The sequence below is a fragment of the Schistocerca nitens genome, chromosome 2, assembly GCF_023898315.1.
Source record: "Schistocerca nitens isolate TAMUIC-IGC-003100 chromosome 2, iqSchNite1.1, whole genome shotgun sequence".
NCBI lineage: Eukaryota > Metazoa > Arthropoda > Insecta > Orthoptera > Acrididae > Schistocerca > Schistocerca nitens.
The window spans coordinates 1,106,969,286-1,107,041,374 of NC_064615.1; positions in this window are offsets into that span (position 1 = coordinate 1,106,969,286).

The window sequence follows — 72,089 nt, forward strand, 5'->3', positions numbered from 1 at the left end:
TCCTGTACTGAACTACAAGGACCTGTAAATAAGAAGTATTTATGAAAGCATCTTGCACTTTGTCTGAGACAAGGGATTGCACGACGGATAGTAAAAGCAGATAGGAAAACAGCCTCAGCAGAATCTACGGAGGTCTGCTGGGACACTTGAACATGTACAAGGAGCCGCTTCAGGCTGTCGGACAGGACAGTGCTTTACGCAAAGCCACGCTGACGTCCGACACTCCAGTGTCCCAATGCAGATAATTTCTACAGGTTGTGCCGTGACAATGTTTTAGCGACCTGTGTGTGGTCTAGGAATGCGTGCTGTTTTGTCAGTCCCGGCAAAACTATTGTTGACAGTTCTGCAGGCAGGCAGAAGTTGTGGATATACGCAGACCATTAAGATAATATATGAGGGAGTAGAATATGAGCAAGAAAGTTTCTGGTACCCTTGAAGTTAGTGAGATAGCGCCACAGTGCTCAGGTCCCGTAAGGCAATATGTTTAACGAACTGTAAGAACAGCTACCACTGGTTAAGCTAAACGGTTTAGAAGTGGGAGTAAGAAACACGGCTGTGTTCACAGAGGTACACCCACACGGGCCGACACGCGAATGTAGATAGAGAGGGGGACAGAGAAGGATACAATTGCATCGCCAAATAAAATTAACTTTGTAAGTGAGTAAGAACATGTAATGAGAACATGGGAGGGAAACCAACATTTTTTAAGACAGCACTCGCAGTATTTGTCGCTCAGCCAATCAAAGTTACGTGACACCAGGAAAACGCAGAGAAACGAGTATTCCTACTCAGAAGTGCACTGTAGAATGTTACTTCTCGAGAAGACTTAGAAAGCATACTTCGCTCTGCAGCATCTCTACAGCTGGGCGCCACTTCGGGTGGACTTCACTTAGCCACCTTTAGGCTCACATCCGACTAAGTTGAATTTAGACGCAAGTTGTTGGTACGGAACCTGTGACTCGTTCTGCAGCTGCTTCAGTCACTACTTGCATGTTAAGACCATGGTGAGCTCCAACCGCAACAGTGATACGAACTGTATCGAAAGTAGAGTCATTTTTAACAACGTACAATAATTTCCGTCTTCAGTTTTCATTTTGAAGACTTGCTTGTTGTAAGAGGCTCAACGTGCTTTTAGATCCGGCCACAGACGCAAACATGTTTTTTCTATCTCCACGCAGTAACCTTCAGCAATCACCGCATTACTTGACCGAATATAACTATCCAGATAACCGTTCTTTCGAATCGCAACCTGGATACCAATTCCAGGGTTGCTAAGGCACTGAATTATTATTCTCAAAGTTTTTCAATCATTTCTTTTGCGTTTTAGTGCAGTAAAATGATTCAGTTGAGATCATTTATTAATTTCCTAGATAACAAATTCCTTCATTATGTTTCTGGTGGCTCAGAAACTTAAAAATGTGAGATATACACATCTATTGTAGTACATCCAATTAAAGAATCACACTTTTAAACTACCAGTTAAACATAACAGGAATAGGTTATAGCATTTCCCTTTTACAGAAACACTCTTCTTCGCATTGCCAGACTCCATATTAAATCTTATCCTATTCACTACGTCGCCGCTCGAACAGCAAAAATCGTTTACTACCTCTAGTCTCTCAATTCCTAACTTGACCCCGTCGGCATCTCATGATTTAATCCCAGTACGTTCCACTACCTTTGTTTTACACTTGTTGATGTTCACATTATATTCTCTTTAGAAGTCCTCATCTATCTGTGACAGAATTACAATGTCGTTCAGTAAGCCTGTATTGTAATTCAATTTCCAGATTTCGCCTTGTTCTTCTTTACTGCTTTCTCAACGTACGGACTGAGCAAAATCGGTGATAGAATACAACTATGTCTCACTCCCTTCCCAAACACTGCTTTCCTTTCACGTACATGTATCCTTACAACTACAATCTGGCTTTTGTACAAGTTATGAATGAATTTTCGCTCCTTGTAATATATCGCATGTCCCTGGAGCCTTTGATATTCCAAAGAGAGTATTCCAAGCAATGCTGTCAAAACTTTCTCTGAATCTGCAAACAGTGTATAGGCATAAGTATAGTTGAGTTTTGCGTATCTTGTCCTCTAAAGTAAGTCAGTATTCATGGTGCGTTCCTACACTTCTTCGGAATCAAAACTAATTTCCTCTTACGTTGCCTCTCAACACTTTCTGCGCCCCTTTGTAAATAATTCGCGTATTTATATTACGACGATGACTTATTAAATTGATAGTTCGGTAATATACACTTCGGTAATATACACTTAAAATACACTTTAGCACCTGCCCTCTTTGTTATTGGTGTTGTAACGTTCTTCTTAAAATCTGGGGTTATTCCGCAAGCCTCATATATCACGTACACTGCGTGGAATAGTTGCGCCTGCTTCACTTACTGCATTTTCATTTTCTACTTCCGTAAATTTCATCAATTAACATTAGGTATTGCTCATAAAGTCTGTGTAAGGCTGCTGAATATTTTCTGTTTCATAAATTCTATCAACTGAACATTTGTTACTGTGCAAAAGTGTGTCTAAGGCAGCTGAATGAATCTTATCATCCTCAGAATTTTGCTTTATCATTCTGTCTACAATGTCATTATGGTGTCCATCTCTGCGAGCATTTATACATACCTGGGTGATTGGTTTTCGGCTGGCTTTTGCTTCTTCGATTGGCGCCAGATCGTTGTAAGTACGGGGTGTTCAGAAACAGACTGAAAGGCTTGTTTTAGATTGAGTTGTCCTGAGAAACTATTGTTAAGAAGAAAATTCAGTACTTCGCGTACGTGAGTGCCAAGGGTCTGTTCCCTTATTGCTCTTAAGCAAAAGTTAAAAGTTGGAGGAGATAAACACGTTTTATAACACTGTTGAGTGCATACAGTAGTGGAGGAGTCCGGAGATGATGGTTGTATTTGTATGAGCATGACAACGCACCCTGTCGTAACACAACACCTCCGAGATAATTCTTTGTGGACGATAACATTCCTCACATGCGCACGGTCCTGGCGTCAACCCGATGGAATCCCTTTGGGAGAGCTTAGAACGTCGACTTTGTTCCAGACTGCAGCGTCTGACAATACACCTTCTCTGGCTTCAGCCTATGACGAACAATGGGCTGCCATTCCAACACAAACATTCAAGCACCTTACTGAAAGTGTCTACAGAGCAGAGGTGAAGCCGTGATAAAGACGAAGTGTGGACACGCCACATACTAGTGTCTGGTAATAGGCGTCATGTTACTTCCTGTCTGATAGTGTACTTGCTTATTTGTGAATACTTCCGGAACGTCTTTGTAGAACAAATACATATTATAGGTTGAAAAACAAGTAAACTTTTTCCTTTTCAATGATTTTTATTTATTTGTTACTGGTTTTCGGCTCATCTGGCCAACTTGAGGAAACAAATTTAATTCGCAAGGGGCACCAGTTCTAACATAACCAAACATTTTAAACAAAGATGTGATACACTCGCAGAGACCTTTGTGCACCACACTTGGTTGGTTACAGTTTACGCAGTGGACAATATTAAACACAATAAGTAATTAAAATGTACTATATTAGGTTATTACAGGTTGTATGATTATGATGTTATAGTCTGTGAGGTAGTGACATTGATTGAGAAACTGACAAAGTAAGCACCTTACATTTATGTTATGCACCAACAATGTTTTTTGGCATTGTAAATTAGACTTTCGGCAACGATCAATGTTACACACAGTAAATAAGTAAAATAAAAAGTACAGAATTACAGGTTACATGGTTATGATGATATGGTTTAGGTGGCCGTGACATTGGTTGAGAAACGTCAAACTAAGCGCTAGTCACATATGTTGTGCAACAAACATGTTTTTCTTTGTAAATTACAGGTTATGCTATTAAAAATAGTACATGGTTAAAATACACATTATTACAGAATTACAAGTTATATTTTTATCGCGTTGAAGTTTGTGACTAAGGTAAGGAATATGAAATTATATTGTACTTTAATTTTGTGTAGCAGTATGTGTCATTGTAACGACCTGGGAAACAGTGTCTCGTTATTTATATCAAGTGAATGTTAGAAGTGCTCAACTATAATTGATTATTTAGAATCATCTGGGAATTTTGAGCTAAATGTTTGTTTACCTGAAGTGCTTCTAACTGGCTTAGTTTTTTTCCTTTGTTGGCTACACGTAGCACTACTGTGTGAACTTGGTATCTGTGTCTTCCCTTCAACACATGCTTGACCCAGGCAGAGTTTCACTTACGTAATCTGTGTTCGTGCTCAATCAGCTTAGTTGCTGTAACCCTGCCCGTTTGACCAGTATACTCAGATGAACCAAACATTTTGCTTAATACCTTGTTTGTCCATCTTTACAATGGAATACATCACTGAGTCTGCTTATCAAAGACCAAACAGTTTGTTAGTATGGAATTATAATGAACTCCAGACTTTTAGCTGCTTACAGGCGTTGATAAATATCAACGGTGACAGTTGAAAAGTGTATGCCTGTAAGCAGCTAAAGGTCTGGATTTCATTATAATTTCATTCTTCGAGAGCTGCAAGATCACCAATGGTGTCTGTACAGATACCAGCTTCATATAGTTTGTTAGTAGGTTTGTTGAGGAATGTGGCATTAGATGTCTACGCACAGGTTAGGGAATTCAAATAAATAACGGGCCGCTGATTTGTCTACGCGGTGATGGCTCCCGATAGCGAACAGATGGATTCCCTAGGATTTAGCTCGGGCGAATTTCGTCGCCGAGACATCAACGTGAGTTCACTATAATACATGACACACGACACACGGACAGTTATACGACATCGACGTCGGGGAAGAAAAGCATGAAGGGATCCAGGTGGTTCGCGGCTGTCAGCGTGTCTTCGATTACCACCACAGGTCCTATGCAAGCGCAGGAGAATGTCTCCCATAGCATAATATTGCTCTCACGAGCCTGTGTCAGTGGGTGACGGAGTTTGTGGACACGCCCATCGACCACTATTCCGATTCACCCGAAGAGTTGACACGATTCTATTGATCGACGATCTAATGCCGGTGGTCCCGTGCCAACTGCCAACTGCCATCTTAATTGACGATGTCATCGGATCAACATGTTAACACGTAGGGGTGGTCTGCTGCAGAGCTCCACGTTCAACAATGTGCAACGAAGTGTGTGCTCTTCCGGCAGAGATTCCACAGATCACCACCTATCCTATTTTACAGACCAGACAAGCCTTTGAACCCCACGTTTTATGAATATTCGTGGATGTCGAGCCATTTAGCGCCTAGTGGTAGTTTCACTGTCCTACCTCTTTCACCAGATGTTAACGACAGTAGCATGTCAACATTCGTCCAGCTTTTCCGTTTCCGAGATACTTGTTCACAGGCTCTACGTAATAATAACCTGCCCTTTGTCAATGTCGCTTATCTCAGTGAATTTCCCCATTTGCATCCCATATGTTCGCTAGAGTGATTCCCCGTCCGTGTTTGCACCGTTTAAATACTTATGCCACAGCGTCACGTGTCCGCAACGCCACAAGGCGGGGTCGTGTGTTGCACTGGGCAGTGACTGTAATGTTTTGGCCTATCAGTGTAAATTTTTTTGCAGTCATTGCAGTGATTTTATAAACACTATTGTTACTTAAAAAACATCCCTTTGTCCTTGCCTGTTGAGTAAGGTATGAGCTTTAATAGCTCTTACATAAGTTCTATAATTCCTGGATTTGAAACTAATGTCTAATTTGTCGGGTAGCTTTCCTTAATATTGGATAGTAGGCCAGTTGGTTTTAGATATGGCTGTTTGAAGGGGCGTTAGCGTAGCGTAACTTTTTTCGTCTTCGTTTCTTGTGTAGTATGTTACGACCTCTCATACATGACAACAACACAACCTGTAATATTTAATTTTGGGTAGTTCAATTATTTATTGCTTTTAATATTATCCATTGCGTAAAGTGTTATTTACAACATTAAAAAACAAGTCTGGTACACAACATTCTGTGCAAGTAGGTTGTATCTTTGCGCATAGCTTTTGGTTGCCTAATAACTAGTGTTCCTTCCGAAAGCAAGTCACTTGTTTCCGAAAACTGTTTAGAAACAAACAAAAATCAGTAGAACAAAAATCCATAAAGGAGATCACTAGTGCCGAAACAGCACATATATCTGTCCTATTCAGCATGTTATTCACGGAAAAAGCGACGGCAACACAGTTTGCCGCGCGGGATTAGCCGAGCGGTCTCGGGCGCTGCAGTCATGGACTGTGCGTCTGGTCCCGGCGGAGGTTCCAGTCCTCCCTCGGGCGTGGGTGTGTGTGGTTGTCCTTAGGATAATTTAGGTTAAGTACTGTGGAAGCTTAGGGACTGAAGACCGTAGCAGTTAAGTCCCATAAGATTTCACACACTCAGAGTGTGTCTGGATTAACAAAGAAAGCCAAAAACTAAATATTAAACCGACATACGAGTATCTGAAGGCAAGAAGTACGTCAGCTGAAGCGAAAAAATAATTACTGTAGCTGTGAAGGAAGAATGAAGAAGTGCTGCAGCGTCGGAGACAATGTGAGTACTCACCTTACAGTGATAAAATACGAATCACTGGTATTCTGCATCCGTACGAATTTGGCACTACTGATAACGAAATACGTCAACAAGTGCGTAACATAATCCATGATATGCACTTAAGAGAAAAACACGAAACAAACAACCTATACTATCGTAGTACAGTCATAACTACAATACCTAAACAAAACTTCTCAGAACGAGTAGTAAATCTTTTTAAAATAGTTCATTCCGGGGAGGAAATGGAAGTGTTGGTAAAAGGTTTCAAACTTGCCGCACCACAAAAATCTTCCAAACACAGTTTGATGTATTAAAAGTTGTTTTACAGTATATTGTAAACAAAGACATTGCAACCAAACGCATAGTAACTTGTGATATACAAAAATGGCTTGAATCAGACTCCCCTACATCTATGGACAAGACACACTGAAGAACTTAAAAAAGAAATTACTCAAAATAACAAAATTCTAAAGAAAACATATGAAAGCTGTACTTCGGTTCTCATGGGCGAAAATGATTACGCTGAGTGAGACAAAGAACTGCTCTCACCCAATTCATATCATACCTTCACCAAAGATGTCAGCAAAACTTTTAACGTAACCAAAACACGCAAAGCCATAATACCCGAACATGAAGCTAAGTATATGACCACAATTACACCTAAACTAAACTACACAAGAAAGGCAAACGGTTACAACCTGTTGTGTAAACGTGTACCGTACCAAGCTCCAAAATTACAAGAGCATTACAATTCATTATAAAAGCCAAGACAAAATTTATACGTAGGTTTGTAACAGTGAATCCAGTGGCCCTCCTTAACAAAGTTAACCTCCCCATTGCTCATAGTGCAAAACCAGTGTCTTCTGACGTCGGTAGCTTATTTACGAACATTAGACATTCATTTGTTCATCATTTGTAAATATTTCGAGTTTTTTACATTTAACTGCTGTTTTATTATTTATTTTATGGCCTTCATTGGACCACTGTAGTCAAAAATACAAGGTTATAAACATGTTGTTACACAGGGATACAATTTGGCTCAACAATAATTTAATATGATATTTAAGTAATATAATTATTAGCGTTTATTCTTATATGAAAGGTGTTTTGCTCTTCTGTCTGCCCAATATTTCTTCATTCTTTCAGATATTTTCAGCCGGCCGGAGTGGCCGTGCGGTTCTAGGCGCTGCAGTCTGGAGCCGAGCGACCGCTGCGGTCGCAGGTTCGAATCCTGCCTCGGGTATGGATGTGTGTGATATCCTTAGGTTAGTTAGGTTTAATTAGTTCTAAGTTCTAGGCGACTGATGACGTCAGAAGTTAAGTCGTATAGTGCTCAGAGCCATTTGAACCCTTTTTTTCAGATATTTCTTTCTTCATTTGAGACCACTCTTCCTGTACTCCTTTTATTGATTTTCATTTGTAGTCTGGTTTGCGGGTCTTGCAGTATTCTGATTTTCTCTGTCTTGTTTTTTAGGTCATCTACTGTAATTTGGCGTTCTTTTATATCTTCCTTAATTTCTGTGATCCATTTAATGTCGCCCTTGCTATTCCACAATTTTTGTATTATTTTTTTACTAATTCTGTTTTCTGGAGTTCTCATCAGATGTCCAAAGAATGAGATGCGTTTCTTCCTGATCGTGCTCATGACTGGTTCTATTTTCTTATATACTGTTTCATTTGATGCTATTCTCCAATGTCCATTTATTTTGCACTGTTTATTTATACATGTCCTAATTATTCTACTTTCTATTTTTAGTATTCTGTCAATTTCTGCTGTATTAGTTGTTTTGAAGATAGTTTCAGCTGCATACGTTATTTCTGGTTGTGTAACTGTTTTCTAGTATTTTAATTTTGCGTCTATAGATAGGGTTTTTTGTTGTATGTAGTTTTGGTAATGTAATTTGCGTACTTCAGTTTTTCTATTCTATTCTGCCATGATGACTTCTCATTTAGATTGTATGTTATTATTTCGCCTAAATATTTAAATTTATCGACAATTTTGATTTCCTGTTCTCCTATTGTAATTTTGTTTGCAAGTGGTGGATCAGTTAGCATAATCTCCGTTTTTTCAAATGATATTCTAAGGCCTACTTTCACTGCTATTTCTTGTAGTGATTTCACTTGTTGCCTGGCTTCTTGAACGGTGTTGGCTAGGAGAGCAAGATCATCAGCGAATCCCAAGCAGTTTAAGCTAATATCATCTTTTGCACTTCCAATTCTTATCATCTTTGGATTGTCCTTGTACCATTCTTTCATTATGCATTCCAGTGCACAGTTGAACAGTAATGGTGATAGACAGTCACCTTGTCTTAAGCCAGTTTTTATGAGGAATGGTTCCGAACTTTCTCCTCTAAACTTCACTTTTGATTTGGTGTTGGTTAGAGTGAGTTGTATTATTTTAATTAGTTTTGGATGGAGTCCTAGATTTCTTAAAATTTTTAATACTGAAGGTCTGTGGAGACATTCATATGCCTTCTTAAAATCTACAAATGTTATTGCCAGAGGTTTGTTCCGTTTCTTGTAGTATGCCATAATCAATTTTAAACTAATTATCTGCTCTGCACAGCTTCTCCATGGTCTGAAACCTCCCTGATATTCCCCTAACTCCTGTTCTAATTGCTCCTTGATTCTTTCATATAGGATCTTGGATAGAATTTTGTATGTGCAACCTAGGAGAGAGATTCCTCTGTAGTTGTCTGGGTTGCTTTTAACTCCCTTTTTGTGTAGTGGGTGGATGATAGCTGTGGTCCAATGTTCGGGGAATCGTTCTGTTACCCAAATTGTTGTTAGAGCCATGTGTAAGGAGGTTTTGACTGTGTCACTTGCATATTTCCACATTTCAACAAAAACCTGATCTTCTCCACATGCCTTATAATTTTTTTGTTCTTTAAGAATTTTTTCTACTTCTTGGAAAGTTGGAGGCTCTAGTTTGTTAGGTTTGGTTTTTACTGGGGTATTTATGTTGATTTGTAAGAGTTCTTTGGGTTCTTCGCAATTCAGAAGTTTGTTAAATGCTTTTGCCATGATTTCTGCATTTTCCTTGTTACTGTGTGTCATTCTTCCATCTTCATCTTTCAGTATTAGTGTAGGGGCCTCATATTGTTGTAGTTGTTTCCCAAAGGTTTTATAGTAGTTCCTGGAGTTGGTTTTATGATAATTACCTTCTATGGAGTTTATAATATCTTTATGGAATCCTCTCTTGATTCTTCTAATATTATGTGTGAATTTTTTTCTTTCATTTTTTAGGTTGATGGCATTATCTTCAGTTTTATGTGTTTGAAACTTTAACCATGCTTGGTGTCTATCTTCATGGAATTTATCACATTCTGACGTCCACCAGGCATGTTTCCTTCGGGGGTTCAAGGGAGCTAGATTCTGTGCTTCTTTTTTAAGTTTAGGCACTAGTTGTTCTAGATCATCTGTTAATTTGATGGTTTGTGTTATTTGTTGGTATTTATTATTTATAATTAGCTGATGTGTGTCAAACCTCCTTTTTATTTTATTAGTTTTTCCGGTCCTCTTCTTTAACGGAGTGAATTTGATTTTAATTTTAACTATATAATGGTCTGAGCCTGTGTCTACTCCTCTCAGTACTTTAACATTGTGGATCTCCTTATGAAAATTTTTGTCTATACCGACATGGTCTAGCTGCCACTCCCCCTTCGTCCAGTCTGGATGTTTCCATGTTTTAAGTTTACTTGGCTTCCTCTTAAAGTATGTTGATTTAGATATTAGGTTGTGTTCTCTGCAGAGTTCTACGAGTCTATGACCGTTTTTGTTCGTAAATTTATGTGGACTCCATTTTACAATTATATCTTTATATTTCCTTTCTTTTCCCAACTGAGCATTGAAATCTCCCAATAAGATTTTTACATTCTTTTTATTTACTCTATTCACAGTTTGTTCTAGAAGGTCCCAAAATTTATCTACCTCTTCCTTTGTTTTTGTTAGACAATTTTTTTCATTTGTTGGGGCATGAGCATTTATTATTGTATAGGTTTTATTCATTGTTTTAAAGCTTAGAGTCGCTATTCTTGGTGATACTGCTTGGAAGTCCGTTACTGAATCTATTATTTTTATGTTTACTAAAAACCCTGTTCCGAACTGGGGACATTGTTTCATTGCCCTCGGTCTTCGTTTTCCATTATAAATTCTGTATCCTTGTGATTCGAATGGGTCCTCCGTGGTGTTTCTCATTTCTTGGATCCCTGTTATTAAATTTTTTTGGTTATTTAGTTCATCTGTGAGCTCCTTGAGTTTTCCGGTCTGAAGTAGTGAGTTTATGTTGTATGTTGTTATATAATTTATTTGCTCATGTTTAATCTTCTTTTTGTGTTTTAGTGTGCATTTTGATGGTTGCAAACGCTCCGATTCGTTGCTGTCTTCTAGCTGACTACCCACCGAATCCGATGTAGCCTTTTCCTGCCTTTTTGAGCAGGACGGTGGAATTTTATTCCTAAAAGACCTTTCCATTTTTGACTTTCGAAGGTTGTCAACCTTAGTTGGAGCAAGCTCCGATTTACAACTACGGTTGTTAACCGCAGAGGGTGTGTTTGGTCCGCGAGAGCTATTTTATTTCACTCAAGTCCGCCGGTAAACCGGTGAGGACTTCCCTATCCGCCACCTGGGACGCGCCACGTAGGAGTATCACATCTCCTCCTACTATGACAGGATAGCAGGTTCGTGGATTTAACTGCTGTACCGAATATTACACATCATAACACTCTGTAAATGAAGAGTTAACAACAACTACCAAATAGCTTTAATTTAACTGCTGTACAATATATTAAAACTATTGGGTAGTTGTTGTTAACTCTTCATTTACAGAGTGTTATGATGTCTAATATTCTGGATATTTTAGAACATTAATATAACATTTGGACATTTAAGCCACTCCAGATCGGACGCTGATTACCTTGCACATTAAAACAGAAGAAGGTCTTTTACTATGAAACGTATGATACTTGTAAATTAATAAAGTTTATTTAACGTCTTAACAATTTTTCGTGTCGTGAGAATTGAATTTTGTGTTCAGTAGCTTCTATTTCAAAACCAATTTAACTTTTAATTGGTTTTCTATAATATTTCTACTGAATTTGATTTCACTTTCTGATTATTGGTTTGTATTAGAGCAATAAAGCAAGAGACAGTAGATCTAATACAGTACTGACAAGGTTTTATACGTGGTTATGTTTTTATATAGGTTATTTTTTACAACATGTGACTGGTGGCGAGCCGGCCGCGGTGGTCTAGCTCAGTCCGGAGCCACGCGACTGCTACGGTCGGAGGTTCGAATCCTGCCTCGGGCATGGATGTGTGTGATGTCCTTAGGTTAGTTAGGTTTAAGTAGTTCTGAGTTCTAGGGGACTGATGACCATAGATGTTAAGTCCCGTAGTGCTCAGAGCTATTTGAACTGGTGGCGAAGTTAAAACCACACTGAAAACCCGTTGAAGCTTTGAGCAGATGTGTTGTACACTGTCTCTAGTATGCATCCCTATGGCGTCAAGTCAAACTTTTCAGTTCTGAGTGCACTGCCAAGTCGGTTGTGTCTGCCATGCGTATTCTTCTTCATGACAATTCTCGGCCGCACACGGCAGGTGTAACGAAGACCCTCCTGCAGCGTTTACGGTGGGAAGTGTTTGTTCATTCATGATGCAACCCGGACTTCGTTTCGTCTCATTTTTATCCTCTCATTCACACGAACCGCTGGATACATGGACAGCGTTTTAGTCCAGATAACGAGCTTCATACCGGCGTATGGACTTGATGGAAATCACCCTCTGACGAGGAAATTGGAAAGTTTCTAGTACGCTAAGACAGATGTCTAATTCGGAGCTGCGACTATGAATGCAAGTAGTTGGAACGTTGGTTTACACTGTGGTTGACATTTCAGGACCGATCAGGTGTCTTAAACAGATAATAAAATGTGAAATATAAAAACAGAAGTAAATATCAACAGAATATTCGTTCCTATGTGCATCAAAATATTGTACCTTGGAAAATGTTTTCAAATTTGGATGAAATTTATTTCTCCGGAGCAATTTTTTTTAACTTCAGAAGAAAAAGCAACAGCACGTAAAAAGCGGATGCCATAATTGAAAAATGGAATAAGAAAATATATTCAACTTCCATTACAGTAAGAAGACTTGAGGTGTTCCAAAGTAGAACCCTCTACCGTCGACAATCTGTACAATGTCCCGTACTGCTCTTGGTGTTACAGTTTTCTCAAATGTTAGTGTTCCGCCCGAGATACTTCCAAAGTACAATATTTCCTGAAACGCCTTACCACCTTCATTTCTTATGAGGACTCTTGAACAAATTCTTGGAACAAATATGTCTTGCCTGAGCTTGATTGCTATAAACAACAACGGGAAACAACGAAAAGATTAAGAGTATGCCGAAAATATGAGATAGTATGTTGTAAATCGTGTTACCTATATGTAGAGTGAAGTGTGTATTACATACTGATACTACTGGTTTGTTCTAGGTGCTTTGTGCATAAAAAACTTAACCTAGGGCGGGTACGATTTTTATGAGATTTGTACATATTTATTGTCAGGCAGGTAATTTTTAGAGCTCTGCGAATAATTCCTTTATTCACGTTTTCAATAGATTTTTACGTTTGCTTTTGAAGCATCCCAAAAGGAATATCGAACTGAAGGTAGATTGCTACAAGAAGCTTTAGAAGACGAAAGTATCCGGCATTTTCATTTGTAAGGAGAACTTCATCGTAGAGGTAAAAAAGTTTAGATTTCGCTAAATATGACTCTGCGACCACACGCTGCAAGGCTGTATCCACGACATGTTATGTCTTTCTTGCAACTGATACTAAACTGATTGATGTTGAGGATTTCGATAACGAAGACCTGTCAGCAAGAGTAATTCGGAAGTAGATACAACTGGTGTAGCGAAGAGAATTAAGTCACTTAATAAGAGGAAGTTTTGTGGGCCACATTGTGTAACAGTTAGGTCCCTTTCGGATTATCTTCACGAAATACCGCCGCATATGTGAAATATCATTCTATATGATGTCTGTCTCGATGATCGATATCTAAAGAAGGTAAGCTAAACAATTCACACAAGAAAGGAAATAAACTAATCTTCTCGATTATAGACTTATGCATCGTGAACATTAATGAAGCGGACTAACTGCAGGAAAGGATTCCTGACTGGAACAGGGAAAACAAGGTCCTATGAACGTCTGTCCGGAACGGACGGTGTACGTGCGACGACAACAAATCGTCTCGGAACACAGTAAATAAACGGATCGCATCCACGTCACAATAGGTGTTCAGAGTGGCCTCCACGGGATTGCAGGTGACAGTGATAGCACCGGTTGTCATGCAGGATACAAATAACCGTACTTTGGCTTACACTACGTTGGCGGGCCGCTTGCCTGGAGGTGGAGGGTACTTGTTTTGGTATAGCCGTACTACCTCTTCACCGATTCCATCTGCCTGGCCGTACAAAATCACCATCTCGGTTTGTTCCCATCTTGAATACCGGACTAATTCCTGCTTATAGTATGCTGCATCAATTACTCAACCTGCAACAGACAAGGAATACACGACACGAGGTCAAACGAACTGTCATACGTCAGTTCTCTATACCGTGGCAACGACCCATTTCCAGCCATATGTTCATAAGACACTTTTTCCTGAGTTGCCAGTCAGGAACCCAATCTTGCAGTTTGTCGGTTTTATTAATGTTCACCCTGTATAATTGACGTTGATATGTAATAGGATTTTGTGACATACGCTGTGGTCCAATATCATTAAACATCCCGAGGAGAACCATGTACTGACACGTAAGCAACACGGATTCAGAAAATAACGTTCGTGTGAAACACAACTGCCTCGTTACTCACATAGAGTAACGAGTGCTAATGACAGCGGAGATCAAGTTCATTGTATATTTGTAGATCTACAGACGGCTTTTGACATCTTGCTCACCTGTACCTTCGAATCGAACTGCACGCCCGTTGAGTATCGTCTCAGTCGGGGGGAGACTCCACATACTTCATGTAGCAAAAAGATGGTGCACCTCCGCACTTTCACTTGGTTGTACATAAACATTGAAAGGTGGCTACACTGAGCCACAGCGCCAGAGATCGCGCTAGAGAGTATTATTCTGCCGCCTCCACTGGCAGTGCTTGTCGAGAAGTCGTAGTAGAGAGTGCTTGCCGAGATGTCGTAGTAGAGAGTGCTTGTTGAGAAGTGGTAGTAGTCAAGTCGTTGTTGAGATGTCGTCTTAGGGAGTGCTTGTTCCATGTTTTATGCAGTTGTTTGATGGGCTAGACAGCAGATGTTGTTCGAATGTAAATATTGTAATGATCAGAGTGCTTTTCGACAATATATATGAAGGTAAAAAAAAGTTCCTTTTTTTTCATTATTTCAATGTCTTAAATAATGCGTCATTACAGGTTCAGTCAACAAAGCATCTGGCTCGTATTCTTGTATTAGAGTATAATTCTGGAAAAAAATTCCTTTTTTTTCATAATTTCAATGTCTTAAATAATGCGTCATTACAGGTTCAGTCAACAAAGCATCTGGCTTGTGTTCTTGTATTAGAGTGTAATTCTGGTTTCCTTACGCAATTATAGTATTTATATATACTTTTTAATTACTTCAGTATAAATGGTATTTAAAATTTCTTGTCTTATTGAAGAAGAACCGTTCCAGATGTGTACGTTGAATCACACTTCCACACACAGAACAGTTACACTTGTGTTTTGTTGTTTCGTAGCTTTCATAGTTGCTGGGGACTTAATTAATTAATTGTGTTAACGGAAATTTTCTTTCATTCTTTGTTGTTATTCTATGCAGTCAGATTGCGTACTAAAACTAGTCAGGGCCAACCGTTTACGAGACCTCGTAATCGGACATACAGCGACTAAAATTAAAAAGTATTTGCATTTTAAATAATTAAGTCCCCATGCAACATCTAAACACACATTTGACTGTACGATGATTGATGATGGCATGTGATGTGGCTGGTCACTGAGAGAACCATACTTCGACACGTTGTGATTTTTTTTTTTTTTTTTAATTTGGTTATGTCGCATTCCTTCCACAACCCCAGCAACACGGCAGTGAACCGCAGCTGCGACTGAGTCTATCAACAGAGATGTTGCACAACGTTTGGGAAGATTATGAATGTAATCTACTAGTTCGTCATATGATTCAAATGTATAGTGGGCTGCGTCCCTGGATACGCGGCCACCAAACTTGCGGACGTGCTTCCCGAAACAGGTACGGCCGCTGCTTTACTTTTTTCTTTCAGTTTTTGGGCTTTCGTTTTCTGTCGATTCAACCACCTCAGTAATGGAAGATGATGATACAGTGTAAGGGAGAGGATTTTCTTTGTCTGTTACGACGATACGAACGTAAGAACCACACAGCCAGTTCGTCTCTGACCCTGCCTGAAACCAAACCCGGGCCCCTTCGGTTAACAGTCTCCGGAGCTGACCACGCAGCTACCGAGGCTAACCCCTGATTTAGTTCTGGAAGCGTCTCACAGACAGAAGGTCCACTGGTTAGTTTTCTTCCAGGTCTCATGATTCCGCACATCGTGGTCTAGTGGCTCGCTTTGCTGCCTCTGAATCACGGGGACCCAGGTTCGAATCCCGGCCGGGTTGGGGATTTTCTCTGCCCACGGACTGTGTTTTGTCCTCATCATTTCATCATACTCATCATCATTTGTGAGAGTGGCTACATTGGACTGTGAAAAAAATTAGACTGTAAAAAACTGGGACTTCGTATGGGCGCTGATGACCGCGCAGTTGAGCGCCCCAAAAGCCAAACATCATCATCAACAAACATCCTGGCCTCTAGCAGTCACTACATTGTCAGAGGCCGCTAGCAGTGCCCAGACGCGGTGCACATGTAAGCAACGCTCCAATCGCAGGCACCGATTCGCTTTCGTGCCATCACGTGTCCAAGTGACGCCGCGCCAGTATTCCTCTGTCGAGGGTACGTACATCGCCCGTCGTCCACTCGGCATTCAGTTACACTGTCGAGTCTTCGGAGCCAACGCCTGCCGCCGCTGCTGCTACCCGTCATTCCATTCCGTCGCTCCCACGCCGTGTGCCCCAGCTGCTGATCATCGAAGTATTGCCCCCGAGGGACCCGCTGCGCTGGACCTTCGCCTCGGCTTGCCACAATTTCTGAGTCTCGTGGGACCAATTTGCAACTCATTCTTGACACCTCCCTGCTCATTGCCACTACGATGTTCATGGACTTTTTCATAGCATCTTCTCGGTATCGTCAAACATTGATATTTCAGTTATATCTCAGTAGAGTGGACAGTCGTCCACAGTAACTGCATTGAGTTCTCTCATATTCAATAAACTGGTCTGTTATTTCATTTACTGTCCGTTGTATCACTTCAAAACAGACAGAAAACAAAGGAAGGCATGTCCAGTCCCTGTAAACTGTAAAAGCAAATTCCAAGCATAGGATCACTTTAGAAGGGAATGTGGTGTACCATTTCGTAACATTCTTTTGCTCTCACACCGTGTAAACAATATAGTAAGCAATCTGAGCAGCCGTCTTACGTTGTTTGCAGACGATGCTGTCATTTACGACTTCGTAAAATCGTCGGAACATCAAACTTAATCAGAAAACGTCTTAGAATATTTACGTGGTGTGAAAGGTGACAGTTCACCCTCGACAAAAAAAAAAAAAAAAAAAAAAAAAAAAAAAAAAAAAACTGTAAGCCCGCCACAGGAGTATTGAAAAATCGTTAAATTTCGGTTAAATCATAGATCGTGTGAGGTTACTTATTGAACTAAATACCTAGGGATTACAATTAGGAAAAACTTAAATAGGAACCATATAAACGAAAATGTTCTGGCCAAGCCGAATTTAAGGCAGCGTTTTACTGGGAGGGCATTTAGAAGATGGAATGTAGTACAGAGACAGATTACGTTTCTCCGTCATCTTCTGGTGTTTTTCTGCCTGGTATGGGATTCATAAAAAATGGGATTGACGCAGGATGTCGAATAATTTCAAAGAAGGACAGTTCGCTTGGTTTCTTCGGGACGTGACCGAGAGTGTGTCTCTGGGGCGATAAGCAAATTGGGATGGCAACCATTAAAGCAAAGACGTGTTTAGTTACGGTGAAATCTTATCTTTTCATGAAACTTCAGCCAAGAACTTTCTTCTCCAAATAAAAAAAAAAACAAAAAAAAGAAACGCTTTGTTGCCTCTCCCCTATAAAGGTAAAGATGTCTATCGTAATAAAATCAGAGAAATCACAGCTTGTACGGAAAGGTGTACATTTTCCTCACGTGCTGTTCGAGACGGAACCGGCCGAGAAATTGTCTAAAAGTTGTTCTATGAACGCTGTGCTAAAGCGTGAATTGTAGAATAGTCATGTAGATATAGGTGTTGATGCACATGTGGAAGAGGATGTGCGCTTGTTTTTTGCAAGATTATAATTCTTCTTTCCTTAGTGTTAGCGGAGAGTGAGGACACGGCCCTGCACTGCCCTCGCTTTGTGCAACATTCGGAAAAGTCAGATGAAGTGATTAACTGTTCCAACTCTCTCCTTGGGTACGCGACAGGAATGAGCTAACAGGGCTCAGTGCAGTGGTGAGCAGGGCGTACGACACAGAGGGGCAATTTTCTTTCGATGCTCTGCCGTCTACGAAATGTTAGCTCAGCGAGCAGAGAGGCAAGCGGCGGCTGTTCGCTGCCGGGGGCACCGCGCGAAGTCCGCCCGCGCGCTCGCCGCCTCACGGCGGAACTGATTATTAATCGCTGTCAGCTCCATTTAGTGCCCATTCCTCCGAACTCGATGCCTTCTGAACAAAGTCCATTACATCTTTGTAAAACACCGAAACCGTTTTAATTATGGAGCTCCTCTTTGAGTCGAAAAGTGCGGAAGGAGGAAGCAATCACTGAAATATTCATTTCTCTCGGCCGTCTGAAATTGTTTGGTCAGAGCTGAAGTTTCAAACACTCACAGAGAATGGTTAATGCAATCGATAATGACTGCCTCGGTTCCGGGCAGAAGGCGCGCGGGAGGGATCGCTTCCGTAGGGTCATTACTGAAGTATTCATTCGGCGTGCCAACTTCTGCGCGAGATTACAGGCTTTCGCGTTCACCTAGCATGCTGTGTGCATTCGGAAGCGAAGCATGTCGCTTTTCACAACTGAAATTTTTGCAACGTGATAATTATCTTTTAAATTTCAGTCCCAGTTTCAAAGATTTTGTTCAATAATTGAGATTCAAAGTTGAGAAATTTTCTCTTCCCTCAATGTAAATTAGCAAGCGTTTTTACCTCTGGATAATTAACAAATAATAGTTGACAAATAAACCGTTTGAGGATCAGATTAACACACTTATTCCGCTTTATTTCTGAATGAAAATAAAGTTTCGGCGGCAAATAATAAATAAGAACTAAAGTATAATCAACAGATCAGAAGTGAATAAGATGTGAGTTTAGCTCATAGACGAGGACTGTGGTGAAAAATAAAGACATAGTAGAATAAACTCACGTGATAAAGCTTACAGTGGGAAGTATTCGTATGGTCTCTGTGCACTCTGAAGAGCAACATAAACACTCAAGTCCAGTGACAAAACGTGTGACTGACTGCATCTGCGGGATTAAGGAACCAGCCCGTTTCTCTTGCCTACTTCCATCCTGTCCGATAAATGAAAGATTCATATGTTTGAAAATGCTAGTTTGCAAAGTCCAGCTCTTTCAGCTGCCATCAAGACTTTAAGAAAATGGCAAAAGTAATGTTAATCAGAACACTGGGAAGAGATGTGATCTAAATAACAATTAATTTCAGGAATGAGATTTTCACTCTGCAGCGGAGTGTGCGCTGATATGAAACTTCCTGGCAGATTAAAACTGTGTGCCCGACCGAGACTTGAACTCGGGACCTTTGCCTTTCACGGGCAATTGCTCTACCATCTGAGCTACCGAAGCACGACTCACGCCCGGTACTCACAGCTTTACTTCTACCAGTATCTCGTCTCCTACCTTCCAAACATTACAGAAGCTCTTCTGCGAACCATGCAGAACTAGCACTCCTGAAAGAAAGGATATAGCGGAGACATGGCTTAGCCACAGCCTGGGGAATGTTTCCAGAATGAGATTTTCACTCTGCAGCGGAGTGTGCGCTGATATGAAACTTCCTGGCAGATTAAAACTGTGTGCCCGACCGAGACTCGAACTCGGGACCTTTGCCTTTCGCGGGCAAGTGCTCTGCCAGGAAGTTTCATATCATCGCACACTCCGCTGTAGAGTGAAAATCTCATTCTGGAAACATTCCCCAGGCTGTGGCTAAGCCATGTCTCCGCTATATCCTTTCTTTCAGGAGTGCTACTTCTGCATGGTTCGCAGAAGAGCTTCTGTAAAGTTTGGAAGTTAGGAGACGAGATACTGGCAGAAGTAAAGCTGTGAGTACCGGGAGTGAGTCGTGCTTCGGTAGCTCAGTTGGTAGAGCACTTGCCCGTGAAAAGCAAAGGTCCCGAGTTCGAGTCTCGGTCGGGCACACAGTTTTAATCTGCCAGGAAGTTTCAACAATTAATTTATTCATTCTTAACATCACATGACAAAACAATGCTAAAGAAACGCCACACAAACATTTTTTATTTGACAAACGCTTTCAATGATATGTGGTCTATGGTGAACAAAGTGATCAGCACACGAATCTAACCAGAACTAATCGCTTTACCTGATTTCATACATGTGAATCGGTGGTATGGCCCAAAAACTACGATATTATCTAGCATCTATACTCTACTATTACGTAAAGAAAAATGTAGTTCCAAGGAACAGTACGCTGAGAAGCAGATATTGCAGCCCTACGCCATAGCAGCGAATACTTTACCCTTCAGCTGGTCGGATTGGCACACCAAGATGCGCCCAGCGGCTGCAGTCATGGGCGGCAGCAGTCTGTTATTAATGGCGCGCGACCTGAAGAAATGCAGGTATGTGGTCTCGCGTTCGGCTGATCTGGGATGCGGATACTTCCCTATGAGCCTCTGAAACCTTGGTGGATTCCAGTGTACAGGTGAACACATTTGCTGGTCTGCCAAACCAATCTGACTTCGTGCCGTGACTATGCGTGACGGAATATGGCAGATGTTTAGACAGCCAACTCAAAACAAATACACTCCTGGAAATTGAAATAAGAACACCGTGAATTCATTGTCCCAGGAAGGGGAAACTTTATTAACACATTCCTGGGGTCAGATACATCACATGATCACACTGACAGAACCACAGGCACATAGACACAGGCAACAGAGCATGCACAATGTCGGCACTAGTACAGTGTATATCCACCTTTCGCAGCAATGCAGGCTGCTATTCTCCCATGGAGACGATCGTAGAGATGCTGGATGTAGTCCTGTGGAACGGCTTGCCATGCCATTTCCACCTGGCGCCTCAGTTGGACCAGCGTTCGTGCCGGACGTGCAGCCCACGTGAGACGACGCTTCATCCAGTCCCAAACATGCTCAATGGGGGACAGATCCGGAGATCTTGCTGGCCAGGGTAGTTGACTTACACCTTCTAGAGCACGTTGGGTGGCACGGGATACATGCGGACGTGCATTGTCCTGTTGGAACAGCAAGTTCCCTTGCCGGTCTAGGAATGGTAGAACGATGGGTTCGATGACGTTCTGGATGTACCGTGCACTATTCAGTGTCCCCTCGACGATCACCAGTGGTGTACGGCCAGTGTAGGAGATCGCTCCCCACACCATGATGCCGGGTGTTGGCCCTGTCCAAGGCAGAAGCGACTCTCATCGCTGAAGACGACACGTCTCCATTCGTCCCTCCATTCACGCCTGTCGCGACACCACTGGAGGCGGGCTGCACGATGTTGGGGCGTGAGCGGAAGACGGCCTAACGGTGTGCGGGACCGTAGCCCAGCTTCATGGAGACGGTTGCGAATGGTCCTCGCCGATACCCCAGGAGCAACAGTGTCCCTAATTTGCTGGGAAGTGGCGGTGCGGTCCCCTACGGCACTGCGTAGGATCCTACGGTCTTGGCGTGCATCCGTGCGTCGCTGCGGTCCGGTCCCAGGTCGACGGGCACGTGCACCTTCCGCCGACCACTGGCGACAACATCGATGTACTGTGGAGACCTCACGCCCCACGTGTTGAGCAATTCGGCGGTACGTCCACCCGGCCTCCCGCATGCCCACTATACGCCCTCGCTCAAAGTCCGTCAACTGCACATACGGTTCACGTCCACGCTGCCGCGGCATGCTACCAGTGTTAAAGACTGCGATGGAGCGTATGCCACGGCAAACTGGCTGACACTGACGGCGGCGGTGCACAAATGCTGCGCAGCTAGCGCCATTCGACGGCCAACACCGCGGTTCCTGGTGTGTCCGCTGTGCCGTGCGTGTGATCATTGCTTGTACAGCCCTCTCGCAGTGTCCGGAGCAAGTATGGTGGGTCTGACACACCGGTCTCAATGTATTCTTTTTTCCATTTCCAGGAGTGTATGTACACCCACACATCACTCGTTGTGTGCTTGATGCAAGAAGCAATACCTCTGATGGTTCAGATGGTGACTGCCACAGGCTCCTAGCAAAGCACGCGTCTCACTGTCTAGGTAGAGACCTGCCGTTCCTTACTAGCGAAGCGCCAGTGCGAGAGTGTGTTCTTCTCTTTCTCTCAGCTTTCCTAAGCAGTTCAGTGTCAGAGTACACTTACATCTTAGACTAATCTGACTTTATCGCAAGACAATCATGATATGGAACGCAGCATTCGAAGCTGGTAGGCCGCCCCTGCTCCGCATTAACAGATTTGACCAACCAGTGACTTTAAAAATTAATTGGGAGAAAAGGAAAAAGATCCAGTTTCGCAGCCTCTGTCCCACATGTTTACACTGTGTCTTTGCTAAAAGCGTGACCTGGATTGAACCACAGCCCTCCATAAAAAGATTGTTATAGCCACTGTTGCGTCCATTTCGAACTTTCCAATGAATGGCCACAAAATGACTAAAAGTCTCTCGCCTTCAGAAAATGTTTTGTAGCAGAGCCTGGACGCCTGGAAGCCATTGACCTGTCCCACGTAAATTAGCAGAAACTCACAGCTGTTTCATCAGCTTCCTACCTAACAAGGGCCCATCTTTTGCTTTATTGCCGGTCATCAATGCTCTGCTCATAGCTCCAGCAACTCCTCGGCGCTGGTCAGCCTACCTGGGTGGGGCCAATTACTGACCGGCGCCAGCCAATGTTTCTGCACTATGAAACCGGCGGACTTGGCAGTCTGCAAACGTCTACACTCAGGTTCCACAGAAAGAACGCTCTCCATGGCCCTCAGTCGCCATACGTTTTTACTGCAGTCAATTAACTCGGTACCCTTCTCATTTGAACACAGGTAAAGCTTACCACTATTCCTTCACTAGAGTACACAAGCAAGAGTGTTTTTTACTGCCAATCATTTCATCATATGTATGAAGTCAGATCGAATCCAGTATGGCAACCAAGTAATAAAGATCATCTTCCATAAGAACATTAAGCAGTATGACTCTGTATCAGAAGTGAGAGTGTCCTACAATATCTCAAATTTTCTGCTTTTCTACTGTTTTTGAATGTACATAATGGTATAATATTCAGAAGTATGTAGTAATACATGGCAGTGGAGAACAACTTCCGTTACATGTTTCTCAGACTGTTTAATAATGGGAAGTAGTTACTTGTGTTCTCTTTGTTTTATTGATATTGATAGTGGGATCATACAGTACCAAAACATTTTGTGTTAATTCCACATTTGCACAACTGGAGATCTCCATACTGATAACTAACGGAAGTAGGAAGAGGTTCAAGGTATAAGTTAATAGTAAAGTATTTCACTTACACTGAAAATTTTTCGGTGCAAATTAGCTCAATGTGCCAAGATTGATACTGGTCCTGAACAACAACTGCAGCAAGAATAGAACAATATGTAATCACGACATTGTGAAGGTAATGCAGTCAAATGCCGTCACAGGAGCAGTTATTGAGTTTTGCCTTCAACATAACAGAAGAAGTTACTGAATCAAAGCAAAAGTAAAACAATTATAAGAGTAAAAAAAATCATAGAATATTTTTGGAAAAGTAAATATAGTTTTAAGAACTAAGCTTCTGATGAATATGAAAACATTTGTAAAACTGAGAGCTGCTTGCCGAGAAAAATAGAGAAATGTGTTGTATGTTCCTGGTTGGGACCAGGAAATAAACAGAGGGTTGCAGTTACAGTTAAAAGAAGCTGCTTTGCTAGTGAAAGATATCATTTCTTGTTTCGTTGCACAGTCAATATTTATTGAGTTTCTAGATTTGAAGAAAGAAGGATATAGAGCCCATGGAGATTAAGTTATTTTTTATGACACAAACACGTACATTTTGGAGTGCCATAACCGTTTTTGTCTAATTAGTGCTGATGTGGAGATTGTCAGTAGATAAAAAGAGGAGCAAAAATCGTTGTACAAACTATAAAATCAAGCAAGTAGTTATCTGCCAAATAACAGAAAAGAGTAAAACTATATCTCAAGGCACGGTGAATTATCAACAACAATAAAGGCAACAGCAGGCAGATATCAGAATTGGTAGGCAAAGTGATACTCTACGGTTGTCTTTTTTGTACATGTCTATATGTGTGAAAGGAATATGTACTGCAGCAGATTTTGTAGTTAAATTCACTACAGTAATGTGATATGATTTTTTATACAACATTGTGTTTAAACTGTCGGAAACACTTCTTAAAATTTCGGGATTCATAATGAGGGTAGACAGAACGTTCTTCGGTGCGGCCAGTCCGAGTGTTCCAAAATCATCCAAGAGTGCAATTTATCGTTGCCGCCAGTGTTCTACTTAGGGCGGCGCCACTTGCCCAGTCTTGGATGGCAGCAACAGTGATGGGTGGCGCGTGCACAGTGTACGGTACGGCGCCTATTAGGACGTCGATTTGCAGCCTGGCGTCAGTCCTCAGCGCGACTTATCAGGCGAAGCAGCATTCTCCTGCCGATGGTGACCACTTGGATCGCCGAAATATCCAATCGAGTTGATTTTAGGATCTTGAAGTAAACCATAACAGACTTTCAAGACTTATTATGCTGGGAAAGCCTACGAAGTCACAGGAGGAAACGTTAGTATACGATTTAAAAAACATGCTACAATAAGAGACAACAACACATCCAAATTTGCTGTACACTTAAAAGACGCCAAACACGAAGTAGCTAATATAGATGGATCGTATCTAATATTGCATAAGTTACGGAAAGGAAAAATCATGAATGTAATGGAAGAAATTGCAATTTACATCCATCTAAAAGATCAGTCGGACACAGTTTTAAATGACCAAAAAGACCAGCGAAATGAGAAATACCTAGACAACACTTTACCAGTTCTTCGACGAAGAAATACAGAACCGTAGAATCTAAAATTATCGCTACACTCATCAATAAATATGACTGTAATTCAAAACATCACGCAACCATGAAGCAGGTTTTGCTGAACTCTCATAGTTTTCAATACTGTTCCATCAGAGTACTGTGATAGATTTTATGTATTAGATCTTTGTAGCAACTATTCAAAAATTACGTGCTCCCACACTAAAATAATAAATATTAAAAAGTTATTTTAAAGACATTACATGCAGTCATATTTACACCAACGATGAACGATGATTAAATACGAGATATGTAGGTAAATCAAGTTTCTGTAAAATAATTCTAATCTTCCTAATGTTAAGTACGTTAAAACATGGACCTTATATATAAGAGCTTTGCAACAACTGCTCGAAGGTAACGTGCTCCAAAATTAGCGTCAAATCCCTCTGAATTATTTTATCAGCATAACACGGAGTCATAGGAGAACGACATACATGGCATGATTTACTACTAAAAATCATTCATAAAGTAAGTTATTATGCGCCTAGTTTATCTAGAGATATGACTAAAATAACGACAACAGCAGCTGTAGGCATCACGAAATCACCCACAAAATTCATAGCAGCTGCAGACCCTATCGCACTGAAAATGACAAGCTGTTGTTACCGCCTGATTCTTAATGGAGGGAACCAAGCCTCCACAACTATGCTGTTCATAGGGATAGCTCGAAAGGCTCGTGTCGCAAGAGGAAATTTGCAGTGGCGTATTGTGTCCAGTATCGACAATGCTGAAGGTGATGGGAAATCGTATGCCAGACTCCCGTAATGAAGACGTGAATGTGTCAGGGCCCTGTGAAGCTGCAGAAGGATAGTGCGATCTGCACCCCAGTTGGTGTATTAAGGCGCAGCCAGCACTTTCGCTTAAGCTGGCGAAGGTGGGGACCCAGCGTCAACAGAGCATAAAAGACCAGTCCTAAAACGCGATGTCTCCACCACACTTAATAATTAGTCGTCGAGGTAAAGTTCTGGTTGTGGGTGAACGGTGCGGCACAAACATAAGTGCATGACGCGAGTCTTGGCGGCGGAAAACCGAAAGCCATGGTTGAGGGCCCATGTCTGTGCCTTTCGTGTGGCGCCCTGCCGCGACTCCCACACTAAAGGAGGAACAGCAGAGGCAAAAGTCGTCAGTATACAAGGAGGCTGATACTGAGGACCCCACAGCTGCTGCGAAGCCATTGACGGCTGCTAGATAGAGAGGGAGACTCAGCACAGAGCCCTGGAGGACCCCCTTATGTACTCCCACTGACGTGTCATTACAAACAATTAAAACAGTATTACTCGCACTGTCCCTCTTAAAGAAATAGCAGAGGTTGGACCAGAATCCACCCATTCCAGATCAGGGGTAGGGAAGGAGGGTCCCCGCAACAAAGCACCACACACCAGACACACACACACACACACAAACAGCACAATTTAAAGGAACCTACAAGCAAATGTACGAGTAGAAGGTGTCTTGTCATGGACGTCTGGGCATAGATATCGCCACCCTGGATCTTTAGTGCATACAAGGGGCTTCCCTCTAACATAGAAAACACCTGTTAAAAGTGTGTCTCTGATGAGTTCAACAGAAAAAAACTTACCTCAATGACAGCCGAACTATAACAATATCCATTTGCAATTTCTCGCACGTTGATGACACAAAATACTGTCCATCTACAGCTGTTAGATCTTCATACATATAGTATATATATATAAGATGTATATAATATCAAGAATACTGATTAACTGAAGCTATTTCAACGACCATCTTCAGATATATAAAGGTTACACGAATTACACAACTACACATCTTATCGGAACCAAAAATTATTTAATACAATACGCAGAGTATATAAGCTACATGGTAATATCAATGCAATCAATGCAGCTAAGTAGCTAATCGTCTGTTCGTGTACAACACGCAAAAATGTAATAATTTACGAAACCATATAAAGTCCTCATTAAAATTATACCACTCTCTTATATGTACATTACCTGCCGTTTTTACGGAACTTCCAACACACTAGACATTGTGTACAGTACTGAGAAGTCTCACATTTTGCAGAAAAACGGCGAAGAATCCTATGTGTATAATGAGATTACACTTTGTGATGTAATAATCGTAAGCAACGTTGCATGCCATCCTATATAACAAGGGGATCCGTTGAAGTTCTCCCGTTGACGGAAACAAGCAAACTAAAACAGATCATTTAGACCTTAAGTAGTAGCTATTGTCAGCATGTGGCGGTACAGTATGATCCTTCTAACATATGAAGTAAATTGTTCTCAGATTTCTTAGATAATTGGGATACTTTTTTCTTTTTTTAAGAATACGCTGCTCTTTGACGGTGTATTTCTGCACGTTTCCTGTGTACAATCTAGATTTCAAGCTATTATCAAGTAAAATGTTCTTAGACCGTTAATCTTATTTTGCTGCATTCCGTATAGGATGACAAATGCACAGTTCAACAAATACACCAGTATTTGTCATCCTGCACAGCACACAACAAAATGGTGTTAATAATCTAAGAATATTGTACTCAATAATAGCGTGAAAGCCAAAATCTAGATTGTAAACAGGAAATATACAGAAATATACACTCAAATAGCGGTGGGTTCTTCCAAAAAATAGTGTATGACTTTGGCTCAGCATCATCGGAAATTACATTCTTTGGACGATTTCTGTCCATATCATTCTTTATTAAAAATACACTGTGGTATAACATTCTCCTATAATTTCAATGGAGGTAGGGATTTATTTTCCCCAGACTTCTTATTCCCTTTATTTTTCTGCAGAGAAACCTTATCAGTGACGAGTTTTGATTAATATGCAAATTCCCTTGTTGCTACATTAAAATATGCTTCTTTTTCCAAACCATAGCCAACTTTATAAATATTCATGTCGCTAACATTATAACACCGGTTCCCGTCAGATTACCGAAGTTAAGCGCTGTCAGGCTGGGCTAGCACTTGGATGGGTGACCATGCAGTCTGGCGAGCGCTGTTGGCAAGCGGCGTGCACGCAGCCCTTGTGAGGCAAACTGAGGAGCTACTTGATTGAGAAGTATCCGCATACAGTAACGCGTATGGGCTAAGGATGACACGGCGGCCGATCGGAAACGTTGAGCCGTCATTGTCTATTTGGGTGGAGTTCACTTTTAGTTTATCACTAATATTCTAAAGCAGTGAAATCGCGTCAGATTCCTGAAACCGTGTATTATTAAATTTGCACCTATGGGAAAAACAACTCAATTGTTTGTGAAAATGAAAATGCCCAGCATCGGCATAAAAATAAAATCTAATATTTTCACATGAATTCTTCGAAAGTTATAGCAATTGTCGATTCACCAGCTATCGATGGCACAAAACTATTACATTATTTTACCAAAAAAGTCTGTAGTTGCTTGAATATGGCGTCAAATGCGAAAGTTTCACATATTAACAATACGGCAAAGTAGTCTCTCTCTTTGTATACTATTATTTAGCAAAATCTTGTTTTCATAGCTCAAACTGTTCATGAGATACAAAGAAGGTTATGAATATTTCATTGTATCGTTTCCGCTGGTGCACGATTTTGGGATAAAATGCTTTACACACAATTCATTCTCTTAAGATGCTTTTCATACAATCCATTTTCTCGAGGCATTGTAAATATCGATGTCCCTCGTAGTTTAAAGAATAATTCAATGTGTTAGCTACATTTCATAACCAACAACCCGTGACCTAACATGCACCACACCCAAATTCATAGTGACTCCCATTTTTCAATTCAAACTTTCTGAAATTCTCACAGTAGTTTACTTAATCGCCAAATATCACAATAACTATTACCATTGACGAAATGATAGGCAGCACATCATGAAGCTAACGAATTACGCTACAAGGTGTATGACATATGCTTTTTTACCAAATAGTTCCTTTACAATCATCTGAGAAAAATTGCCGCTTGGCCAGAGGGCGCATGACATTCTGTTTCGTATCGAACATTAACTAGGGTTTACTGAACCGTGTAGGTTATGATGTCAGACGCCAAAGAAGACGCCTGGTTGGCCAGCACAGGAATCACTCAAGGAACATTACAAGGAAAATAGCAGCGAATCTTTCATGGAAAACACGCACATTTCCTGGAAGGCAGCCATCTAGCAGACAACACAACCTGCAAGGTGGCCATTGTGCAAGCCAGCAGGTAAGCCTACAGTGAATCTTACTGCGTGTCGCAGTGACGTCAGTGTTGATCATTTGTCTTACATTCTTTTTAATTTTTTTATACATGACTTGCACTGTTTCAGTGTTAGGTTAAAGTCTTTCTTCAGGTAGTTGCATCTGTCATATTGCAATGCAGTGCCATATGACGCAAAGACACTGTAGGCACTTGATTCTTTGATTATCTCGATAAATAATGTGGGCTTTACAATTTAATCTAGTCTCTATATTGAATTTTCCGGGGAGACACTCAGAGGTACAGGCTACAAAAACTCAGGGAATTATAGTACTATTCCGTAAAACTAAAGGCAATATATACACTCCTGGAAATGGAAAAAAGAACACATTGTCACCGGTGTGTCAGACCCACCATACTTGCTCCGGACACTGCGAGAGGGCTGTACAAGCAATGATCACACGCACGGCACAGCGGACACACCAGGAACCGCGGTGTTGGCCGTCGAATGGCGCTAGCTGCGCAGCATTTGTGCACCGCCGCCGTCAGTGTCAGCCAGTTTGCCGTGGCATACGGAGCTCCATCGCAGTCCTTAACACTGGTAGCATGCCGCGACAGCGTGGACGTGAACCGTATGTGCAGTTGACGGACATTGAGCGAGGGCGTATAGTGGGCATGCGGGAGGCCGGGTGGACGTACCGCCGAATTGCTCAACACGTGGGGCGTGAGGTCTCCACAGTACATCGATGTTGTCGCCAGTGGTCGGCGGAAGGTGCACGTGCCCGTCGACCTGGGACCGGACCGCAGCGACGCACGGATGCACGCCAAGACCGTAGGATCGTACGCAGTGCCGTAGGGGACCGCACCGCCACTTCCCAGCAAATTAGGGACACTGTTGCTCCTGGGGTATCGGCGAGGACCATTCGCAACCGTCTCCATGAAGCTGGGCTACGGTCCCGCACACCGTTAGGCCGTCTTCCGCTCACGCCCCAACATCGTGCAGCCCGCCTCCAGTGGTGTCGCGACAGGCGTGAATGGAGGGACGAATGGAGACGTGTCGTCTTCAGCGATGAGAGTCGCTTCGGCCTTGGTGCCAATGATGGTCGTATGCGTGTTTGGCGCCGTGCAGGTGAGCGCCACAATCAGGACTGCATACGACCGAGGCACACAGGGCCAACACTCGGCATCATGGTGTGGGGAGCGATCTCCTACAATGGCCGTACACCACTGGTGATCGTCGAGGGGACACTGAATAGTGCACGGTACATCCAAACCGTCATCGAACCCATCGTTCTACCATTCCTAGACCGGCAAGGGCACCAGCTGTTCCAACAGGACAATGCACGTCCGCATGTATCCCGTGCCACCCAACGTGCTCTAGAAGGTGTAAGTCAACTACCCTGGCCAGCAAGATCTCCGGATCTGTCCCCCATTGAGCATGTTTGGGACTGGATGAAGCGTCGTCTCACGCAGTCTGCACGTCCAGCACGAACGCTGGTCCAACTGAGGCGCCAGGTGGAAATGGCATGGCAAGCCGTTCCACAGGACTACATCCAGCATCTCTACGATCGTCTCCATGGGAGAATAGCAGCCTGCATTGCTGCGAAAGGTGGATATACACTGTACTAGTGCCGACATTGTGCATGCTCTGTTGCCTGTGTCTATGTGCCTGTGGTTCTGTCAGTGTGATCATGTGATGTATCTGACCCCAGGAATGTGTCAATAAAGTTTCCCCTTCCTGGGACAATGAATTCACGGTGTTCTTATTTCAATTTCCAGGAGTGTAATTAGATATCCCACAATAGGAGTAAAAGTTCGTCAAATTAAAGATAAACGCACGCTACTTTACTACATGCATGCTACTATTCGTATAATCGGACTATAAAAAACTACTACTCCTGTTAGAGATTTTCAATGTGATCTTTCCATCTATCTGATCTCCTCTTTGCGTTTAAAAGCAGTATTCGTTTTACACTCTTAATATTAGTCTTATTTCTTCTAAGTCTTCCAACGATATATCCGACGATCATCCTTTCCCGCATGTTGATGGATAAGTATTGGGAGAAAGGTAAGAACCTGGTCATTGTATTCCTGGATATAGAAAAAGCATATGATAGTGTTATAAGATGTAAGATCTGGGAATGCCTGAGGAAAAAGAATGAGCCTGAAGGACTAATAAGGAAACATAAGATGTTGTACAAAGACTGTACTAGCTGTGCACAAATTGGGGAAGGACGATCGTCATGGTTTGAGACCAAGAGTGGAGTTCAGCACGGAAGTGCACTTCAAATGGTTCAAATGGCTCTGAGCACTATGGGACTCAACTGCTGAGGTCATTAGTCCCCTAGAACTTAGAACTAGTTAAACCTAACTAACCTAAGGACATCACAAACATCCATGTCCGAGGCAGGATTCGAACCTGCGACCGTAGCGGTCTTGCGGCTCCAGACTGCAGCGCCTTTAACCGCACGGCCACTTCGGCCAGCAGGGAAGTGCACTGCCCCAACTACTATTCATCACTGTTATGGATACTATAATGAAGAATGTTAAGGAGAAGTCAGGTGAACTGAATGCATTTGCCTTTGCTGATGACATCATAATATCGGGTGAAACTGAAGTACAGATCAGATCCATGAATGGAAATCTCAGATCGAGAAATATAACCTCAACATCAGCGAGACCGAAACAGTGGTGATGGCAGCCAACAGAGATGGACAGGCAGCAAATGTAAAACTAGGAAGCCACCAACTAGAGTGCGTGGACAGTTTTCCTTACCTCGGAAGTGTAATCTCCAGTGATAATTTGGTCAGAAATGAAATCACCAACAGAGTGCAAAATGAATATAAATTCTACCAACAAGTAAGATCACTTGACCTGATCCCAAAACCGGCCAAACTGATGATGTTAAATAGCTATTTCATACCAATATTGACCTATGATATTGAAACATGGACCATCACAAAAAGAGAATCATAAAGGACGCACGCATCAGAGATGAAATTTCTCAGGTCTACCATCCAGAAGACCAAGATGGACAAGTTAAGGAATGAGGATGTGAGGAAAAAAGCCGGAATAACGACATGCCTATTATATCGAATAGGCGCATCTAGACTTTGATGGTACTGACATGTGATGAGAATGGAGCAAACTAGAACAGACAAAATAAATTTTGGAAAGACAGGTGGATAGGGAAAGACCTCAAGGAAGACCTCGAACCCGATGGATGGATTTGATTAAGGCTAATCTAGTAACCAGAGGATGGACAGTGGATGATTTTCTCCGTGAACAGGTGTATTTGGACAGGACGAAGTGGAAGAGGCTCATTACCAGCACCTGGGAAACAAACTGTTAAATGATGATAATGATGATCCTTTCCGATTTCTTCACCATTCTGCTGCAGCCATTTTAGCTTATGTTCCCTGCACTTCATATGATTTTATTTGTATGTGAACTATATTGCTGTATTCTTGTTATCCTGAACGTTTCCATATTCTCTTTTTTCGTCGATAAACTGAAGTATTTCTTCGGTTACCCAAAATGTTCCCGCATGTTCGTTTCTTATTCCTATCTTTACGTCTAGCGTATGGATTTACCGTTTTCAGGGATGTACATTCTTCCTCCTTAGAGCTATGTCCCGTTGTATCCAGTATCGCATTATCTGTAGCCTAAGTTTCAAAAGGACATTATCGCTTTTGAATATTTTGGTACACAGTTAATTCTTGCTGACGATTTTCTACTATCATCGTCATCATCATCGTTAAATTGCGACCTGAGTCTACATCGTCTCCTCAGCATGCCTCACAATCAAGTATCGAGTTTCGGTTTCTCTGTTTCACCGTGACATAATCCAGTTATCTTCCTGTGTCTCATGACCTGTGGTAAGGATACCTTTCCCTCTTGTCCCTGTGTGACAGTGTATTTACTGCCAATCGGGTGAAGTATATTGCAGAATTCATATGAGTGCGTGTCTCCCTTGATCTTGTTGTTCAGTCAGTATTCTCCTGCAACTGTGCCTTCCACCCCTCCACCCCGCGCTATAGCGATCCTGCTTCGTACCCTACATGATCATTAGATTTACAACACACTTTACATACTGAATCACTCATTTAATTCCGCTTCTGAATCACTCGTTTAGTTCCGCCATATACTTTATCTGGTTGTTATGTAGTCATATGAACTACAGTAATTGTTGTTTTGGGTTCAATCCCGATAAGAATTATCGGTAAGTCACTCCTTGGGCGACCTTCTTATTCTCAATGAATCCGATTTGTAGTCCATAATTTTATGCCGTTATTGATGTTACCCTATGTTGGTACTTCCACCTCACTTGACTGACTCTTACTAGAGCTAGACATAGTCTTTGCATTTACTTTTTCAGATATTATAACTTCCATACAACATTCTGGCTTCTGGCACTCAATGCTCCAACCCGTAGAATATTACCCTTCCCTTGATTTTTGAATCTTTTTGTGGAGGTCGCTTCCTTTCCGTATTATGCTCTCGTGGATTCCAATAGTGGACTATTCTGGAATCGTTCGGTAATCATGAGAAAATCAAGAGAGACAGTTACAGGCCACGCTTTCCATGGTTAAATAGCATGCAGTGGTTGTCGTTTTCTTTGCATCCTCCTCCTGTTGATAACAACTGGGTCTCCCTCCTTCACGGATAGTTTCCCATCGCAAGGGCAAGAAAGTACCATCGATGTTTTCTCCATCGTCTTTTCTGAATATCCTGGTGGAAGAATGATGGTTGTTGACTGCTTACATCGGAGGTTGTTTTGATTACCACACTTGATTATTTTTTATCGACATCTAAGCTCCAAGTTGGTAGGCAAAGACTGTACACAAATTTATGACGGTTATGTTGTTGTCTCTGCATAAAAGATAATGCCAGCAGTTTCTAATGTTCAAGTTACTGCTTTTTTTGGCAAACGCCCAGTAGCAACGTGCATGCTTAGAAGTGTCTAGTAGAGCCGCAAGTCGCGAAACCACTTGTCATGTTACCCAGTCCACTACTATTAACATTATTTCAGCCGACATACCAGGAACGCTGTTCTACCCATGGTGCTGTGGACTGACGGCTAGTTCGCGTAACGATCGAGTGACAGCAGGTACTTTGTGTAATTAAGAAGTCGCTTACCGTCTTACAGCAGATTCACATTTCATCAGTAATACTTATTGACTTCCCCAATGCATTTGTTGAAGGTGGTTTTCTCCCTGCGCTGGTGCCGTTACGGACTGTTCACACTTGGTGCTATTAAATGCTGTACATCTACATCTGCTGCATCTACATTTACATGGATACTCTACAAATCAATTAAGTGTCTGGCAGAGGGCTCATCTAACCACATTCACAATAATTTTCTATTATTCAACTCTCAAACATCGTGCGGGATAAACGGACACCTATATCTTTCCGTGCGAGCTCTGGTTTCCCTTATTTTATTATGATGATCATATCCCCCTATGTAGGTCGGCATCAACAAAATATTTTAGCATCCGGAGGAGAGAATTTTTAGTCGAAATTTCGTCAGAAGATTACGTCGCAACAAGGAACATCTTTGTTGTGATGATGTCCACTCAGAATCCTGTATCATATCTCCTATTTGTCGATAATACAAAACGTGCTGCTCTTCTTTGAACTTTCTCGATGTACTCCGTTAATTCTATCTGGTAAGAAACCCATACCGTGCAGCAGTAATCGAAAGAGAACGGACAAGCGTGGTGTAGGCAATCTCTTTAGTAGATCTGTGGCGTCTTCTAAGTCTTCTGTCAATAAATCGCAGTCTTTTGTTTATCTTCCCCACAATATTTTCTATGTGTCCGCTTCAATTGAAGTTGTTCATAATTGTAATTCCTAGGTATTTAGTTGAATTTACAGCCTTTCGATTTGATTGATTTATTGTGTAACCGAAGTTCAACGGGTTCCTTTTAGTACTCATGAGAATGACGTCACATTTTTCAATATTTACGGTCAATTGCTATGTTCACATTCCTCACTGAGTGAGAGTGCCGTCTTAATACATATCACTCAGTAGAGCATTTTATAAAGTCGACTGGACTGAGAAGCTCTCGCAATGCCCAAGTCGGACACATTTAATGATTCCTAAGCGCACATTCTCCAAACAGTCTATAAGAATATATGTGTAGAGAGCTGATCGCTTTACTGCAAAACGGAATAAGTTTCTTTAGCATAAATACGCGTTTCCCATCTTCATACAGATATCACTGCCTAAAGAGGTAGTGGGTCTTGTGAGGTGCCCTGGAAATATTCTAAGTTCGGAGTTGGTGTGGCCGCGCACGGGCCGCTAGGCAAGCCGGGGCGCGGCAGCAAACACGTGGTCCAGCGAGCGCATGGCTGGGAATTCCATGTTGAGGCTGTGTTGAGGTCGGTGCTTTGTGTCGATGAGGGAAATTTCTATGCCGGGAGTGCCAAAGATGGCAGACATTGTGAAACCATAGTAGCACACATTTTACAGTTCATATAGAAATTAATAGTAACCAGAGGAATCATGATACCTCAAAAAGAAACATGCATATTACCATTATTTGCACGACGATTCTGATGGTGTAATCAGATTTTCAATATCTTTATTAGTTTAAAGTTTAGTATATGACAATAATTTATACAAGTAACACCCAGCAACGAACTTCCAAAATCTAAACGATTCATCCGATTTTATCGATTGCCATGTCTTCACAAAACTATTAGTGTAAACCTAAATTGGTATAAATTACGGGCATGTAACTTGAATATTACATGAGTTATTGGAGGTCAAAGTGGCTGATTACTATCGATCGCGTCAGGCCATAAGTACTCCACAGTTACTCGAAAAAACGGTAGCAGCATGCTTATAAATACATTTGTTCATCTATGTCTTTGTTTACATACGATATATACTATTCGTGAAGAAATTGGTCACTTATTTACTGTTTTAGAGAGCACAGAGACATTAGGCTACTGACTTACTTCTGTTCTATTCTTTTGATACATGTTTGTTTAATTGTTTATGTATTTAATTATGTGTGTTTGAGCGTGTTTATGGCCCAGCTGTAGGAATACTTATTTAATTTCAAGTTATTTAATCGTAAATCCAGTATTTCGAATGTGTTTCAAAATATTTGTGAGTGTACATTGGCTTGGAGACACGGAGTGAGCGTTCTAGCCTATCACAGCGCTCGTTACTAAGGGAGTGCGGCGCGAGGGGAATATGGCACAGGACACGTGCCGGACGCGACGGCGAGACGGACGCAAGGTCGCGATAGAGACTTGCAAAGTGAGGAGCGGTTTGCGCGTGGTCGCGGCAGATGACTTGTGAACTTGCGAGATTTCCGTGGCTTCTATAATGAAGATATAGTGTGCACTTAGAAGTAACTCACGAGCTATGTTGTTGTTCATAACTAATTACGTGTTTCCCTGTTATTGAACCTGTATTTTATTTCATTGCTGGACCATCGACACCAATAAGTGTTTAGCAGAAATATACCACATTCTCAAAAGTACTTCTACTATCGTACTCATCATTTAAAGTCGTTAGATAGTGCCGGCCGCGGTGGTCTCGCGGTTCTAGGCGCCCAGTCCGGAACCGTGGGACTGCTACGGTCGCAGGTTCGAATCCTGCCTCGGGCATGGATGTGTGTGATGTCCTTAGGTTAGATAGGTTTAAGTAGTTCTAAGTTCTAGGGGACTGATAACCACAGCAGTTGAGTCCCATAGTGCTCAGAGCCATTTGAACCATTTTCGTTAAGATAGTACCTGCAGATTTTATTTAATTGTAATCTTTCATTTCTAAATCTCTACGTTACATTCGCAATTGCCGAGTGGTAGAAACCTTCGACCATTAGATTTATGTATAAATTCGTATTGTATATTTTAGACTCAGCAGTATTTGTCTTATAATGCGGCAGCTACGTATCCCAGCCCCTAGACAAGGAAAGCATCGAAAAGTTTTAATATTTCAGTTCCGAGTGTGAGGGTACGTAGTTGAGGGCCATGCCACCCTCACATTTCATTTATTATTTAAAAGCATGCAGTCTCCACATTAAGCACCAATAAAATCTAAACCTACTCCTTCATCTCAAATATTATGAAATTTTTGCATAGTGGCTGTAAGTTTCAACCAAGTAAAAGACGAAACGGTTGAAACTTGAGGGAGAGAAAGTGCTTGTATCAAGGATGAACACTGAACTCAGTTCAAATAGCACTTGTGTTGTGATGAAGTCACAGTGACGTGAACGAGGTGAGAAACTGTACTAGCTGGTTCCCATAAATATATTTAAAGACTAACTGTACGATACAGAATACGGCATTGTGCTGCACAGCGTATTTTTATACCAGCCACCTCCTGAACTTACGCAAAAAGCCGCTTTGAGAGTTGCGAGTTCAAAAATTTCGTGCCTCCAGCACTTAGCAAGTGGCTACATGAAACTGTTTACCAATGTTTCCTGGTACACCACAGCCAGTGCAGCAATCGTGACAGCAGTAACATGACAGCATATATCACGGGAAGCTCATCAGAAATTCCACTCATTTCGACTCGGAATTGTGGCCTTTCTGAAGGCTAGTGGCCCACTGACAGCAGCTTCAGAGAGCACCATTGTGCAGCACAACGTAACGTCCGTCACGACTGTTTACCTTTCCATTATATGTACATGTACAATTTTTTATTTATGTTGGTCCGAAACAATCTGCAAAATATATTAATTAAATACTAATAATTAAAGAGATCACCTGTTGTGCACATGCGGCATCCGTTTCACATTGATTTCAGTTGCGATTAATAAACAGGGGAATGCAGTTCCCTCTCTTTCCGGTCTAGGCCACGCGGTAGCTCCAGCGAGGTTCGACCTCTGCTGCCCGTTGGACCCAAGTCAGCGGAGAGAAGTCGCCCCGCATTACTACACACGTTTCCGCGCCAAGGACAACGTCAGCACAGCGACGACGCATTTTCTTCGCTGCTGAAGATGATGTGAAATAAAATTACCGTCGTGGCCAGAAACTTTATACATTCACACTCATGGCTTTTTTTAAGGATAATAGTTTTCGTTTCAAGGAACAAGTTTGATAAACAAATTTAAGAAACGACAGGCTTGCACTGTGGCGAATACAGAGGGCTATCTTTTGCGCAGAAGAAAATTTAAAGAACAAAGCACCATTCGCAAAGTCAAGGAGCATCCCGGTCCGCCGATTAAAATCACAGCCGAGCAATTAGATGACCACCAAGTCCTTAACTACGAGAAATCTGACCAGTAATGAGACGTTACATACGGATAAACTACCGCCTACCTCGCCAACCAGAGGAAATTTTTGCCCATTGACCATGTGACATCTCTGGGAGGAGACAATGTAGACGAGTTTCCGAACTCCATATACCATTTGTAATCAAGTAAGGAGACAGAACTGCCACAGTTCAGTTATGTGCAAACTTGTTCCTGTCCGACACGGGCAGAGACATAAAGATGGGAAGATCTTTCCATAGCACGAATACGCGTACGGCGAAACAGTAACCTCCTCTGACACGGTCGACCTTTCCTCCAATGGCGTCAGCTGTTAGCCCTGGGGCTTCTCAAACAGGGCACTTGCCCACACTAGGTTGTCACCCGCGCCGCAGCGGAAACAACACTTGCGACCGGACCAGTCAGATTCGGATCGCGATTCGGTATCCTGTAGAATAAAAGATGTCGATGGTAGACTTCCATCTGAACCGCGCTGCTGGTCAGAAAAGGTCAGTGCCTCAGTTTAGCAATTCCTCGAATTCATCACAATTAGTAGAGCGGTGCGCAAACAACTAGCGAGATCATCCTTCAGGCCTTCTAGATTATTTTAGACACTGGCAGGTACGCAACCTCCATATCTTGTGCTGGCACAGCCACACAGACATGTTCAACATACTGGCTCAGTGTCTTGGAAGATGTATGCACCCGCCAATAATACATCCACTCAAGGTCATTGGGCATACATCCCGACAACTTTCTGTCTGTTATTCGTGCCCTGAGCTGTCCTATGGAATCCTGACCTCTCAAGGTTTCAGAGACCAAAATAATGAGTGTTCCTTTTGTTAATGGATAAAGCAACGAAAGGATCACGTGATGCGGCATGCGCAGGGCATCGGAATGAAACTCAAACCAGACAAGCAGCCACAGAATTGCTGCACTTGGTGCAAACCATCAGTAGACAACAGATATACCGGGAAGGAGGCATATAATAGGGTTAGGCAATTCGGCTAAGTGGTCAGACGTCGGGCACTGGACCGCTTATTATCAAGGAGCTGCTTACGACTTAAAAGTTCCTGCTCCGAACGCGCACCCTCGCTCTCTAATATCAGGGATGTCGCCCTAACCTGTAAGTCCCTTGCCTGCTTGAGTAACTGTTTAATCCCTTGTGTCTCGGAATTTTCAAGTTCAATACGACTAAATTCCATTAAGTGATTCCGCAGTGTACTAGGTGCGCCAGGATCCTAGAACACTGCTTATAGCTGGGTTGGCTGCCCTATATGGTAGCACATTACGTTGCACACTGTCTATCTTGGCTGAAATAATAGGAGCAGAGGCACCTGTCTCCATAATGCTGGCCGAAGAAAGGCAAAGCAGACTGTTCAAAGCCTCGTGCAACTTGGCTGCTATTTCTGGAAAGCTACCTCCTATAGACAGGCGGCGAAACCATAATACGTACTGCTCCCTCTTAAGATAATAAATCTCGGAGCATCCCCTGGAATTCATGATAGGAAGTGACCTCCTGAAAATAATTCAAGGAATAACAACTGTATTAGTACAATAACTCAAGGGATGTCAAAGGGCAGACAAATCTACCCCCCCCCCCCCTCCGATAAGCAGAATGGTATCACGATCTGTGGCTGCCAATTAAAACTAAGAACCATGAGATTAATTTAAGGAAAACACGTGGAGGTGTGGCCCAACCTGGTGTGTCATTTATCATTTGCGCACAAGTATTTTTATTCAACAACAGTTCTATCGTGAGCTAATTGACACTTGCCAAAAACAAATACAAATATTTTTAAATTAAATTCACAATATGTGGGGACATTTACATAACACGTAAAACTACAGATAGTACACGAAGAAAACTTCAACTGTGCAACACAGAGCCAGCCCAATTGAAAGCAGTTAATTGATTAAATTAACCTGCGGCGGCTCTCTGTCCCCGCAACTAGATCACAGCTATGGGCTAACACCACAACATGACTTGAATATAAGATCAACAAATATTCACAGCTTGTATTCGTTGATCTTGTAATCATTATGCGACCTAAACCACAAACAGCACATCTGCAGCTCTATGTTCGCACTATCTTAAGCAAGACAATACCACCGATATATTCTCGCTCAGCTGTAGCATATATCGCTTCCTGCAGACATTGTATGTGTATGATACTTTGATGCTTTAGCAGTACGCTCTGTGATTACTGTTGAGCTGTTAATTTTAACATTGCAACACCAAACGCAATGAGTAATGATGCACTAACACTGCTGCTGTCTGAGATGGGAATGCTGAGATAGAATGTGTCGTAGTTAACCATCAACTGCCTGTGTGTGTGTGTGTGTCTCAGTTTCTGGCACAGCTTCTCCCACCCTATTTTTTGAATGAGCCTCAACTTCATACCTCACTATACATAATCGACTTCTGCTATCACTTTGAGGTCATTCTCAGCTGCTGTCCTCACATTAAAACGAATAGACCTCTTTGCGGTTAAATGATACATACTGGCGCATAGTAACATCGATTCGACAGCTCAACACCAATCATGTTAGTCCACATCAGTTCATGTTACAAACCAAAAACACCGTTTGAGTGCTGCTAGGATCGAATAGCTTAGCATATTTCATTCAAATATGTAATGAAGGAAAGAAAGATCTCTGGGAAAGACCTATTTCTCCCAGTAGCCTAAATGTAGATTAGGGTATGTATGGAAGTATGCAGACAATCATTTACTTACTCAGTCAGTGTTTGAGATTGAAATTGAAGGGTAATCCATAATACTAATGCACTGTATCCTCCACCATGCACTGTACAGCGGCTTGCAGTGTGTTTGTTTTATGGCTAGGTGGTGGAGTTGTCTGCTAGCAGGCGGGAAGATCTACGTTGGGATCGGTGGTTGACCTGAAGGTAACTAAATCTATTGCACATAAATAGTACTAGAAATCTAGTAAACTGTCATCGGAATTGTTAACTGCAGTAAAATGTCTAGCTTCTGGAGTGAACTGAAGAAGTATGAATACTTTGGGGTCTCTAAAGGAATCAACCCAAACACTGAGGACTGACAGATCAGTGATCTATAGCAGAAGAATATGTCAGGCTCAAATTTATTTGCATGAATTTTTAAGGGGGTGTAATCTGCCTACTAAGAAATGCCCGCAGGCAAGTGGCCGCAATCCTCCTGTGATGTCATCACTGCGATGTAGCAACATCTACACCTTGGGGCAGGGAGGGAGAGGCGGGGGATGGTCCGCCATCTTGAATGAATTAAAAGTGGCATCGTCATCCGTTCACCTCAGTACTCCTACATGCTCTTCATAACTCCACTCAATATCTGGCCTCCTCCTGTTACTTTTATCCCCAAAGCTTACCTCCATTTTTGAACCTGCCATCCTTTGAAGTCTCGGAAAATGTCATACAAGCGATCTCTTCTCCTAGTCGAGCTATGTCACAAAGTTCTTTAGCCACCAATCAGTCTGCACCCGATACATTTCCACACTTCTTCATTGGGTGCTCGAGCTACGCATCGAATATTCAGCATTCTTCCGACGCATTACATTTCAGAAGCTTCTATTCTCTCCTTGTCTGAACTGTTTATCATCCACATTTCATTTGCATACAGGGATTCACCATAGATTGTGCTTTCAGCAAAGACTTACTAATTCAGCTGTCTCCGATGTTCACATATTATTCACGGTGTGAGTTTTATATACCAGCTGCTTCGGACGTCGTCAGTCATTTTACTGCCAAAATAGCAGACCTTGTCTCCTACATTCACCATCTAATTTCTTAATCTTATTCTCTTAGCACGGCGTGATTTAATCTATTTCTCCTATGGTCATTTTGTTCATGGTCATATTATAAACTCTTTTCAAGGCATTATCCATTCTGTTCAACTACTACTTCTCGGACCTCAAAGTTTTTATTTCTTCACAATGATTTCGTCTAATGCTTGCTCAACCTGCAGGTTGAATAAGATCAGAGACAGGCTACAAACGCTCTATTTTATCCTCATTACCTTCAGAAGTTCAAAGTGTCTATTCCACTCAACATCGTCAAATTTTGTCTCTAAATCTATAAATACTATGTACGTAAGTTTGTCATTCCTTAATGTATATTCAAAGATTAGTCACAGGGTCAGTAACATCTTAGGGATTTCAAGATTACTCTAGAATTGGTACCGATCTTCGCGTGTTCGGCTTATAACTGTCGTTTCATTCTTCTGTAAATAATTCACTTTAGAATTTTGGTGCTATGATTGATTAAACTGAAGATCTGGTTGTGTTCACATCTTTTGCAGCTGTCTTCCTTGGAATTACGTCTATTACAGTCTTCTTGAAGTCTGAGGGTCTTTTGCTTGTTTAATTTATATTGCATGCCAGAAGGAATAATTTTGTCATTATATGTTCTCCCATTGCTATTATTAATTTTTATTGTGAGGGAAAGTGGACTACTGCTGATACCTGTGCCTTGTTTCACCTCCGTGTGTGTGTGTGTGTGTGTGTGTGTGTGTGTGTGTGTGTGTGTGTGTGAGAGAGGTGAGTGCTCGTATGTGCGTGCGTGCGCGTCTGTGGATGAATCGTCTTATGCAGAGTTAGAGTATTATGGTACAGGCAAGTTAGTGTACATTACCACATCTATTAAAAAAAAATGTGTGTATGTGGGTGGGGAGAAGGGGAAAGGGGGGGGGGGCGCAACTGACAGCGCTAAGGGGCAGGCAAAGATGTATAAAGAAGTATGACACGTTGACATAATATCGAACCCCACCACTGAATGCAGGTTGCTTAGTGATTTTCGTAACCTATGTCAGTTTGTTTCTCATTGTTATGATATTGTGTAAATGTGTATTTCAGTTTCTTTCATTTGTCATAACCTCGTCGCCTATCATTTCTTCCCATACTTATCTTGGTCTAGTACGTAGTTCTCATATGCTTAATACTATTATGTGACATTCCGGCCACATATTACATACATAGTTGTGACCGTGCATTTTGTTGCGACTCCATGTTTTGAGCTGCAGCGTTGTTCCCTAAGTTATTCAGCTTTGTCAGACATGAGTACTATACCGTGGTTTCTCTCAATCTCTACTTGTATGACTCAGTGGATTCCGAAAAGGAATTCAGCTCCGTCGCAGTGTGGTACACAACTATTCCGTACGGGAATCCTTTGCTGTAGCTGAGAAATTTATTCGTATAGTCTCTCACAATATTTTTGTATCTATTAATTCTTTCATTTATACATGTTCAGATGAGAAGTATGTAAGCTATGTACTGATCCCTTCCATGACCAATTAGCTGAGGCTTGCATAAAAAAAAATGGAGTTACAGCACTCCGAACCCTGTGTGCGAAAAATAGCTTGTGGTCGCTGTTGAGTGAGAAAAATTTCATTACACTGCGATGATATTTCCCAGGCTATAACAGCTGTAACTACACTCCTGGAAATTGAAATAAGAACACCGTGAATTCATTGTCCCAGGAAGCGGAAACTTCATTGACACATTCCTGGGGTCAGATACATCACATGATCACACTGACAGAACCACAGGCACATAGACACAGGCAACAGAGCATGCACAATGTCGGCACTAGTACAGTGTATATCCACCTTTCGCAGCAATGCAGGCTGCTATTCTCCCATGGAGACGATCGTAGAGATGCTGGATGTAGTCCTGTGGAACGGCTTGCCATGCCATTTCCACCTGGCGCCTCAGTTGGACCAGCGTTCGTGCCGGACGTGCAGACCGCGTGAGACGACGCTTCATCCAGTCCCAAACATGCTCAATGGGGGACAGATCCGGAGATCTTGCTGGCCAGGGTAGTTGACTTACACCTTCTAGAGCACGTTGGGTGGCACGGGATACATGCGGACGTGCATTGTCCTGTTGGAACAGCAAGTTCCCTTGCCGGTCTAGGAATGGTAGAACGATGGGTTCGATGACGGTTTGGATGTACCGTGCACTATTCAGTGTCCCCTCGGCGATCACCAGTGGTGTACGGCCAGTGTAGGAGATCGCTCCCCACACCATGACGCCGGGTGTTGGCCCTGTGTGCCTCGGTCGTATGCAGTCCTGATTGTGGCGCTCACCTGCACGGCGCCAAACACGCATACGACCATCATTGGCACCAAGGCAGAAGCGACTCTCATCGCTGAAGACGACACGTGTCCATTCGTCCCTCCATTCACGCCTGTCGCGACACCACTGGAGGCGGGCTGCACGATGTTGGGGCGTGAGCGGAAGACGGCCTAACGGTGTGCGGGACCGTAGCCCAGCTTCATGGAGACGGTTGCGAATGGTCCTCGCCGATACCCCAGGAGCAACAGTGTCCCTAATTTGCTGGGAAGTGGCGGTGCGGTCCCCTACGGCACTGCGTACGATCCTACGGTCTTGGCGTGCATCCGTGCGTCGCTGCGGTCCGGTCCCAGGTCGACGGGCACGTGCACCTTCCGCCGACCACTGGCGACAACATCGATGTACTGTGGAGACCTCACGCCCCACGTGTTGAGCAATTCGGCGGTACGTCCACCCGGCCTCCCGCATGCCCACTATACGCCCTCGCTCAAAGTCCGTCAACTGCACATACGGTTCACGTCCACGCTGTCGCGGCATGCTACCAGTGTTAAAGACTGCGATGGAGCTCCGTATGCCACGGCAAACTGGCTGACACTGACGGCGGCGGTGCACAAATGCTGCGCAACTAGCGCCATTCGACGGCCAACACCGCGGTTCCTGGTGTGTCCGCTGTGCCGTGCGTGTGATCATTGTTTGTACAGCCCTCTCGCAGTGTCCGGAGCAAGTATGGTGGGTCTGACACACCGGTATCAATGTGTTCTTTTTTCCATTTCCAGGATTGTATATATGACTGATCTCAGTAGTTATGGAAGCCAGGAGTTGCTCTCCTACTAACCAAGTGTGGTTGTCAATCTCATATGGTCCGTCGTTGGTATCTGAGATGCAGACGTTAGGTCAATACCGGTTTGCCCTATCTGGCACTTTCCTTCCTTCCGATCATTATCCACAATATGAATTCGGTTCTGTAGCCGAAGTTTATTTGCCCCAGTCTGTCACAGATGTGAAATTTTATTAAGAGAACGCACGTTTGTGGTGCATGGTCGCTTTTCATATAAATATGGCCACATTCGACCAGTCGCAAGACGTCTGGCCGTGATCGACGGCGTACCAGGGCACCAGTAGCCTTACGCTCGTCATGGTCGTCAGTGAACACAATCTCACAGGGAGTAGTCACGAACCACGCATACACATACTGCACAGGCCAGGCAGAAAGTAGTTCGCATAAGCAAGCCTAACTGTGTCAACACACCAGGTGGACAGCGGTGCACCCATGGACGCAGGTAGAAAGTCATCGCACTGTGATAACATGTCTCTACGTAACGCAACGTAGCAGTGTTCTAAGACACCGAGGAATGTTTCCAATCAATCTCAGTTCCTACAAAGTTACAAAGAAGCCAGCCCAGAATTCCTTGTTGCTCAAGTCCCCGTCGCAACTAGCGCTGACACAACCAGTGGCGTACATCAGGGCCACTGATTTGGAAATTTTTGGCAGGATCTTATAGGACCAAACTGCTAAGGTCATCGGTACCTAAGCTTACACACTACTTAATCTAACTTAAACTCACGCTAAGGACAACACACACACCCATTCCGAGGGATTACCCGAACCTCCGACGGGGGAAGCCGCGCGGACCGTGACAAGGCGCCCCCTTGATCGCTCGGCTACCCCGCGCGGCTCGGATCCACTACTCGCAGATGTTACAGAGAAGCATTCAGGAAAACCAGAGTTCGATATTCAGTTTTCTCCAATTCACGAAGCGCGAATAACGAGGTGTTACCATTGAAAAACTGAAGTGCACCAGCGGTTCCCTGGACTTAATTTTGTGTCTCCAGAGACAACGGGACGCTTCACGCTAATCATCCTTACTCAAGATACTTTAAAGTCCCGACATTCATGAATGTAATAAGCACTGTCATAGCTAGTGGCTTCCAGTATGCATTTACGTGAACTAGTTGTACTATTAACCAAATTGTTACTCCAAAACTAAAAATTCAGCTACTGCCTTGGGTCGTCAGTTTATTCAGTCCATCTCAGTAGATGATAATTTTATGCTTCACGTTGAACCATAATATTGTTAATAAAGATAATTAGTGTATCTAGTCGTTAAAATAACTGTGCTTTATCGTGAAATGTAATAGTAGCATTATTCCATAATATTAGAATAAAGAAAAACAGAAACTCATAATAAGTTTTCACCACATCTGTTAAGATGGCAGGGACAGAGTCGTGAACAACAGAGACAAAAATCGATCAAAATTTTTTTAAAAATATTTCGACATTTAGCATTAAAACTAGTAGTAGTCTAACGCACTGCTTTGCGGATTGGGAAGGAGCGCCTCGAACCCGGCACGAATCTGCCCGGCAGACGTGTCGAGGATGGCTTTTAGGCGGTTTTCCATCTGCCTCGGCGAATGCGGGCTGTTTCGCTTTATTCCGCCTCAGCTACACAATTTCGGCGATTGCTGCGCAAACACGTTCTCCACGTACGCGTATACCACCATTACCACGCAAACATAGGGGCTACACTCGTCTGGTGTGAGACGTTCCCTGGGGGGGGGGGGGGGGGGGCACCGGGGGCCGAAACGCACAGTACCCCTGAAAGAATAGTTCGGTGTGGGGCGGCGGAGGGGTGAAGTGGACTGAGGTAGTCGTCGTGGGGTTGTGGACCACTGCGGCTGCGGCGGTGACAGAGCCTCTCCGTCGTTTCTAGGCCCCAGGCTAACATACAGTACAATAAAATACAACAATATACCATAAATAAAATGAAAAATGAGCTTCTAGGTATATAACAGTAATGAAACCCGTGTGGAGCTAAGGGTATTTCACTGAAAAAACGTGCTTTTCTTATTTCTTCACCTACACATGTTTTCAGTGAAATTTCGTTACCATCTGGGGGCTCCGTTCATTTTTAAGCTAAGTTGGAAAATAGTAAAATCTTACATTGTAATACCGTTCACACAGTTTTGGGGTTTCGGTCATTATATTCAAACATTTTTAACAAATAGCAACCACAATGCCACGTACCACAGTTCATTTAGCTGTCTGTCGTACGCTGGTACAGCTGTAATTTTATTACAGTTTATCATCTACAGTAAGTAACTGTTTCTGTCCTGTACGTTGCTTGTCATGGATCGAAAGCATTAAGCCTTAAACTAATTTATTGCTGGTTCAGATACTGTGCACTATTTTAATGCTATTTATCTTACTGTCAATATTCATTCGTTAATTTCTGCTGCCAACACTGATATTTAAAGAAATTCTTATAGAAATGAGAAGCAACTGTACGAATATCACGAGATCAAGTATCAAGCCAGTACTAAGGACTGAAGGGAGGCTGAAAAGTGGGGGGAATCTATACGAAGGAAAGACACTTCAGAGAAATGTTACGTAAAGGGAAGAGCCACGAGATAAAAATGCCAAAGGAATTATGATACTCTGTGAAGAATATGACACAGGACTGGGAAATTACGTCGAAACAAGACACGAAGACTAAACAGTATTCTCTCAGAATTAGTAAGATATTTGTGTAACAAACTACGACGAATGCATTTCTTCTGGTATGCAAGTTATAAGAGGCAGACGTAATACCTTCATCATGTGCTGACGGATTGGGTCAATTTAATATTGTTCATAGATCGTTGTGATGCTTAAGTTTTTCGCTAATAGCTGATGAGCTCGTTATGATCTGAAAACTTAAACAATTTTAGTGTCGTCCGTACTTCACGTGAACCTGTCGCAATAAAACATACACTCCTGGAAATTGAAATAAGAACACCGTGAATTCATTGTCCCAGGAAGGGGAAACTTTATTGACACATTCCTGGGGTCAGATACATCACATGATCACACTGACAGAACCACAGGCACATAGACACAGGCAACAGAGCATGCACAATGTCGGCACTAGTACAATGTATATCCACCTTTCGCAGCAATGCAGGCTGCTATTCTCCCATGGAGACGATCGTAGAGATGCTGGATGTAGTCCTGTGGAACGGCTTGCCATGCCATTTCCACCTGGCGCCTCACTTGGACCAGCGTTCGTGCTGGACGTGCAGACCGCGTGAGACGACGCTTCATCCAGTCCCAAACATGCTCAATGGGGGACAGATCCGGAGATCTTGCTGGCCAGGGTAGTTGACTTACACCTTCTAGAGCACGTTGGGTGGCACGGGTTCGATGACGGTTTGGATGTACCGTGCACTATTCAGTGTCCCCTCGACGATCACCAGTGGTGTACGGCCAGTGTAGGAGATCGCTCCCCACACCATGATGCCGGGTGTTGGCCCTGTGTGCCTCGGTCGTATGCAGTCCTGATTGTGGCGCTCACCTGCACGGCGCCAAACACGCATACGACCATCATTGGCACCAAGGCAGAAGCGACTCTCATCGCTGAAGACGACACGTCTCCATTCGTCCCTCCACTCACGCCTGTCGCGACACCACTGGAGGCGGGCTGCACGATGTTGGGGCGTGAGCGGAAGACGGCCTAACGGTGTGCGGGACCGTAGCCCAGCTTCATGGAGACGGTTGCGAATGGTCCTCGCCGATACCCCAGGAGCAACAGTGTCCCTAATTTGCTGGGAAGTGGCGGTGCGGTCCCCTACGGCACTGCGTAGGATCCTACGGTCTTGGCGTGCATCCGTGCGTCGCTGCGGTCCGGTCCCAGGTCGACGGGCACGTGCACCTTCCGCCGACCACTGGCGACAACATCGATGTACTGTGGAGACCTCACGCCCCACGTGTTGAGCAATTCGGCGGTACGTCCACCCGGCCTCCCGCATGCCCACTATACGCCCTCACTCAAAGTCCGTCAACTGCACATACGGTTCACGTCCACGCTGTCGCGGCATGCTACCAGTGTTAAAGACTGCGATGGAGCTCCGTATGCCACGGCAAACTGGCTGACACTGACGGCGGCGGTGCACAAATGCTGCGCAGCTAGCGCCATTCGACGGCCAACACCGCGGTTCCTGGTGTGTCCGCTGTGCCGTGCGTGTGATCATTGTTTGTACAGCCCTCTCGCAGTGTCCGGAGCAAGTATGGTGGGTCTGACACACCGGTGTCAATGTGTTCTTTTTTCCATTTCCAGGAGTGTATGGTCATAAAAGATACCGCCAACATTTAGCAGATATAAATAGCGGAACTTTTTTCTCCAAAATTCGGAGAGAAATTTTAAAATATAAGATACCGGTAGGTTGCTTAAATCTATCAGAAGATTTTACACATTATTTTCCCGTACATGCTGTTACCTAAAAATCACATATCGAGCGAAACTCGTTAACATTCCGTACTCTATCCAGTAATGCTTAAAAGATGAACTGTTCAGTAATCACAAAAACAAGTTCGGTACAAGAGAGTGGTTATCAGACTTCTCTCCTCTGGGCCCCCCATCACAAGGAAAAGTAATATAAACCCCCGGGCTATTTTATTAATAAAAACAGTAATTTTGTATATTTTCTGTGCCTTATTCTCTGTTTATGAAATTGAATTTTGAAGAATTTTACGCAACAGTAACCAAAACAAAATGAAACACTGTAACGAAGATACAAAACAAGATGTTTGTCACAGTTTCATTTATTAAAAAATCATGAAGATAACAATGTTTGCAATTCAGCAATCAAGTACTACAAGAGCAGTAAAAATTTAAATTACAAAAATCAGTGTGATGGATGGCCTTGTTTTTGAGAAGACTGTTTCTCAACACATGGTCTAATAGCAGAAACAGCCATTCGAATTTCTTTTCTTACATTTAGCGTTGAATGGCGCTTCAACTTTATAGCTGCTAAAGGTGAAGAGCGTACCGCACAAGTATCTTGCTGTTGAAGTAATTAGGATCTTCGTTGCATTTTGGTTCAGCATTGGGAATTCGTTTCTAATATGCACCCAAAACTCCAACATGTTCAATTAAATTTATTTTTCTGTGAAGTATGACGAGTGAGATCAATAAAATTGTTCTTGCTCCTTCCTGTTTAAACATGATGGTCCAGAAGCATTTTAAATGAATGTTTAATCCAATCTAATTTATCCAGACCGTCTCTGAAATGCTTTTCGAGAGGAACTTTTAGTGTCATAAGAGACTGACTTTTATCCCCATTGGAAGTATCGTATTAACTCTGTCCGCAATCATCAAAAATACAGAAAGTAATATATTTCTCACGCCACTTCCCGTTCCGTTTTGCCAGGCTTCTAATTTGGTTATGAACGCCTTCACTTTTTCGTTCCAAGATAGTACAATTGTGTGATTACATTGAAGTGAAGCGCTAAGCGTATTTCGTTTCTAAAAATGTCAGTGAGGTAAGCCACTTCCAATAGACAATCTCCTTTGCTAAAACAGAGAGTGACTTTCCTCCTTTAAGAAACAGAATACCTCATTACTGAGATGAAACATTCTTTTTAGTACTTTACTCCCTGAAAGCCATCGAGCACAAGTAAAAAAAGGGCAGTTGTGTTTAGCACACCTCTCTTCACGTACCAGTTACAAATGCCGTAATGGTATGAACTGTTTCTATAAACGTCACAGCACTTCAGGAAAGGGTGAACTAAGCTCTTTAGTGAAAAATCCATAGTGAATTCCACGCACTGAGTGAACTCCATCTGGACATACTCCACTGCCCCTGATCCATGATGTCCCGTTTTGATTAAAAAATATATTGATCATGTCAAAAAGACTTTGGGTTGTAGCTGTATTCAGTATCGGCTCACAGAAAAGGAAGCCCTCTCGAATTTTAAACTCATCAACGAAACGAGCATAAGCAATCAGATAAGCCTCTTTATGAATATCAGTCGCTTCGTCCACATGCAAAGCAGTCGTTACACAACTTATCGATTAACTGCTCAAATAAATCATCAGAAATATCCAAAATTATTCTACGCGCTCTGTCATTCAAATGGATCACGAAACATGGTCGATATACCGACTGTATCAATGGCTGCTGGTAAACCCATACTTCATGCAACCCTGTGTGGTTACCTTGCATTTATCAAGCGTATGTTAAATCTGGTAAGAGGCTGAAAGGGCATTGGAAGTAGACGATGAAACATTCATTTTCCTGATGAAAAGTTCTTTTGGTTGTACCGTTAATTCAGCATATTTGGTTTCAAGGTGTGTCTACAGCTCGTTAGGCTCCCTGCTATCTGCAGACTTCACACGTTCTTCGCCACTGATTGTAGTTTTCCTGAAGCAAAGCAATAAATAGACCTCACACAACTTCTTATATTTTCCTTAGGAGTATCTCCATCCCATTCCCCAGTTGATGGACCTTTGGTGTCTACTTGTCTGCCACTAACCAGGAACCGCTCCCTACTTCCTAGAGAAGTCTGAAACACTGTAAGAAGGCGTCCAGATACAAGAGCCAAAGCTTGCGCCACTCGCTATATTGAAGCATACACTCAAAGCACGGCCGACAACGGGCGATTCCGCCGTCGGCCGATGTCGCCCAGATAGTACGGTCATTTCAAACAATGCCTTAGAACGTGACCGCAGTTTTACTGTCATCGACCACGTCTAGCGTAACGCCGACATCGGGTGAAATTCATTCCAGATCAGCGGCGTCTTCTTTGTTCGAAGGCAAAGATAAACGTAATTGACGGTTACCAGGAATGTTTTGTTATTTTTTAAACATACCACGTCCATCTTGCACGGCATTCGCGCCCCACAGTCTGATAACCACTGGAATAAAGGCATAAGCGCACATTTCTTCTTCGGCCAGTGTAACTGGTGCAATCAACGAAGATCACGAAATGTCGAGTGGGGAAAAAAGTTGATTTATTTTACCACAGCAGTAGAGGTGCACTGTGGTGAAGGGCGGGGGGGCGCCAGTGCCATAAACAACATACTGAACGAACGCTTTCATGAACGGATGACATTAAACTGGTAAAACTTACAGGACCGAGCAAGGTGGCGCAGTGATTAGCAAACTGGACTCGCATTCCTAACGACGACGATTCAAACCCGCCTCCTGCCATTCTGATGTAAATTTTCCACGATTTCCCTAAATCGCTCCAGGTAAATGGAGGAATGGTTCCTTCGAAAGGACACAGCCAACTTCCTTCCCCATCCTTCCCTAACCCGATGCCACCGATTACCTCGCAGTTCGGACCCCTCCCCCAAATCAACGAACCAACCAACCAAATCTTTCAAGGTATAAGGTCTTGGTCCACGGAACTCTTCTGTTCCTAACGTTTCCTCCAGAACTGCTCTGAGCGTCTTCAGAGGCGTTTCTCCTCTGTTGAGTCTTGCCGGCAAGATTCAGCGGAGGAACAATGCCTCTGAAGATATCCAGCGCATTTCTGGAGGAAACATTAGGAACGTAAGAGTTTCGTGGACGACGACCATATACCCCAAAAGTTTTCCCAGCATCAGCAATTGAAAAATTTGCTAAAAATTCTGACCAGAAGTGTGTGAGCGTCGGGAGGGGGAAGAAGCTGTAAAGAGGTCGTTTTTAGTATTCTGTTGAATGTCTCGAAAACCGTGGCATCTGGCCAAAATGCTTCCCAGTACAAAATTGAACTGCACGTTATATTTCCTACAAAAAACGTCCTATTCATTTTCTTTCAGATTAATGGTGTCCGCACTGCAGAGGATAGAAAAATCTCACATTATTAAAAAAATAGTCTTTTAATGGTTAAAGTTGATATTTATTGTTAAATGAAGAAGTTTAACAACAATTATGTTATGTGTGTACCACATCTACGTGCTGTTCAAGCGTATTAATGGACACATTGTGTTCTGGGTGGGTGTAACTGGGTAGAAAGTTGGGATGAAGGTTAGAAGCGTGAGGGATGCAAGGTCGCCGGATTATGGTCATGCACTTCCCTCCTATTAAGGTCAGCAAAATTAAGAGCGAGCAGACAGTTCCCTATTCTATTTACCGCACTCGTCACAGGCAACAGCTACAGGCTGTTTCACAAAGTTACACCGACCCTTCCGCAGCTCGCCTTATGGATCATAGGCGACGCAATGCAGAAACATCCCAGAGTGTTTCGATTTTCACAAAGTGTGTTAACAATATTGGGAGTACAGATGCGATCTACTAATGACACTAACTCAAGAAACGCATATGGTCAGACTGTACATAAATCTCAGCACAGTGTCATACAATGCCAGAGGGGAACCTGATCCTCAGTTACCCTGTGCAGTAGCGTTCTTCCACGAAAAGCAAGTTCCTCCACCACAAGTGCTGCTCTCTTTTCAGTTACCACCCCCCCCCCCGCCCCACCCCTCCCTCCTTTAAGGGGCTCCGGAACGCCCTATACTTGCAATGTTAAAATCACGCTTATAAATTACATCTTTCCTCACAAAGTATTTGAGGTAGGAAGTTGAACTTTTTATAGATTATTTATTGGAATATGGGCTACAACTTAACACAGGGATTTTACAAAATTTTAGTTCAGTTATTAAAGATGATTTTTTTTCAATTGTAATGAAAATTCACAACATTTTTTTGCAATTTTTTATTTATATATTCAAAAATATACAGTTTTTTGGAAAAAGGCTGTGTTAAATTATGCAGAAGGTACTGTGTAACATTTACTGAAAGTTTGAAACAAATATGTTTGGAAGATCCTTAGAAAACATGTAATTAGTATGAGAAAATAAAAGTTTTGGGAATCGAGCGACAAAGATTGGATTAACTTTTTAGTGCATTCCAGGTCCATAGGATGGATTATCTTCATCCTCTGCAAACTCCTCCTCCAGCTTCCTCTTGTTCCTCCTCCTGTTTACTCTTGCTTGTATTTCTAGACTCTTTACAGCTCTGTCTGCAGCCCGAAGGCGTTCCTTGTCTAAAGCAAGCATCGCTCGTACCATGTTAGAACCTATCTTCATTCCCATATTTCTAAATACCTTTGGCTTTCCAACATTTCTCCTTTTCTTAAAAGCCTTCAGAGGATTTCTAATAACTTTACTTTTACTCATTATTATACTTCAACAAAACAGAGACTCAAGAAACAGAATTAATTACGAATATTTTCGAGATAACGACAGAGTAAATAAACATGAAACAATCGACAATCACACCAGCGATATATATTGAACCATCACAGGTTAGCCACAACACATACTTTATCTCACATCACAAAAATGTACCTGATGAACACGGACGTTAATAATAACACCATTTGACAGCAGTTTAACAGCGCCACAGTGGGTCACGCCCATGTAGAACACATTTCCAAAAAAATTTAAAAATAGTTGTAGTCTTCGGAATTGAATAAATTATACATCTATTAAAAGGTAATAGTCTGCAGATTCAGAAAACGCAAAAAAGTAAAAATTGAACTTTTCATGATTCTGAGCCTTTCCGGAGCCCCTTAAACCAACCAAACAGCCAACCAATCAGACCATGCATCCCCAACATTTCATCTCCAGTTCTTTTGCGTAGGCGGACGAAGTAACTTCACTGGACTTGTGTTTATACAGAATGTTTCTGTAAGAGCATGCAAAAACGTAACAGGACATAGAGAATTCTCCACTGAACAATTTGAGTTAAAGAACATGGGATCAGATATGCCATCTTGAGGAGATATGGATATAAGCCATTTCTACAGCTTTCTGTACCACAACTGTTTTCGAACTTATTTTTAACTAACATGCGTACAAGTTCATGGTAGTGTGCTATTTATTTACATGTAAATTCTTTATTTCCAGCAAGGAAACGACGAGAACGAGCCTATCACTAGGAACTGTTTCTTGGTCGACGGACTGGAATGGGAGGTCCAATTCCATGGCCTGCGACATCACCTGAGATTAATCCCATTGATTATTTCCTATGGCGATATCTAAAGTCACTTCCTTATGAGACCCCAGTGGATACGGAGATGAAATAGTTGCCAGAATTGTAGCTGCCTGTGATGTGGTTCGAAACACACCAGGGATACTTTACATGAGCATCAGAAACTTGTTCGCCGATTTCGTGCTTACATTGAGGTTGACTGCAGTCAATTTCCGCATATTTTGTAAGCTACAGTACAAATGGTACGTTCATTGTGTCAGTGATGGTATCTGCAGTTAACTGTAACTAATGTAAGTAAAAAGTACACAGTACTGTGATTGTATTCCTATTTCTGCTTAAGCTGCTTTTTCCGACCCCAGGTTCCTAGAGCATCCTCTACGTCGTATTACACTTTCGCACTCTTTTATCGAAACACTTTCTATATTGGAGTTATTTTCAGTTAATTAAGTTAGTACTTATTTTCAGGTGTTACGTGATACTTTAGTTGAAGTGCATTCCTGTAAACAACGGCTGTAAAATACTTAGTTCGTAAGTGTTTTATAATCAGTGTCCTATGTAGTGTTGATGGGAAGTGGGTTTGGTTGGTAAATATGGAATCATGCTGCGGTCTGTTGTTGACAGCATACTGTAAAGCCATGTAGTCGTGTTGTAGCCACTAGGTGGCGAATTGTTAAGTGAAATTTTATAGAAAATGCCTCCCTATAAACAATGGTTGAGAAGTGCTATATTTGTGTGATATTGTACGATCTACGCAGCATTGGTGGAAAAGGGATTTGGTTGGTAAGTGTGGCATCTCCTTGCTGTCTGTTGTTGGCAGCATATTGTAAAGGCGCATAGCCGTGTTTTAGTCAGCTGTTGGTGATTTAATGACTGGCCAGAAAATTACAGCACTTCTCTCAACATTTATTATGTTGCTTGTATAATGCGCAAATCCCTTTCATTTAGGAATCACTGGCACTTGTGGAATGGACTGCACGGAGAGAGCCAGTTTCCACACATACATGGCATATCTTGCAAGGTGGGTATCCTATTCAATCTGACATATGCCGGTTGGAATAGGACTGATCATTTTTAAATGTAGAACAGTAATTTCATGAAATGCATAGCTCGACTAGTGTTGAAGTATCTGAAGCTAATTAACACTCAGCTGACATTCTTCTGTTGTCGAGGACACCAACTTAAGCCTTTGGGCATCTTCATATGTTCGGAGAGCTGAGGAATGGGGTGATGCATTTTACACCCTGAAGCTGCGTTAATATTTCAGTCATTGATAGTGGGGGCAATAAAATCGACATTGTCGAATACATATTGACAGCATGTTGCTCTTAGGGACAGGCTCTTCAGTGTCGTAGAAGGCTGAGACCTCTAGCTGTTGAATTTTTTCACTTTACGTAACAGCAAATTTAACAACTCAAAATAAATAATAATTTAGTAAACTGGAAACAGTTCGCACATATATACACGAGCTCAGTTATTTTGTCTGCTCACGTAAGGTAATGGACAGGAAAGTGCTGAGGAGTTGTAGTCAGTGTGTAAACCGAAAGCAAGTTACACTCACCATGGGGGAGGCTATCTATCTGGAAGAGCCCTGTAGCTGTGGTGCAGGACCGCAGTGAATAAATTTGCCAGTAATACTGTGTAACGGTGTACAGAGATTTCGTGGTGTAAGTCAGCCAAAGATGCTGTAGTTGTTATTTGTGGCGTAGTGTGGTACAGACGAGGTCTACGAGGCAGACAGACCGTGGGGCGTACGTCACAGCACTTGACAGCGCAGGTCTTGCGAGTGCCAGTGGTCGTCTCCGGCGGTGACCGAGTGACTCTTTCAGACGAGTGTAATAATGCTTGACTACGCGTTTAAATGCGCGCAATCTCTCAATGGCGCAAAACCAAGTTAAGACCTTTAATGGGCACCTTTTCATTGACATTCTGATTTCCTGTGGGCCCTGCATGGAGTCGAGTGTCTGCGAGGTGTGCAGACAAGGCTACTAGTGTGACGTCACGAGATCGTTGTCCTCGTGGGCCCCAGGTACAGAGAAAAGGGAACTGCCACGTTCGCTCCTCTTCTTGCAGACTATGAAGCAGGGAAGTGCATAACCTAAACTGGGGACCTACCTTCTCTCACGTTTCTAGCCTGCACCACGCCTCTCCAACCTGTTACACTGGTACAATTTATTCCTTAAGGCGGTTCTACTGCATTTAAATGTGCCACAAACATTTAACATTTATCTTAAGCCTTAGTAATTTAACAATGTACATTAATTGTTTGCCATTAAAACACTATTTTTAACAATCTGCAGCCTTTCATCCCCCGCAACACAGAAGCCATTAGTCCTAGACAGTAAGAGAATAGGACACTTTTTTAGAAAATGTAGTTTAATTTCATGTTGGGAAATCTTTGCCTTAAAATTCACGGTTTTCAAGATAGTCAAGAAAAACAGAAGAATTTATCTGTAAATGAACTATCAACCAAACGCTAACATCCACCAGTCAGGATATTTAGGACGTTGCTCATGACACTGTCCCAACCTCTGTAGAAGAATTTGCAACTACACGAATCTTTTCCCTAAATTTCCTTCGTTGACTAGACGAAATAAGTGCTTTTACGATCTGATTGTTTGCGTTTAAGGGAAACAGCTGGGAACAGAGTACAGCTCACTTTATTTCAAAAATTTGGGACGTAGGGCAATGATTACTATGCGTGTATACCTTTCGTGACTACACAGCCAGTAACAGAGCAGTTAGTCACTGCCGGGCTTTACAGTAACAATAGTAACGGAAGACAGTACATACCTCAATCTTGGCTGCAAGCTTGTTCACCTGGCGGTGATGTTTGGTCGCCGGGGAGCATTCAGCATATTCATGCAATTTGCTGGACCATGCTGTCGATATAGTAGCCAGATAGCCTGTTCATAGATTTGGAGAAAGACGAAGGCCACACTCGTCTACAAGATGGGTAGTAGAAGTGATCCACAAAACTATCGTCCAATGTCCTTGACATCGATTTGTTGCGAAATCTTTGCGCATGTTCTGAGCTCAAACATAAGCAGGTATCTTGAACAGAATGACCTTCTCAATTCCAACCACCATGTATTTCGAAAATATCGATCACATGAAATTCATTTCGCACTTTTTTCACACGGCGTACTGAAAGCTTTGGATCAAGGCAACCAGGTAGATGCAGTACGTCTTGGTTTCTGTAAAGCATTTGTCTCAGCTTATTGTCAAAAGTACGGCAATATGGGGTATGGAGTGAAATTTATGAGTGGATTGAAGAGTTTTTGGTAGAGAGGACATATCGTGTTATCTGTGATAGAGAGTCATCGTCAGATGTAGAAGCAACTTTGGGTGTGCCCCAGGGAAGTGTGTTGTTACCCCTGCTGTTCATATTGTACGTTAATGACCTTGCAGACAATATTGATACTAACTTCAGGCTTTTTCCAGATAATGCAGTAATCTATAATGAAGTACTATCGGAAAGAATCTGCATAAATATTCGGTGAGTCCTCGATAAGATTTCAACGGGGTGCAGAGATAGGCAACTTGCTCTAAATGTTCAGAAATGTAAAGCTTTACACTTCACAAAAAGAAAAAAAAACGTAGTATCCTATAACATCAATGAGTCACTGTTGGAATCGACCAACTCATAAAAATACCTAGGTGAACACTTTGTAGGGATATGAAATGATCACATAGGTTCAGTCGTGGGTAAAGCCGCTGGTGGTATACTTCGATTTATTGGTAGAATACTGGGGAAGTGCAATCAGTATACAAAGGAGATTTCTTACAAATCACTAGTGCGACCGGTACTAGAATATTGCTCAAGTGTGTGGGAACGGTACCAAATAGGACTAATAGGAGGCACTGCACGTATACAGAGAAGGGCAGCACAAATGGTAACAGGTTTGTTAAATCCTTGGGAGAGAGTCACAGGGATACTGAAGGAACTGAACTGGAAGACACTTAAAGATAGACGTAAACTATCCCGAGAAAGTGTATTAACAAAGTTTCATAAACCGGCTTTAAACGATTACTCTAGGAATATTCTACAACCCATTACGTATCGCCAACATCGGGATGGTGAGGATAATATTAGAATAATTACTGCATGTACAGAGACATTCAGACAATTACTCTTCCCGCACTCCATACATGCATTGAACAATGGGACGTACCCTTTGCTATGCACCTCACGATGGTTTCCATAGTGTAGATGAATATCTAGATAAGGCTTCCATCGCTGCAGTAACGGCGCCTGTGCAGTATACAGCAGTAATATCGGAGGAATCGTTCGATTTCTACGTAACTCCCCGTACAAGGTGTTTAAAAGAATGTGTCTGATATTGCCACAGGAGGTAGTATTGGGCAAAAAAAGAAAAAAAAAGTTGCTAAAATTATGTCTGCGGAAAGCAATACTTGTTGAGATATGGACCGTTTTACGTGTGGAGAGTAACGCGTAGTATTCTGTGGTGTAGGCCGTCTTACTGTTGCAGAAGAAATGGGGCAGTAAATTAGCACAACTCGCACGTGTGGCAGATGCAAATCCTCGAACAGTGGAGGCGAGGCATTAGGATCGCAACAGCACCAGTGCATGGGCAAGGATTGCCGGTGACAGACTCAAAGCGCCACACAGATTACTAAACAGATGAACAAGCGTCATGTACCACCAATTTCTGCGCAATGTACTACAGCGCTAGTGGAGAACGCTATCTTCGCAAAAGAGACAAACACTTTGGTTCATGCAAGACGAAGCACCACACCACTTCCTATGGATTGTGCGACGGTGCCTCAACGGGTCGTTTGTGAGCAATGGATTGGTCGAGGAGCTGGACTTGAAACCAATGGATTTCTCGCTACGGTGACATTTAACGGCATTGATGTGTGCCCGACCCATCGACAGTACGCAGGCGTGTGACCAATGCATGAGACTTATTTCGACGGATGCCAGGTATATCTGAATGAGTGTACGAAGTAGGGCTGAAGGATGTCTAGGGTGCTTGAGAACCACATTCACCACTGCCTGTAGCGTCTACTTCTGCGTAAGATAAAGGAATAGAGCGGACAGATTGGCCCATATCTCAAGAGAACATTTCATAACAGGAAATTTTCTTTTAGTTTTGACCAGTGTTATAGCTTGTAGGAATAAGTGACACTTTCTCTAAACATCCAGCATGGTTCAAATGGCTCTGAGGACTATGGGACTTAACATCTGAGGTACTCAGGCCAGTAGAAGTTAGAACTACTTAAACCTAACTAACCTAAGAACATCACAAACATCCTTGCCCGAGACAGGATTCGAACCTACGACCGTAGTGGTCTCGCGGTTCCAGACTGAAGCGCCTAGAACCGCTCGGCCACACCGGCCGGCAAACATCCAGCTTGTTTCAGTACTTCAAACAAGGTACTTTCCCGTTCAGTTACACTATTGCCTATGCTAAGAACTTCACGTTTGCACTTGACGAAAACGTTTGTCAGAATAAGTAAAGCATCGAGGGAGGGCCGAAACGTAGCTTCTGTTGTTGCATGCGAAATTTCGTAATCACATTTCGGCGAACCACAGCAGCGGAGAAAAAAAAAAACACTCGCAGCGCGTTTCCAATATCGCGATCAGTGGTTGCGTCACAGCGAATGTATATATACATCGACGTGGTATTTACGCAACTCACTTTGAAAGGATTTGCTTTAAAATTTGTTTCCGAAAAGTTTGTAACGCCGGAAATGCATATCCTCCTATTTCCATCTATTGTACTATAATTTTTTTTCTTGTTTTGTTATCTGAATATATGACGTTTCTGTGTCTTTGTATATTGTAATTGTTTTACTATTTGTATATATATATATGAATTTATGTCGATGTATAATTGGTTTGTTGTGTAAAGATTATTTGTATTTATACGCTGGGTCTGGCCTAGGGAAAACTATACTATCGAACGAATACATCGATAGGTCGTGTGGAGAACGAAAGTGTTTAGGATCTTTGGTAGTGTTAACTCTGTCGCGTGGAGCGCGGGCAGAGCAGAGAGAGTCTGGCTGGGGTGGTGCAGTGGAGCAGGTGTGTTGTGTGAAGCTCCCGCGAGTTGCCGCGCGTTCGGGGTTTGGCAGCATGTAATTGCGCTCGACTTGCGATAATAGTTTCTGACATGGTGTCGCGGACGGGGAGCATTAGCTGGCGCACATCAAGAGCCCGTTTCGTCTGGTGACCGTGTCGAGAAAAAGGCGCGCCAACATCCAGCTTCTGCAACAGCGTCGGCCGACAATGAGTGACTGTCGCCACCTCCTCGATCGACGGCTTCAAACCTTCAATCTACCAACAAGGAAGACTGGAAGCACGTAAAGTTTTAGAACCGTATGGCAGACCTCAGCTTTTCAAACTTTTAAAATTGTTGCATCACAAAATTACAGCAACTTAGCATGAACGTTTGTTGCTCATTGTCCCAATTGCATTACCAAGCAGGGTCCCTTCCCTTTCCGGAATGAACCCGAGTGTCGTTGAAATTCAAACGCCAGCATCATTCGGTTTCACTGCTTTAATTTCAAAGTTCAGTTAAGGTATTCATAGCTGGCTACAATATTTAGATTACACAAGCACAAATTAAGAGTGCGAGTTTTGTTACCGTATTTTAGCTTACCTGTGACTGCAGCTCAGCTTGGTACGTACTAAATTTTACTATTGTTAATTGTTCAGAATCATTTAATTCAAGTTCAAAGTTAAATCTCTTATTTCTAATTTGCGTAGATTCAAGTAGCTTTTGAAATGATTGTTGAGGTAGTCCAAGACTAACCGTATTTTACTGAATTTTTATGTGCTTCAGAAAGAAAGCTCACTATTAACTTCAGTCACTAAATTAACTTTCGATTTTCCGGTTTTATTAATTCTTTTGTTAAATTGAGTCAGAGTGTAGCGAAATTTATTACTTCTCACAAACATTCAGTTTTCACACTACACGTGTCAACCTTCAGTTGCCACGCTTCTAGTGCTAATTATATGTGTAATAACCTTTCTTTTTTCAGTTACTATAGTAATTGTCCTTAGGACTGGCGACCGTAATTTCCCCCAAATCTCAAATATCTAATTACCGCTAGTTAATTGTTAACGTAACGGCCTCACATTTACTTTCTTTATTAACTTTACCCCTTTTCAAAATTAATTTCCACCAGTTTCATTTGCATTTTTCCTTTCATTTAGATGTAACCCTTTCCTCCCCCTTTACCGACAGATTAACTTCGGTGACGATTGCTTTTCCCAAATTTCCATTAGGTACACGCGGTTTAATTTTTCACTGTCATTAAGGTCGATAAGTGAGGGGGAGGTTACAAGTTGTCATTTGAAATACAGCCTCCGACCGACCACAAGTGAACGTGTAACACCAATCCTGAGTGTGATTCAGCAGGAAAAATTAAAATGTGGGTGCAATCGAAAATCTGGGGAATATTTCTGGCAACAGTGCAGGCACCAGTTGGTCTGAAGAAGAGGAGCCGACAATGGCGCCTTTTAGAGCACATAAAAAATTTCACTAATAATGCTTAAAAACCGTTCAGAATTCCATAAAATTTATCACGTGTTCAGAGTTTTATTTTGACAGCTGAAAAACTTCTTTACATGACGTGCAAAATGCAAGAATATGAATGATATTGTTTGTTGGAAAACAATTTTTGGTGGTACTATTCACGATCTGCCCTTTTCTTTTTCGAGTCGTGTTTCGGGAAATAACTCCAAGTAGCAAGTACATTTTTGGTGTATTATGACATTTTTAGCGCAATTTTTTATTGTTGTTTTCAGATACTACTTTCCATAAGGGATATCACATACATAAGTTTCAGAATTCCCTAAATCACGAGATTAGTCTAGTAAAAAAAATAACATCAATGGTTCAGCAATATTCCCATTTCTGAGCACCTGTCTTCTATTAAGTATTCACAACCGTTAGCCGCTCATGTTCTAACAGCTTTGCAGCACCAAGGCTCTATTCCGTCACGTCTCGAAACGAAGCGTTCCAACTCTCCCCAGCTTCCTGAAATCCCTCTTTGGTCTCAAGAGCCACTCGAATCCGAATGCACAACTGTACCACCGCTCGCGTCAATTATAAACACTCATGCCTTCATTAGATAGCACGACTCTACTAAAATCTGTTAAATGGACCACCATTTGTGTAATAATAAAGTTACAGATTAGGTATATAGCGTTAATTAAAGAACATTTTCTACCGCTTCTATAGAGACCGAACACGATACTGTAAGTGCAAAATTACTGACATAATGAACTATAAATAATCTACCCACTTTCATTTGAGTCATCAGTCTTCTGACTGATTTTATGTGGCCCGCCATGAAATTCTCTCCTCTGCAAACTACATCGTCAATTATATGCTGGTCGTACCATCTCTGTCTTCCTCTATAGTTTTTTTACGTTTAGAGCTCCCTCTACCCGTGGAAGTCATTCCTTGATGCCTTAACAGATGCCCTAACATCCTGTTCTCTCTCTCTTTGTCAGTGTTTTCCACATATTCCTTTCCTCTCCGATTCTGCCCAGAACCTCCGCATTTCTTACCTTATCAGTCCACCTAATTATCAACATTTGTATGTAGCACTACTTCTCAAAAGCTTCCATTCTCTTGTGTTCTGGTTTTCCCCACAGTCAATGTTTCACTACCATACAACGCTGTGCTCCAAACGTACATTCTCAGAAAATTCTTCCTCAAATTAGGGCCTATGTTTGATACTAGTACACTTCTCCTGTTCAGGAATGCCCTTTTTGTCAGTGTTGCTCTACCTCTGATGTCCTCCTTTCTCCGTCCGTCATTGGTTATTTTCGCTGCCTAAGAGGTAGAATCCCTTAATTTCACCTACGTCGTGACCAACAATCCTCATGTTAAGTTTCTGGTTGTCCTCATTTCTGCTACTTCTCATTACTTTCGTCTTTCTTCGATTTACACTCATTCCATATTCTGTACTCATCGGACTGTTCATTCCATTCAGAAAATCATATAATTCTTTTTCACTTTCACTCAGGGTAAAAATGTATCAGCGAATCCTATAGTTGACATTCTTTACCATGAATTTTAATTCAGGTCTTCCTTTTATTGCTTCGATTTACGAACACAACATGGAAAGCCCCTTTTTAGCCGCTTGCTCCAATAATTTTAGAAATTCTGATGGAGTATTATGTATCCCTTCTGCCTTATTTAATCGTACGTCCTCCAAAGCTCTTTTGAATTCTGATTCTAATACGGGATCCCCTATCTCTTTTAAATTGATTCCTTTTTATTTCATCCCATTAGACAAATATTCCGCCTCGTAGAAGCCTTTAGTATACTCTTTCCATCTATCTGCTATTTCCTCTGCATTTAACGGTGAAATTCCCGTTGCATTCTTAATGTTACCACCCTTTATTTTTTTTTAATTTCGCGCCGGCCGAAGTGGCCGTGCGGTTAAAGGCGCTGCAGTCTGGAACCGCAAGACCGCTACGGTCGCAGGTTCGAATCCTGCCTCGGGCATGGATGTTTGTGATGTCCTTAGGTTAGTTAGGTTTAACTAGTTCTAAGTTCTAGGGGACTAATAACCTCAGCAGTTGAGTCCCATAGTGCTCAGAGCCATTTTTTTTTAATTTCGCCTGTTTTTACTTTCCTATACGCTGAGTCAGTCCTTCCGACAATCATTTCGTTTTCGATGTCTTCCTCAGTGGCTTATATTTCTGTGTTTCTGAATTTCCCTGAACATTTTTGTACTTCCATCTTTCTTCGATCAATTGAAGTATTTCTTCTGTTACCCATGGTTTCTTCGCAGTTACCTTCATTGTACCTATGTTTTTTTTTCTCCAACTTCCGTGATTGCTCTATTTAGATATGTCCATTTCCCTTCAACTGTACTTCCTGCTGAGTTATTCATTATTGCTGTATCGATAGCCTTAGAGAATCTCAAGCGCATCAAGTATTCTTTAGTACTTCTGTATCCAGTTCTTTGAGTATTGATTCTTCCTGACTAATCTCGTAAGCATTAACCTATCTTTCATCACTACTACTTTGTGATCTGATTCTACATCTGCTTCTGGGTACGCCTTACAATCCAGTATCTGATTTCTGAATCTCTGTTTGATTATAATGTAATCTAACTGAAATCTTCACGTATCACCCGATCTTTTCTAAATACACCTCTTGCTCTAGCGAATCTTGAACGGATTCTGCCCTATTACTAGATGAAATTTATTAGAGAACATAATTAGTCTTCCTCTTCTTTCTCGTCACAATCCCATAATCTATTATAATCAATTCTTCTACTCCTTCCACTACAACTGTATGGCAGTATTAGATATTCATCTCCTTTTATGTGCTATATTACCCTTTCAGTACCCTGATATTTTCTCTCTCTCTTCATCTTCGGCTTGCGAAGTCGGAATGTGCACCTGAACTGTCGTTGTAGGCGTTGTTTTGCTGTTGATTTTTATAAGAAGAACCTTATTACTGAACTGTCCAGAGTAACACAATCTCTGATCTACCTTCCCATTCATAACGAATCCTACTCCCGTTGTAAGGTTTTCTGCTGCTGTTGACATTGCGCTACACTCACCTGACCAGAAATGACTGTCTTCTTTCCATTTCACTTCACTGATCCCTACTATATGTAGATTGAGTCTTTGCATTTCCCTTTTCAGATTTTCTAGCTTCTCTACCTCTTTCAAGAGTCTGATTTTCACGGCCCGACTCGTAGGACGTTGTCCTTTCGCTGGTTATTCAATCTTTTTCTCATGGTCACCTCCCCCTTGGCAGTCCCCTCCCGGAGCTTACAACAAAGAATGAAGAATATACATTGAAACATATGAAATATAAGTTTAGCCTGCTTAGCTAGTTCATCCTTTCACGTTCTGTTGATGGTATTGAATGTTATAGGTTATTAACCGTTTTTTAAATTACAAGATTTTAGTACTCGCCAACATAGCTTTTAGTTATCAATCAGAAACAGTTAATAATTGAGATAAACTTAAAGTGTTTCATCTATGACTCGACTTGAGAATTTCCATACTACTTCCATTTGCTATATATCTTTGGAGGATACTATGATGTCACATTTACACGTTAAAAATATAAAAAAATCACTTTTATTCAGTAAATGATGATGTATCAAGTGTGACTTTTAGGAACGGTAGCTAGGGTCCCAATGTATCATCCAATGTTTATGAAGATCGCCTAAAGCGTTGTCACATATTGGTGACTTAATGACTTTACGGTGTTACGCTTAAGGCCGTTGGGAGCCATCAGAGGCCCTCCAAGATAGAAAATGAGAGACACAGTGCAGCGTGCAGGCCCAAGTGGCAGCGTTTAGGTTACCGGAGCTAAAGAGTAACACTAGAGTCTTGCAAACTGCAGGCGCTCACTTCAGAGAATTAACTGGTAGCTCCACCCACCGGCTAGACGCTGTTTTAAGGCGGCGGCGTAGGAGATTGTTACGAAACGGCACGTCTTAGCAGAAGCAGCAAGCTTGATAGTTGCTCCTGAGAACTGCAACGTCAGTGAGTTTCACAGGTTAGAGTGGTACTACATCAGCCCCCTCTCGCAAAAGGACGGAGGGCGGGGCAAAGTGACGTAACACACTTCGGTTGCAGTCAGTAATAGTGCAGGCCTTCTGTCCTGTGTCAGGAGACTACAGCGTTCAGCAGTGACTATTGTAAGTGTATTTCCTAACTGTGTTGATCTAACTTCTACAGTTTTTATGATATTTATAGTTTCCACAGTTTTGTGATATTTATAATAGGGAAGCTTTAACAAATATATATCAATACCGCCAGTATGCTGATATATTTGGATTTGTCAGACTGTGAAACATCGAATTACTACAGAATTATGAAGTATTTCAATGCCTCCGTCTTCCATATTGCAGCAAAAGCGGTCATTGCTCCACACACGTAAAGCAGACTTGCCTGGAAGTCCGCCACTTGCTACCTGTTAATGGCGGAAATACCTCCTATTGTCTGCTGCTAGCCAGTCTTTTGTCGACGCATGCGCGCCGCTTGGAGAACCTCTGCAGCCGGACCCATTATCATGAGACATTTTTAAACGTCTCTCTGCCTGATTTCTGAAGCATATGGGTATTGTTACGTGGTGTGCGTAGGCCTAAAGTTACTTGCTCATACTGACCTACAAATCACTGAACGCGATACTTTCACCCGTGAACGTTGTTGCGGCAAAGAATTGGTTCTCCATGTGCGTATTCTCAGGAGCGATTTCGGCCCTGGTGTCACAGGTGGAGGAGCTCTTGAAACGGAGCCAATGGACTGACCTTTCCGACTTGAATCCCATCGGGCACTTGCGAGATGCCTCGCGAAGATGCAGTGCAGCATGACCACACCCTAGTGACAACAATGTCCCGCGTTCTGTTATGTCCTGGGGCCCATTATGAATCGTGGTTACTTCGTTGTACCTATTGTCTTTCAATAAAAGTGTGATTTCTGTTCGTCTCTTTGCTATCTCTTTTAGCCACCCTCTGTATTATCCTGTAGCAGCTGTTTCTACTTATGGTCCAGGTTTCATCGATCTGCTTTACTTGCCACTGACACGTCATGTAAAAGTCACTTTCGTCCTTAGGATTGGCATACCAGTGTGTAATCAATTCTGTGACAGTTTGTAAATATGAAATTATTCCTTGTCTTTAACGTGTGAAACATTGCTTGTTAAACCTGACTTTCATGAGCTAACGTTTATACTTTGGATTTTATGAAAGACTGGATTCATGGTCCTTTGCAGTAAAATACACAAAAGAAACGTCTTCTCGCAGCCCTGTAATTAAAATGTTACCTGCTCTGTGAAATATAAATGTCTGCATCTCCACCCCAAATAAATCATGCAGCTGTGCAACGCAAGTGTGTGTATTTTCGCAAGTTGGGTTTTCATTAGTAAAGAACAATTCTAGTAGTGAGGTAGTTGCGAGTATAAAGTATACTTTAATGCAATATTTATACTGAAACTCGGAAAATATATTCATTGGAGAACTCAATTTATGTTTTAAGTTTCAAGCGTGTTCCTCTTTTAGACAAACTTGTCAGTCACGACTACGCGAAGAGAAGCACGGAACACGCCTGCTATACTCATACAACAACACACATATTCGTGAAAAGATTTCTACAAGATATATGTTTAGGTTCTGACGCGCAGAGAGAAATTACTCACCGTTTGTTAACTCAGATTACTTTAGTTCTCACCATGTGGCTACTATTTGAACAATCCTAGTTACGTCTGTACTCTCTTGGAGTGGAGGTATCACTGCAGTTAACAATTTCCGTGACAAGCTCCCGTATGAGAAGAAAGAGCTAGAGTTGTCAATCTTTATGACAGTTATGAATGGGCTACTCACCAGTACACTTTACAAGCCCACTGGTGACTCAGGGTATGCAACCCACCCAACCAGATATATTGTGATTGATGATGAATTATTTGTTGAAACTCAGCTCTCAGAGGTAGATGGCACGTCAGTCAAATTCGAACACCATCCAGGAAGCAAAAGTATGAGACCTGTCAAAGTTATACCTGTTCTTTAACATGGTTGGAAAAGCTCTGGCATTAGGTTCTACCGACCTCACCTACCTTTCCACAGAGATCTACTACATGTGTGTATTTAGATGCAAAGTTCATTGGATGAGATGGCCGGCGAAATCTCTGGCTGCAATTGCGATGATGTAAACACACGTAAACTCCAGCCACGTCTCAACTCTTACAATATCATCAAAGAGTCCAGATCATAGATAATTTCCTTTCCTACTTTGCTATCAAACGGAAGAAATACGTCCCCGTGGAGGCACTTACTTAGTAGACTGATGTAGAGAAATAGGTTCTATGCCTCTGATCTGGTTAAACTTCGTCCATAGTAGAGCTCATCTAACACCTGATCAGCCGCTCTGAAATGCATTGCTGGTTCACCGGAACACTCTTGTTTAGGTGATGAGCTCAGCTATTACTGCTCTGCTCTAAATCCAGCCGTCTACCGTTCCGATCTACCTCCAGTGCTGCAAGAGACCTTCATCACGCAAATCAGCGAAAGTCAGAGCCGTGCTGCTGACAGGAGATGCTCTCGCAACGCAACAGGTTTACTAGCTGTGCCTCCGTCAGCTGCAGTATTGCAAATATTCGTAATTCGCGAAAGCACACGACATGAGGTTCCGCGTGAATTTGCAAGCAAAATCTCAGCATTTTCCCCAAGTTTAACCCACGCGCTTGCTTGTCTCGGGAATTATTTGTGGCGTTTAACTTGTACTGACGATGCTTGCTGTTCTGGCGCCTCTTGGCGCCTGGTTGCCTGGGACGGTCCCCACATGGATACCAACACTTCTACCGTCTTGTTCCCTATGCTTGCGGCACTCATTAGCGTCTCGCCCTGGTAGTCAATTTCATGTTGTCAGCCTCTCTAACTCCCATCTTGCTTGGACTATTTTCGTCTTTAAACTCTCTCGCGTGGATGGATTCATCTCGTTCTTTCCGCAGAAAGCCATTTTACCGAGACTCAGCAATCGACTGACTGACGCAGATGGCAGTTTCTCAAACTCTTTGCCGTTCCCACACAGCAGCCCCCAGCTGCCACACTGGGCCAACAGCAAGCTGGTCAGCAGAGCCAAAGTGCTCTGCAGCTGATGGACGCGTGAAATCACACTTATAAATCACAATCATAGTTTCAGATTACTTATAGATTTTACAATGATAATTTCAGATAAGGCACTGGGTGGAGAATTTGACAGAGCACTGAAAGACGTAAGTCGGAACAAGGCACCGGGAGTAGACAACATTCCGTTAGAATTACTGATAACCTGGGAGAGCCACTAATGACAAAACTCTTCCGTCTACTGAGCAAGTTGTAAGAGACAGGCGAAATAACCTCAGAAATCAACAAGAATATAATAATCCCAATTCCAAAGAAAGTAGGTGCTGATAGGTGTGAAAATTACCGAACTATCAGTTTAATAAGTCACCGTCGCAAAATACTAACACGAGTTCTTTACAGACGAATGAAAAAACTGGTAGAAGCCGCCATCGGGGAAAATCTGTTTGGTTCAAGAGAAATGTAGGAACACATGAGGTAATAATGACCCTACGTCTTCTCATAGATTTGTTAAGCAAGGGAAGTTTATAGCGTTTGTAGACTTAGAAAAAGCTTTCGACGATATTGACTGGAATACTCTATTTCAAATTCTAAAGGTGACAATGGTAAAAAACATGGAGAGAAAGGCAATTTACAATATTTACAGAAACCAGACGGCAAGTATAAAAGTTACTGATTTGACTGATGGGGCTGCTAAGTGCTATACCATCTACTGTACTCCCCTGACTTAAGCCCTCGTAAGCTGAAGTCGATTTCTAAACTGAAGGAAACACTTCACGGCATTCGCTTCAGAACTGCTACAAATTCGCCGGGCAATAGATTGCGTAACTCGAACTGTCAACAAAACTGGCACTGCTAAGAGTATCCTACGACTTCCACATCGCTGGCAACAGGTTATACACAATGCTGGTGACTACTTTGAAGGTCATTAAAATTTTAAAACACCTATCTATTTTCTACGAGCTGTAAATAAATAGTTGCCACTATTAAAGTTCCATCCCTCGTAAAAACGTTTAGGTTTGGCGATGAAGAACAGCAGTTCAGCGGAACGGATAGTATCTTGAAAAGAGGATATAAGATGAACATAGATAAAAGCGTAACGGATAATGGAATGCAGTCGAATGTAATCAGGCGATGCTGAAGGAATGGTAGAGAATGTGGTAAAGAGGATATAAAATGTAGACTGGTAATAGCAAGAAAAGCGTTTCTGAAGAAGATAAATTTCTTAACATCGAGTATAGATTTAAGTGTCAGGAAATATTTCCTGAAAGTACTTGTATGAAGTGTACCCATGCATGGAAATTAAACGTGGACGATAAACAGTTTAAACAAGAAGAGAATAGAAGCTTCTGAAATGTGGTGCTACAGAAGAATGCTGAAAATTAGATGGGTAGATCACGTAACTAATGAGGAGGTACTGAACAGAATTTTGTAGAAGAGGAATTTGTGGCACAACTTAGAAGAAGGGATCGGTTGGTAGGACATGTTCTGAGGCCTCGAGGGATCACCACTTTAGTATTGAAGGGCAGCGTGGAGGGTAAAAATCGTAGAGGGAGACCAAAAGACGAATACAGCAAGCGATTCAGAAGAATCTGGGTTGCAGTAGTTAATCTGAGATGAAGAGGCTTGCACAGGGTAGAGTAGCATGGAGAGCTGCATCAGACCAGTCTCTGGACTGAAGACAAGAGCATCAACAACTCCAGACAGCCTTTCTAATTTTCCTTTAGTTAGTTCAGCTTGCTCTTCGTATTGTCTGTTAGAAGTTTCTTTCAGATTCGCTAACATCGACGTGGAAGGAGCGGAATGCTTTTGACAGAAACGTGTTGGGCGCTCCTTTCCTGACCAGTGGTTGCCCGGCTTCGCTGGTTCTCCGGACATGGGCGGCAGCCTTGCGCGGGCATCGACCCAACACCCTCTGGCACAGCTGCTGGGGCGCCGGCTTCAGTTAAGCGGTGACGCCGACAGACTCCGGCTAGGGCTCGGATCGTGGACTTCTGCCTGCGCATCCCTCACCTTCTTCTTCTCGCTCCCAGATATTTCCGACCATTCAAAAACCTAATCAAGTGGCTCGATGGACGACGTTCTCTCCACTCACATTGTCTCCACTCATACCTCCCGATCGTAAGTTCAATAAAAGGAAGTCTCCCTTCTATAGCGGTTTTCTAAGGGTTTTATGGTGGTGAAACTTTACCAAGGCAAATCGATCGCCGTCATACATTGGGTACGGGGTGCAGTCTTAGTGGATGGATAGAAAGGAGGGCGACGAACATCTTCCTGCTCTATGTGGTCCCAATTTGCAGGGCCGAAAAAGACGACGGGAAGAGCCTATTTTACACCAGGACTTAGAAACGACTTCTCTCGCACCACCAAGACAACAAATCTCCGCTCTCTTCCTGTACAGACGGAACAGAGTTTCA